The 71,510-nt window shown below is 44.8% G+C and overlaps 2 protein-coding genes across 5 annotated transcripts; both read right to left on the bottom strand.

Annotated features, from left to right (window-relative positions):
* Positions 1 to 22,801: 22,801 nt before the first annotated feature.
* Positions 22,802 to 25,624, bottom strand: CHST14 (carbohydrate sulfotransferase 14). The gene has a single exon (XM_074289288.1). The coding sequence runs from the start codon at positions 25,199 to 25,201 to the stop codon at positions 24,065 to 24,067; it is 1,137 nt and encodes a 378-aa protein (XP_074145389.1). The 5' UTR covers positions 25,202 to 25,624; the 3' UTR covers positions 22,802 to 24,064.
* A 2,735-nt stretch (positions 25,625 to 28,359) lies between these two features.
* BAHD1 (bromo adjacent homology domain containing 1) lies at positions 28,360 to 66,882 on the bottom strand. 4 transcript variants are annotated; one of them, XM_074289272.1, is made up of 7 exons: positions 66,742 to 66,882; positions 39,735 to 41,272; positions 36,841 to 37,196; positions 33,072 to 33,231; positions 32,595 to 32,671; positions 31,371 to 31,462; positions 28,360 to 30,902 (listed from the first exon to the last, which is right to left on the bottom strand). In XM_074289272.1, the coding sequence occupies exons 2-7, from the start codon at positions 41,254 to 41,256 to the stop codon at positions 30,713 to 30,715; spliced, it is 2,397 nt and encodes a 798-aa protein (XP_074145373.1). In that variant the 5' UTR covers positions 41,257 to 41,272; positions 66,742 to 66,882; the 3' UTR covers positions 28,360 to 30,712. The 4 variants fall into 4 exon arrangements, with proteins under 4 accessions (XP_074145373.1, XP_074145374.1, XP_074145372.1 ...); XM_074289273.1 differs by lacking the exon at positions 66,742 to 66,882 and adding an exon at positions 66,151 to 66,246; XM_074289271.1 differs by lacking the exon at positions 66,742 to 66,882 and adding an exon at positions 64,597 to 64,952.
* Positions 66,883 to 71,510: the final 4,628 nt, after the last annotated feature.

Raw genomic sequence — 71,510 nt, 5'->3', positions numbered from 1 at the left:
CAAACACTTAACCTCTCTGGGTCTCAGTTTTCTTCTCTGTTAAGTGAAGAGATTGGATTAAATGGCCTCTGAGGTCCCTCCCAGATCTGAATCTATGATCCTAATTCCAAGTGCAGTTTTATCCCAATATGGGATAGCTATTTTGGGATAGCTAAATTTGGGATAGCAATAGCTATCCCAATATGTCACTATGTAATTGTAGGCTAGGACATTAAGGGATAGTAGCTTCAGATAGCTCACAGCAGGTAGCCAGTAGTCCTTTGAGTTATAGAGGCTATTACATTCTATCCAAGCAGGAATAATTATTGAGATTTCTTCTTATTGTTATTCTGATTATTATCAATAACAATAATGTACATTTATATAATGCTTCAAGGTGCACAAAACTCTCTGCAAATATCATCTCTTCTATAATCACAACAATTCTGTTATGTTAGATGGTATTATTGTCCCCGTTTCACAGATGAGGAAAGTGAGGCTCAGATGGCAAAATGTTTTGTCCATCTATATGATGTTTAGAAAGTAGACCATATGAAATTTATATGCGCTCCCTTTGGTTTCTCATGCTAAATCCATATTTTCCTACTCTAACATCTTTGTTCTCAAAAGCATGTGAATCCTAGGTATTTTGATCACTGAGGGGGTTAAAAGTTAATTACCACTTTGGGCTTTTTGAGAGCCATTCTAAAAGTTGAGCCCTCTGTTACTCTTTCTCTTCAAATTCTCTTTATGACACTTACAGGTACTACTATGGATTAATAAATGAAAGGACTTATGGCTGTAACATGGCTGGCAAAGTTCTTTCTTTCCCATTTCCATAGGAAACTTATTGAAAGCTCTGACCTTTGGATTTCCCATGACCGACCAATTCAAGATATGACACACCAACATTTGGTGAAATTGAAGGTGTGACTTTGAGTTGTCCCCAGTCAATCAAGCAAATCACACATATCATGATTCATCCTTAGCATGGATGGATTCTCACAGAAGAGAAGAGTTGGGTTGGTCAAGTTCAAGGATGCTTATTGTAGCAAGCATTCAGTTAAAAACACTCCTCTCTAAGAGTCCTCACTGTTCTTCCACTGGAATTATTTTGTGGTTATAATTTAATTAAAGTTACTATTGAGCTCTGTCTCTGTGAGGCTTTTGAAATGAAACCACTGTAAAGAGTGTCATCCTACCTCAGACATGCTACAAAAGAAGAAAAACTGCAGAAGATGATACCAATATGCTATCCAAAGACCATTATTAGCACAGGCTACATACAATCTTAACATAAAGAAAAGAAAGAATAAAGGCCACACACATTCAACACAGGGTTTGTTGTGGTTGTTTATGGTATTTTCCATAGTCAATTCAAGAGGATACAATACAAGGACTAGTTGCCATTTTGAAACCGAATGTTAATCCTTTCAGAAAAATCGCAGCCAGCAGATTTCCACCTCTTCCCCACCCCAACAAATTGTGTTTGCTAAAATTCATGTCACTTTGAAAAATCTGAAAATGACTTTTTATTTGGGGGTTAAACATTAATATAGAGATTCAATGTGATAAAGGAAAATTAATTATAGAATCCTAAGATTGCAAAACGGGAGACTTTACAAGCCAAGTTTTCTCAATATGATTAAGGAAAATTAATTGTAGAATTCAAAGATTGCAAAATGGAAGAGGCCTTAAGGATCCAGTTCCCTCATTTTTACAGGTGAAGAAGCAAAGACTCCAAAGAAGTAAAAAGATCTATTCATAGTTACTCTGGCTAATTAGCTGCCAATGTAACTAAGTATGGCATTCTGGGCTTTGCCTCAGGATTCTGAATAGGTCCTGTAGAACTTCAGCATCACAGAAAAGATAAAAAATAAAAGCTCACAACCAAAAGAATGAGAATAATCATCACGAGTCCTTTCCCAACCATACATCATCCTCAACTGAAAGTATATCACTTCTGTTCCTGATAGTTGCCTCCAGTGGCAGTTGGAGTGTAGTTTCTCCCAGTGCAAAGATTCCAAGTTATGACTCTGATACCCTAGTTCAGATAGTAGAACCCAGGGCTTTTAACTTGCTAGCAGAGCTGTTCTGGAGCCATTGCTAATTTTTCTGTGTAAATACTCATACCTCTGAAATCAGCAAAGGCTACAAAATCAGTACTTGGTGTTCATTAATGTTTTCTCTATCTCTTCTAGAATTAAGAAAGAGATAAAGAAAACGTTAAGGACGCAGATTCAACCTAAAAAGTGTGCTGTCCTGTATACAATCCTTTCCCTCCAGCCTCCCTCACCCCAGGGAACCTATTGTTAAACATTTAAACATTTTTGCTTGCAAGTCAGTGGTAGTTCTACGTGGTGCCTCAGTCATACTTGAATAATATCTCCGGCCTCCACCCTGTACCCACAGTGTGCACTGCACGCAGCAGGCATTCCATAAATGTTTGCTAAACTAAATAGAACTGAAGAAACTCCCCTTTAATTCTCTATTCTTTTACCTGGATTTTCTCCTTTGAACTCTCTTGGACACTATTGCTCCATTGCTCCCTTTGTTTTCCAATTACTCCTTCCTACTCGATCCACTTTGCCTGGAGGCACGGGATTCCAAAATCTTCCTCTTGATCATACACACTAATTTCCTGCCTAGTCTCCACTTGCTTCCCCTGCCCTTTTTTTTTTCACCTGCTTTTGAGGCACCAGCAAGTGGCCATAACTAAAGGCCCATGCCTCCTCCAACTTTCCCCTAATCTCTGAGTACTGGACCTGTCTAATCAAAGACCCATAATGTGACTCCCTTGCACATGATGAAAAAGGCCTGGAGGATCCTAACACGCAAGGGATCCAACAAGACACTGGGACTCCTTACCAGGAGGGTCCAGAATGTGTTATTCATTTGAAGAGAAATGGAATCCAGAATTAGTTGATGGAAACAAGAGGCTTATTATATCTGGTTTTGGCATGGTCTTCCAGAGACAAATTAACTTGGGAGGTGAGAATAGGGCTTACAGGTATTTAATTAAAAGACTTGCTTAAAGGTGCATATTATAGCCGCCTCTGCAAGACCTGTTCTCAGCTAGTTGTGAAGTCGGAATGGGGCTGGTGAACTAATTCACACTGTGGTGTAAATGCCCAATACCAAATTATTGTGTAAATGACTAACAACTTAAGGGCCAGTTCCCTTCTAAAGAGAATTTGAATCTTAATGGTATAAAACCTGAACCCACATAGATGAAATTCTAATGACTGTTTTTCAAGCATTAATGATAGGTCACTGGTGAAGATCTGGAGTTGAAAAGCCCTCTCGGAGCCCTTCAAATCAAAGCCTATGAGCAGTTGCCTACGAGACCCGCTCATTAGCCACCTTGCCCTGCCCTCTCCCCTGCACCGGGGCAGTGCGGCCATGGCGGAAGGAGCGCCGGGCTGGGATGCAGGGCGGAGGGGAGGCTCTCCTGCTTCCCACTGAAGTAGCTTTATGACTTTGGACCAGTCAGTCTCTTTAAGCCTGCTCTTTTAGATGAGGATAATAATACCTAACCTGCTCACTTCCAACCTGTCAGAGTCCGGGGGTAGATCAAATGAGAACGCTGCATGGGAAAGTGCTTTTCAAAACATCAAAGGAAAGTCACCACAACCTATGTAGGACTTAGTAGATCACAGACAGGACCTCGGGGGCCATCTCGTTCTCATTTCACAGAGCTGCCCAAAGCGCGCTCGGGGCTGAGAGTCGGAGGCAGGGTCACGGACTCTGCTCCTCTGACTCCAGTCAGAGATCTGTTCTCTGAGAAGCAATGGGATCTGCCCGGGCGTTTCCAAGGTGGGCAGCTGCCAGAAGCAAGATCCGAACCCCAAACTCTCTGGTGCCAAGTGAAGCCCGGTATCCATTATACCACGGAGCTCCCAGCCACAAAGGGCTATCCATATGTAGGTATCATTTATTACGGGAACACGGAGTGTTACTAATGGAAGAACAGGCTGTAACAGCTATTTCCTGTTGGCACTCTGATCACCGTCAGGATTGTTCCACTTTAATTGCCTGCTGGGGTACACTACCTAACAGATGGAAATGGTGCCTTCCCTCACAGCTCCGCATCATCCTTCCTCCTCCTCCTCCTCCTCCTCCTCTTCTTTTTCTTCTTCTTCCTCTTCTTCTTTTTTCCTCCTCCTCCACCCCTTCTTCCTCCTCCTCCTCCTCATATTCCTCCTCCTCCTTTTTTTCTTCTTCCTCTTCTTCCTCTTTTTCCTTCTCCCCCCCCCCCCTCCCCTTCGTTATTCAGACTGATCTCCTTTGGGTATATGTAGGAGAGGTGGGGGTGGGGAGAGAGTGGGAAGGAGAAGGCATCCTTCTCTTGTGAGCTGGGGTGAGCAGAATTCCTTTGCCTGAGATCAGCTGAAAAATCAGTAAGCAATTTGGGCTGGAGAAAATCAAGTGCAGTGGCTTTTTTAGTTCTGTTGGATTTTGAGCCAGTACCCAAATTGATATGTCCTCTGATAAAGAGATCAGCATTCCTTCTCCTCCTAATGACATTCCTTAAGGAATGGAATAAATTATAGAGAGATTGCCAATAATAATACTTTTTTTTTACATTAGCTAGCTTTACAATTTTTTTTACAACATTTTTACATACCTCACCTCATCACTCTCCTTCTTAATAAACTCCAGTGACTCCCTGTTACATTTAAGATAAACAATGATCTTCTCTTAGTAGAATTTAAAACTCTTTACAACCTGGCCCAAAACTACTTTATTATTTCATTATATTATTACTCAATCTTATTATATATTACTCCCCTTTAATTTCCCATATAATTCAAACTGGCCTTCTCAAAAAAAAAAATCTTCATCTAAGGCATTATTTCCTCATCTCTGAATCTATTCTCTATAGGTCTTTTTGTTGTTGTTATTAATGTTGAGGCAATGGGGGCTAAATAACTTGCCCAGGATCATACAATTAGTAAGTGTCTGAGGCTGGATCTGAACTGAGGTCTTTATGTCTCCAAGGTTAGTATTTTCTTCACTGGGCTACATAGCTGTCTTGCAAATTTCTTTTCAAGATTCTTTTTCAAACAATATATTTTACATTAGTTATTTTCTGATCCTAAGAACTGCTAATGCCTTGCTCCCTCCAATCATCTCATATCTATTTTAATCCATTTTTATATACCCACATACATACCTGTTCTCTTTCCCAACAAAATGTAAACTCCTTGATGACAGAGATTGTCTTACTAGTGTCTTTTTTTAAACTAACCTCTGTATTTTTAAAATATATGCAAAGATAGTTTTCAACATTCAGGCTTGAAAAACCTTGTAGTCTAAATTTTTCCTTTTCCTTCCCCTCCCCCCTCAGAAAGCAAGTAATCCAGCATATATTAAACATATACAGTGCTTCTATACATATTTCCACATTTATCATGCTGCCCAAGAAAAATTAGACCCCAAAGATAAAAAATGAGAAAGAAAACAAAAAAGCAAGCAAACAACAAAAAAGATGAAAATACTATGTTGTGATCCACATTCAGTCCCACACTCCTCTCTGGGTATAGATGGCTTTCTTCATCACAGGATCATTGGAACTGGCCTGAATCACCTCAATGTTGAAGAAAGCCACGTCCATCAGAATTAATCATTGTATAGTTTTGTTGTATAGTCTGTGTACAGCGATCTCCTGGTTCTGCTCATTTCACTTAGCATCAGTTCATGTAGATCTCCCCAGGCCTCTCTGAAATCATCCCGCTGGTCATTTCTTACAGAACAATAATATTCCCTCGCATTCATATATCACAATTTATTCAGCCATCCTCCAACTATGGGCATCTGCTCTTACTGGTGTCTTTTTAACCCTATCATCTAACATAGTTCCAACTCGTAATGAGCACTTAATGAATTCTTGTCAGTTGATTGAATTGTGGAATCTCCAAGGCTCTGCCCCAGACCCTTTTCTCTTTTCTCTTGATTTTCTCTCACTTGGTAATCTCCTCAACTCCTATGAGTTTAATTATTGTCTCCATGTAGGTGATTACCATATTTCTCTATCTAACCCTATTTTCTCTTTTGGATTCTGAGGGTCTTGAATCATTCATTGCTTACTGGACATTTTGAATGAGATGTCCCATAGACATAATAAACTCAACATGTGAATATGTCTCAACTTCCCTATCAATTTTCAAGGACACCTCTATCCTCCCTGCCAGGCAGGTTCACCAGCTTGATATTATCACAACCTCTGGTCCATATATCCAATCTGTTGCCAAATCCTGTGCTTCTATAGTCATATTTCTCATATAGGTCCTCTTTCTACACTCATAAACCTAGAACATGCCCTCATCATCTCTCACCTAGATTATTGCAATAGACTTCTGGTTGGTATCCTTGTTTCTTTTCAATCCCTCCTATTCTCTAGTTAGCTGCCAAAGTGAGTTTACTAAAATGTGAGTGTGACCTTCCTCTCCTCAATAAACTCCAATGGCTTCCTATTACTCCTATTACTTCCAGTATAAAGTATAAAATTCTGTTCGACATTTTAGGTCTTTTATAATCTTGAATCTATTTTTTTCAGTCACCTTATTTTCCTGCTTTGAAATTTAGTCCCAGAGGCAAGTTTGCTGTTCCTATCATACAACACTCATCTTACTACTTTTTTTGCAGACTATTTCCTTAGTTGGGGATGCTCTTCCTTGTGATCCTCACTCTTAGAACAACTGTTTTCCTTTAAGATTCACCTCAAGTTATCATCTCTTCTAGGAGCTCTTTCTTGGAACCTTTTTCTCCCCTTCAGCTGCTATTCCTAGCCTTTCTAAGCTGTTTCCATCCATTTAGTACTTATTTTGTTTGTTCTAATTTTTATATATTGTTTCCTGCAATGGAATATAAACTCCCTGTGGCAGACACCAACTTTAATTTTTCTTTGTATTTCCAGAGCTTAGCATGATACCTGATCTGCAGTAAGCACTTATTAACCATTTGTTAACTGTTCTTTACAATGTTGGAGGTAGGTAGGGCTCAAAATATCCCTCTGCTTGTGTCATTGGTGGTCTTGGAGAACTAAAGACAGAACAACTATATTGGTAGGTAAGGCAGGTGCTACTATTTCCCTTTGGAATATGAGGAAATTGACTCTCAGAAAAATAGCAATAGCTAGCGTTCACATAACGCTTTAAGATTTGTGAAACCCTTTGCAAATATTATCTTATTTTATCTTTACAGAGAAGGAAACTGGGGCAGATAGTGGCTACATGATTTGCCCACATTCAGCTAAGGGTCTAGATTTCCTGACTGCAGATCTACCGTCCTGGACCATGACAAGAACACAGAAGTCGTCTCATTCCACCCCCCCCTTCCTCCTTCCCCTCCCCATGTTAGGCAGTCTCCCTAGATATAATCAGAAATAGAGATGAAAACAGCTGGCTCTGAGAATGATGGACTCAGGTTCTAGAATAGAAAGGGATGTTTGTGATCATCAAAACCATTTCACAGATGAGAAAACTGAGTCCAGAGAGGTTGACCACAGATCTTATGGTTCAAGATCATCAGTAGTAATGCGTCTGATGGCAGAAGACCTAGGTTCTTATACCATCTTGCTATTTTATCCAGTCGGGCAGATCATCTAATTGTTCTCAGCCTCAGTTTCCTCACCCACACAAAGCAGGGGGTAATAAGTTCTGTCTAGACCTCCACCCCATAATCCTATGAAATCCGGGGCTCTGGCTGCCTCCACTAAAGCCATCCCTGGATGGATTCCCTTTCAGATAAACACAGACCCCTTTCATTCCTTCTCATGGGAAGCTACTCGATAGTAGGGAGCAGTCTCCACTTGGGAATTCCCTCCATTCATCCCTCTGGCTCTGTTCCTCCCCTCCTGTGCCACCTTCCACTATAATACCCTTCCTAGAGCTTGTTCTCAAGACACAGGACTTCCCTGCTGGCTTCCAGACGTTCCCTCCCAATGTCTCTGGATGCCTCCATTCAGCCACATCTTTCCCTGGCCCTGCCCCCACCCCGGCCTCCCCGAAGCAGAGCCGGTGGTCTCCTGGGCTGGCCGCTCCCTCTGCTCTCCTCTTTGGCGGTCTCCCTCGCTGCTATTTCCTCCATTACACAGAATACCTTTCCTTCTCTCCAGTGCCTCTGCCACAAACCAACCCCACCCCCTCCCCTGGCCCCATTCAGCTTCTTCCTGCGGCTTTTCTTCTCCTCTCAAGTTCAGCATGCGCTCCTGAGCCCTCTCCCCATCACTCAGTGCTGATTTGTTCCTCTTTCCCCAACCCTCCCCTTGGCCTTCTGCCCACAGCCTCCGCCTCGAGGCCTCATGTTCCTGCTCTCCCTCCAGGCTCCCTCCCGTCACGCCACAGCCAGGGCCAAGGCAGGGGCAGCCTCCCCGACTCAGGGCGGCCGGCCCTCGTTTTCTCTTTGCCCCGCCACCTTCCCGGGGTGACCGGAGTTGGGATGCGGGCGGTGGGAGTGCGGGAAGCACGGCTGTGGCTGTTGGCCTTGGTGGGCAGAAACCCACGGGGGCTCTGTTTGCCACAAAAGCGACTGAGACCAAATGATTCAAACAGATGCCATTTGTTCCCTCCTCACTTTCCCTCCCTTGTTTGGAGCACTCCCCCTCTTTCTTTCCATCTGCTTGGATAATTCCCTTTTTATTACTGTGCAATCGGACCCATGGCAGGCCCCTGCCCCTTTAAGAGGGCCTGTCTAGTGAATGTCAGTCAACCCAGCTGCAGAGCTCCTGGGCCGAGTTCTTTACTTGCTAAAAGTGTCTGTGCTGGGGTTAGGGTCCCTTCTATCCAAGTCAGCCAGGAAGAAGGGAAGGGCGGATATGGCTATCTCTGGCCCCAAGACCAAACCTGCTGATTAAATTCAGCAAACATTTATAAATGAGCGAGAGAGTGACTGGAAAGCACCTATGTATTAGATCCATTTTATCAGCTATCTATGTATCTATCTATCCATTTCTCTCTCTTCTCTTTCTCCCTATCTATATAGCTCTCCACCTATTTCTAGCTATCTGTCCATCTGTCTGTCCATCCATCTCTCTCTCCCTCTCCCTATCTATCCATCTATTTCTATCTGTTTATCTATTCATCTATATTTATCCATCCATCTTTCTCTCTCCCCTATGTATCAATCCATTTCTCTCTCTCTATCATTTCTCTATCTCTATCATCTATCCATTATATCATCTCTCTCTATCAATCCATCCATCTATGTCTCTTTTTTTCTGTCCTCTCTCCCTCCCTATCTAGCTATCTATTTCTATCGATCTTTCTACCATCCATTTCTATCTCTATTCATCTATCTATGTCTAGTTAGCTAGCTCTATCTATTCATCCATCCACCCATCTATTCTTCTCTACCTAGCTCTATCCATCCATCCTTCTCCCTCTCTGTCTCTCTCTCTCTCTTTCTGTCCGTATGTCTCCAGTTTCTCATCTACAACTTCCCAATGGACATCTTGAACTGGATGTCCCACAGACATCCTAAACTTGACATGTTCAAAATTGAACTCAACATCTTTCCCCCCAAACTTTCCCCTCTTCCTAATTTCCCTATTACTGTTGAAAGCATCAACACTTTGTCACTCAGGCTTGCAACCTGGGAATCATTCTGCATTCCTTGTTCCTTGCACCTCACTCCTCCCCGTGTAGCCAATCTCTCACCATGTCTTGCCCAATTTACCTTGGCAACAATTGAGGCAAAGAATGACGTTTTTCACCTCGTCCAAAAAAAGAAAAAAATAAAATAAATCCAGGAGGGAAAGACCCTCAGGGTTTCTGACCAAGACGGATGATGGGCATGGCCTCCGTCGAGACCTGTTAAAGATCTTAGCTTAAAAAGGTCAAGGTCTCCCTCTGTATCCAGGACTACCTCTAGTCATCCTGATCTCTATCTGGCCACTGGACCCAGATGGTTCTGGAGGGGAAAGTGAGACAGATGACCTTGCAGCCCCTCCCTCCCTTACATCTAGTTAACTTGCATGTCATGGTACTACTTCCCTGATGTCATACTACTCTTGGAGATTGAAGGAGACAATCAATAACAACACCTTGAACATCTTTCATAGTCTCCCTTTTTCTGATGCTGCCATCAGCCTGACTTAGACTTTCACCACCAGACTTCTAGGAGACTGCAACAAACTGTTATTTGATCTGCCTGCCTCAAGTCTCTTCTGCTTTAGTCCATCTTCCAGTCAATTATCAGTGATCTTCCTAAAGGACAAGTCTTACTGTGATTATGCTGCTCCTTCTATTCCATAAATTCCAGGCTCCTCTTTCCCTCCAGGGTGAAGCATAGAACTCCCTTTGGATTTTAACCTGGTTCCTTCCTACCTTTCCAGAATTCTTATGGCTTAACTCTCCTCCATATACTCTAGAATCTAGAATTGATGTCCACCCTAGTTGTTCTTCACATACAATGCTCCATTTCCTGACTCAGGGTATTTTCACTGGTCCCCAAAGCCTGGAATTTTTTTCCTTCTTATCTGGAACTCCTGATTTCCCTAACTTCCTTTATTTATATTATTTACATATTATTTATATAGACATTATATATTATATACATTTACCTACATTATATATATACATATATACGTAACTTATTTGTACATAGTTACATGTACTCTTAAATCTTTTCCTCCTTCTAACCACAACCTTTAATCACTCTATCCTCCTCAATGGTTTTCCAGACTACTCTATTTGCTGACTTTACCTTTTCCTCCTTCAAAATTTCAGTCCTTTGATTAATCAATTCAACTTGGACATAAGATTATAGACTTAGAACTGGAAAGGACCTTGGAGGTCACTGAGTCCGACTCCATAATTTTAAATATGAAGAAACTGAACTCAATACTCTCCTTGGTCACACAGCTAGTATCTGAGGAAGCAATTGAACCCAGGTCTTCCTAGCTCCTACATACAAAAACCCAACTGCTATGCCATCCTAGAATTTTGAAGCCCATTACCCCACTACCATACATCTTTTCCAAACCCCAATTTATCTTGGTATATTGGAGTATCACCACTCTTCCAGTCCTGTGGGTTCAAAACACAGGAGTCATTCTTAACTCTTCATTCTCACTCATCCCCCCATATCCAATTAGCTGCCAATCTTGTAGATTCCACTTTCACAACCTGTATCACATTTGTCCCTTTCTCTCCACTAATACTGCAACCACCTTAATCTAGGAATTAGTTGCCTCTGTCTTGGAGTATTTCAATAGCCTCCTAATTGGTCACTAGATATCTAAGCCAACCTCTAAGCCATAGCTTTCAAATAGATAGCAGATCTGGCCATGTCCTTCCTCTGCTCAAAAACTACCAGTGGCTCTCCTATTTATTTATTGACCATTTAGGATAATAATTTTGTTTGGTATTTTAAAGTTCTTCATAATCTGGGTCCAGCTTGTCCTAGAAATGACCTATTTCTCTCCTGCAAACATTTTTTACTCAGTGTAACTTCCCATTTCTTATACACATCATCCCATCCATTACCTCTATATTTTTGTACAGGATGTATCTTCTACTTAGAACAACTTAGAATCCTCTTTAATACTGCCTCTTGGAATACTGTTGTACCTTCAAAATTCTGCTCTGGATGCCATCTCTTTTAAAAGGCTTTTTTTCTAATCCCTCCAGCTGTTAGTTTCTTCCCACCCAAATTATTGTGTATTTACATTATATATATATCCTGAATTTACTTCTCTATGAATACATAAGCATCTCCTTGGTTGAATGTATGCTCTTTGAGGTCAGAGACTCTCTCACTTTCATCTTTGTTATCTAATGCTTGGTACAGTTCCTGGCATATTGAAGGTACTTAATAAATGCCTGTTGATCAATGAACCAATTAGATATAACTTATTTATCTTTCACCTGGGCTATTAAAGAATCACTTGGATAGTGGATTGTTTCGAGCTGTGTTTAAAAAACCATACATCAACAAGGCCAATTAGTTACCAGAAGTTCAGAAAACAAATATATTGCTTCTTTTCAATGGATTCACAATCTGAAGCAGAAGGCTCTACTTGGTGAGTTCAAATTCAATGGACAAAACTGAGAGATTTAAGGACTGCCTGAAACACTGCAAACTGTTTCCTATTAATGCATTAATTTTTGGTGGGTCAGGAAAAAGGTGGAGACATTTGGGTCTGAAGATCAGAAGTAAAGAATATGGTGAGAAGGATGTCAAATAACTGTTCAGTCTTGGAGTCAACATCAGGAAAAAAAGGGAGAGAGTGATTGGACTTACCGAACTGCAAGGCTGCAATTTGTGAGAAAATCTATAGATAAGGTCTCAAAGGTGAGGGAGAGGGTGACCTCCCCAGCTTAGTCTGCCAACTCTAGCTGCAATTCAGTCCCTTATCAGCAGCCTTAATTCTCTGCAGTTCAGTACAAGGAGGAGGAAGCTTACTACAGGTGAAGATAAGGCCACAGCAAGTATGCCTTTATTGGGAAAGCAGTGAAGACTTCATTGGATGGAAGCATTATAAAGTTTCCATACTGAGGCAGTTAGTAGTACAGTGGATAAAGCCCTGGGGCTGGGAAGACTAGAATTCAAATATGACCTTAGATACCGAGTAGCTGCCTGACTCTGGGCAAATTACTTATCTCAGTTTCCTCAATTGTAAAACGAAGTTAATAATAGCAGCTAACTCCCAGAGTTAGGAGGATTACATGAGATGATATTTATTTAAAAAAAAAAAAAATTAGAACAGAGCCTAACATATAGTAGGTACTTATATAAATACCTTCTCCTTTTGCAATCTTACACCTCTATTATACACACACACATCCATCCCCTTCCTCTCTCTTTCTCTCTATTTCCCTCTCTCCCTCCTCCTCTCTCTCATCTCTCTTGCATTGGCTTGGCTCTGTCATCCATTTCTCTGTGATGGAAGAAAAGACTACATTGGGGAAACAATTGTGAAAACAATAGTGAAATAGCCAAAAGTTATCTTTAGGGCCTTCTCTTCCTTTATTGTTGTTGTAATAGCATTAGGAAGATGTTTTAAATTTTCATCTTCCTTTAAGAAAATATGATCGAGTATAGGGGCTCTTAGGCTGGGTTAAGTTTTTTTTTTAATATATATTTTGATGATTGTATTTTACTATAATTGGTTTCCTTTGTAATTCTATGTATTTTATTTAAGCATTTTAAAACATAGGGATCCACAGCCTGAAGTGGACTGGTAAAAGGATTCATGACATAGGAAAGGGCCAAGATAGCTCTAAATGAAGATTTAATGATGAAGTCCTAAGCAATGAATGGGCTAAAGGACAAATCAGAACAATTAATTATGGGAAAGAAAATGATAATGATGATACAGTAAAATGTCTGGGATGCAGCTATAGAAGTCCTCAGGGAAAAAGTTTATTCCTATAAACATACATAAACAAAATAGAAAAAGATAGGATTAGTGATCTGAATGTTGACTTAAAAATTAGAAATCCAGTGAATAAACTGACTTAAAATAAGTACAAAAGAAGAGATATTAAAAATTAAAGAATAGATCGATTTGAAGCAAAGAAAATGTAGAGATGGTAAATAAAACTAAAAACTGGTTGTTTGAAAAAACTAAAAAATGGCAAACCTTTAGCCAATTGAATTAAAAAGAAGAGGGGAAAAAAAAAAAAACAAATCAACAAAACAGAAAATGAACAAAGTGAAAACACAAAACCAGAAAAAATAAAAAGAATGATCATAGCCTAACATGAGTTATATGTGAACAAAATTGAGAGCACAAAAGTAGAGGAATACTTTCAAAACCATAAAATACTCAAATTAATGGAAAATCAAATAGAGATCTTAAATAATTCATTCTAAGAAAAGGAAATAGAATAGCTGTAAAGGAACTACAAAAATGGGAAAGGTAAATTCCTGGTCCTGGTGGATTTACAGAATTCTGTCAAACATTTCAAGAACAATTAGTATCAATATTATTCAAATTATTCTAAAAAAATTGAGAAAAAAAGCTCCTATCAGTTGTCTTTTATGAGACAAATAGTTCTAACATTCAAGCCTCAGAAGCATAAAACACAGAAGGAAAACTGTAGACCAATGTCATTAATTAATACCAATTCAAAAATTTTAAATAAAATCCTGTTTGAGGGGCTACAACTAGTTGTCTCAGATAAACTAGATACCTTTCACAACAAATACAAGACTAAAATTAAGGATGTCCACTTTCCCCTCTATAATCTTATATAATTCTGAAAATACTAGCAATACCAATGAGACAAGAAAAAGAAATCAAGATTGTAAAGACAGGTTAAAAAAAAAAAAAGAGAGAGATAAAACTATCTCTCCTTGCTTTTGAAATAATGGTTTATTTAGAAAATCCTTGGGAATCAGCATGAATGCTGCTTTAGCAAAATTGCAGATTACAAAATAAACCCTTGAAAATCAACAGCATTTCTATATAATAATAGCAAAATTCAAGAGAAAATAATAGAAAAGAAAATCTCATTTCAAATAACTACAGAATGGATAAAATATCTAAGAATCAAAGATATCTAACTACACAAAATGCTAGTATAGTTTCAATTGAAAAGTCCTCCTTATAGAAATAATAATAATTTAAAAAATAATTTAAATAGCTGAAGGAATACTCAGTGCCCATGGTTGGGTTGTACCAATACTATAAAAGTGCCAAGACTACAAAAGTTAGTTTACAGTCTTAATGCTATACCATCAAATTATCAAAAGGATGCTTTACAGAACTCAGTAAAATGATATTGAAATTTAATTGGAAGAATAAAATATCCTTAATATCAAGGAAAATTAAGAAAAGAAGTAGGGATAAAGGGGAAATAGCACTTCCAGACCTCAAAACTGTATTTTAAAGCAACAGTCATCCAAACCATCTGGTGTTGGTTAGAAAACAGAAAGGTGGATCAGTGGAACAGGCTAGACAGGGGAGAATAAGAAACAATGGAACTCAATAACTCAAGGTTTGATAAACCAGAGAACATAAATTATTTAGGAAAGAACTTATTTGATTTTTAAAAAATCTATTGGGAAAACGGAAAAGCAGTCTGGAAGAAATTAGACTTGGGTCAACTCTTTGCACTATATTCCACAATGCATCCTAAATGAATACCTGACCTTAATATTAAAAACCCTATTATTAAAAATGAAAAGATAAGTAGATTATATAGTTCTCACAGCTATGGGTAGGAGATATATTCTTAAGCAAAGGACAGAGATAGTTACAGAAGATAAAATGAATTACTTTGATTACAGGAAACTGAAAAATGTTTGCACAAATAAAATTCATGCATCTAGGATGAGAAAAGAAGTGGTCAACTGGGGGAAAATGGATTTCTTGATCTTAAGTATCCTGCCCTCACACAAATTTCCTTCACCAGTCTTCCTAGAAGCCTCTCTCTTTCATCTGTATGTGAATTCTATCATCCTGAAGAGATAACTAGCTATTAGAAGAAAACAAAGGAAAAAAAATTTCTATTTGAGGGATTAATCATCAGGTAGGTTTGGAGCTAGAATTTCCATGCAATGAAGAGTAACAGGCTTTAATAGACTGACTGTGCTCAGAGACTAGACTTAGATGGTAAGGTAATCTTGATGTCATACCCATCAAAAGAGTTTATAAATCACTAGAAGCCTAGTCTCTGCAGCTTTGCACATTGCTTGGGGCTGTCTCACTAACAGTTTTTGTATCTGTATCCCCAGTGCTTTGCAGATAGAAAATAATGTTTTTTTCATTCATTTACCACTAAGGCTGAGGGTCAAAAAGCCTGAATTTCCTCCCAATCCTAGTGACCATTTGGTTGAACTTGCATCTTTTCCCCTTGGGCTGCCTCTCATGTATTTATTTGAAACAATGCTCCAAATTTAGAAAGGACAAACCAATCAATGTATTGATATATAATATGTAGTTTTTAATATGATATTAATGATGAATAATATTAGATGCCAGATACTGTATTAGGAGTGGGTATACAATAATAAAAATGCAAAAAGTCTTTATGGGGGAAGATACTAGAATCTCTAAATTAAAAAAAGGCTCCTGAAAAAACTCAAAAATAAGAAGGAGCAGGAATCAGTCAGTCAGTCAATCAACTAGCACTTATTAAATTCCTGCTCTATACCATGCTAAGAGCTGGGGATATAAAGGGGAAAAAATCCCTGTCCTCAAGGGACTCTCAGTTTCTTGCGGAGAAACAACATCCAAACAATTAGATACAAACAAGATATAGATAGGATAAATTGGAAATAATCACAGAGGTAAGGCATGAAAATTAAGGGGAACTGAAAAAGGCTTTTTGTAGAAGGTGGGACTTTAACTGAGGCTTAAGGGAAGTCAGGGAAACCAGGAGATGGAGATGAAGGGGAAGAATTCTCCAGTATGGGGGACAGTCAGTGAAATATTTAAAGAGACAGAATGCTGTCTTTGTGTTGTATTATTCATCCTCCATTTTCAAAAAGAGCCAATGACATCATAAGGGCGATGTCTTGACTGGTGAGTGAAGTGGATTTAAAAAAGGCAGAGCTTTGCAAAGTCATCAGCAAGAGAATCATGAAAGGATTTGAAGAACAGTTTAGGAAGTCAGTGTCATTGGATTGAAGGGGAAGGGTGAGGGGTTGAGTAAGAAGAAGGGGAAGTCGACTAAAAATGTAGATAAAGGGCTTTACAAGTCAAACAGAGGATCTTATATTTGATCCTGGTGGTAATAAGGAGACACTACAGTTTGATGCAAAGGGGAAGTGATACCATCAGATCTGAGTGATAGCTGGATGGAGGATGCCCTGAAGTGGGAAGACATTTGGGGCAAGGAAGGCAACCAACAGTTATGGCAATAGTCTAGCTCTGAGGTGATAAGGAGCCTGCACACCTGAGATAACAATGTCGGAGGATAGGAGGAAGCGGTGTGCTTGTATATGAGGAATTCCCCACCTCAGTTACAAACCTGTTCTTCCCTATCCTGAGGTTAGCCACTGCTAATTTTCTCTCTACTGCCAGAAGACCCTTGATGTTGTCCTGCAAACAATGTCTCCTCTTCCTTTGGTCTAACTCCGGTGCCCCATTTTCCAGGATGCCTTTCCTTATCCATCAAGATGATCTTTCTCTCCTCACACTTTTCTCCAATATTCTGGCGCTAGACTTTCCTCCTTATACAATCCTGGGTTGTATCATACTCATCTGTAAGCCACCCACTTAAATTAAATTTATAAACTCCTTGTGAGCAGTACAAAATAAGCAAATGCTTATTTGGTTGAATTAGTGTTCTTCAGAAATGCTTTTAGGGTCATGACCCACTGGTCTGCACTGACTGCCCGAGTTCTTTCCCTTGTAGAAGATGGGTTCTTTTAGAATATGGTCTACAATCAGGGGTTCTGAAACTACGGTACGCAGGCCAGATGAGGCCCACTGAGGACATTTATGTGGCCCACCTGGTTATGGCAAATGGGCTGAGGGGCGGAGACAGAGTGTGAGGTTTTGTTTTTACTATAGTCCGGCCCTCCAATAGTCTGAGGGACAGTGAACTGGCCCCCTATTTAAAAAGTTTGAGGACCACTGGTATACATCATATCTGCTGTTGGATTTTCAATGATAGGGAGGCAAGAAGGTGCCCACTCTGGTGCTCTTGCATGGGCCCTTTTTGAAACAGGGTGCTATAATTAAAAGAAAGCCAACTCAGACTCAGGGGATTTATATTCATATCTTGCCTCAGACTTTACTATGATGATGTTAGGCCTCAGTTTCCTAACCTGTAAAATTAAGAGACTAGCTGGTCTCTGTTTTTGATCTGTTTCTTTTCTTATCTGTTATACTGTGATGCTGTCTAGAAATGGAGCATGCTTCCCCTTATCTTGGAAGGTCCTCCTTTTCCTTCTTTCCATGCAAAGGAATTCCCCTGTAGGAAAAGCCTTCCTTTTCTTATCCATTTAGCTTCCACCTGATACAACTATGTATCTAAAAACCTACCTCCACCTGGATGACTTCTTGGGAAAGGTTTCGGTTACTTAAAACTACTATCCGACTTACCCAAACAACTAGAATCATATGTATGTGAGCTGGAAGGGACCTCAAAAATAATCTACTCTAGCCCATATCTCAGTCAGTCAGTAATATTTGTTAAGTATCTGCTGTCAGATACTAAGGCTTTTTGTAGAAGGTGGGATACTAAAAACAAAGGCAAGAAGCAGTCTGTATTCTCAAAGACTTCAGTCTGAGGGGATACACACCCAATATATAGGATAAATGGGAGATAATCACCAGAGGCAAGCAATTAGGGGATGGAGTAGAAAGTGGGATTTTAGCTGGGACTTGAAGGAAGCCAGCAGCAGAGATAAGGAAGGGGGGCATGCTGGGCTTGGAGACAGCCTGGAACCAAAAGATGGGGTATCTTATAGGCCAGTGTCGCTGGAACATTATGTGTGCATAGTGAGGAAAGGGGACACAAAGTGTAAGAAAACTGGGAACGTTGGTGGGGGAAAGGCTATGGACATCCAGCAGAAGATTTTCTGTTGAATCTGAGGTGTTAAGAAGCTAAAAAATCCAGAAGGAAGAGGTGAAAAGGGAGAAAATCTCACTCTTGGGGAATAGTCAAACCTGGACAAGAATCTTTTCTTCAGTATATTTGATAAGCGGTCACCCTTGCCTGAAGGCTATTTGTGAAGGGGAACTCACTACCTCCCTAGGTGACTTGTTCCACTTTAGGAAATATCTAAGCTTTTAGCAAGATTTGACAACATCAGACTTAAATCTGCTTCTAGACTCCTTCCACTCACCACCTTCATATTCTCTGAGCAAAGCAGAACTAGACCAACCCTTCCCTTTCCTACACAACAGCCTTTCAAACACTTGAGGACATCTATCATGTTACCTCTGAGTCTTCTCTTTCCCAGGCTAAATATTCCTGCTTACTCTAAGTGGCTATCTTTGTCTATTTTGTATTCTTCAAGCTTGTTAACGTCCATCCTAAAATATGGCAAATAGAACTGGACAAAGTAGTTTGATCAAGTCATTATATAGTAAGATAATCTCCTCTTTGAACTCATCTTGAAAAATTAAATATTATTATATGTAGTTTATATATAGGCTAAGATCATATGGCTTTTTTTTTTGGTGGTCAAATAACACCATTATCGAGTCACATCTCCCATCTCACACTTGTGAAATTGATTTTTTGGACATAAATATGGGACTTTATATTTCTTCCTATTAAATTTTATATTCCCGAATGCATGATAGGGGTGAACAGTCTACAAAATTGTAGAAAAGAGGAATTATACAGTATAAGCAATGCAAAGGCACAGTTAAAGAAATGTGTGATCAAAAAAAAAGGTGACCTGGTTACAGGGATAACATTGAGGTTGTTGTGGCATTGAGAATTTGAGGAAACTCACCCCACAATGTTGGGTGGACCCCTTTGTGGAACTTCTGGGAAGATGGGAATAAGAACTGTGTATATGGGCAGATATAAATAGATTTCCATTTCCATTATTTTAAAAAATTTTTATTTTTTTCTGTTTCCGTTATTGAAGGGCATTCTCACAAGGAGATATCAGTTCCATTTGAATACTGGAGATTTAGCTTAAGGTTCTGTCATGATCTTTTTGGATACTGACTTTGTCATCCAACTTGTAAGCTATTCCTCAGTTTTGTATTGTCTATAAATTTAATGTGTTTTTATCCAAGTCAGGAATAACAACATTAAGCAATCCAGGGTTAAGCACAGATCCTCTAGTGACATTCTCCCAAAATGACATTGACCCTGAACCATTAAAACTACATTAACTACTTTTTGGGTCTGCCCCTTGAACCAGATCTGAATCTACCTATGTTATATTCATAAGCAATAACATGTATTTACCAAAGGGAATCATATTAGATATACTGCAATTGGGATAATGCTTTTAAAGTGCTGAATGAATCTTTTTATTGTTATCATTGATCATCTTCTTAGGCTTGCAACCTAAATGTCATCCTTACTCCTACCCCTTATACTTCATGTCCAATCAATTGTTAGGTCTTGTCATTTCTATCTTCCTAATATTTCTTATGTATTCCTCTTGTCTCCCTCTAGTCTCCCTCTATTAGACTGTAAGCTTCTTGTAGATAGGGACTATTACTTTCCCCTTTCTTTGTATCTCCAGGATTTAGCTCAGTGCATGACACAGAGTAGGAACTTAATAAATGCTTGCTCACTTATTGTTATTATTATTTAAATTGAGGGAATAAGAGGAGACAAAAAGACACAGTAGATAAAAAACTGCCCCTGGAGACAAGTAAACTTGGATGAAGCTTCAATTCTAACCCAAACTCTGTAATCCCAGGTAAATCACTTCCTTTCTCAGTATTTGGGCATCTTTCTGTGAATGTCAATTTCCATAGTATTTTATTTTTCCAATTACATATACAGATTTTCAACATTCATTTTATAAGATTATGAGTTCCAAATTTTCCCCTCTTCCTCCTTTCCCCTCTACTTCCCCAAGACAGCAAAGCAATCTAATGTAAGTTATACATGTACATCATTTTAAACATATTTCCATAAGAATGTCAGTTTCAGAAGAACCACCAGTCTAACCAGGAAAGGAGTGACTTTAAAAGTCAATCCTGCTCTGTTCTTGTTTTCTGAATTAGGATTTTTTTTTATCCTATTTCTATTTAAGGATAGAACTTTGTCTTTTGCTTAATATATTTCAAGACAATCCCTTCCCACAGTCTCTTTCCCTTGAACCCAATAAACTCTAACCCTCCTATGTGTCACCCCTTTCCCTATTTTTGGAGTTTTTCTCAATTTATTAATGCCTCTCTTTTTTCCTGCTTATTTAAATTCTCCTCCCCTTCCCCTCCCTCTCAGCTAAAGTCCTCTTTTTCTCTCCTCCTTTTTACCCTCGTTTGATTCTTTTTTCATTTTATGGGCCCTTTTCTAAGAAGGAATTCTTTCCCTTGTTCTTTTCATTAATTCCCTTCACTTTCTGTATAAACTTCTACTCTTTGATTCAAAATCCATAAATTTATTTCTTCCTTCTTCAATCTCTCTGTTCATTGTGGAATTACAGCTATTAAGATCTCTATTTTGAGCTCCCTCTTCAAAACAATTTTCTATATCATTGCCTTGTTGATATTGCCCCTTATCCCCTCTTTTTTCTGTTGTGCTTCACTCTTAGAAGTATTAATTCCTTAGGTGATACTGATGATAGAAATACTGCCTCCAATAGAAATTTTCCTGTGTGCCTGATTGTTCAGTTCTCATGATCATGGTCTTTTCCATTTGCCATAAAATCTCCTCTTTGGGCCTATGATCTCCCACCCTCCAGGATGCCTGCTGTTCTCAGAAGCTCTGATTCCCTTTATCTTGAGTCAGAATTCCCATTTCTCATCATCAGATCAGATTTCCCATATCTGTCACCTGCACTTGAGTATTCTTCATGGGGACTGTCTCCCTCCACCAAATCAAGTCTTCCTCCTTTGCTGCTGTTTTAAATCTCCCCCCCCCCTTTTTTGCCACTTTACCCATTCTCCAGTGGCTCCTTTATTTTCCCCTGAGACTATAGATCATCATTTACCATAGACTTGATTATTGTTTATCACCCACTCATATCCCAATATCTTCCTCCTCCTTTTATTTGTCCTCCTCTTCTGCCTTACTCAATCTTTGCCACTTGTGGAGAAGACTAAGGAAACCTCCAAAGACGAGAAGGAACAGGACCATAGGTTCAATAACCTATACTTCTACTATACTTTTGCTAACAGCTCTTTGCACTGAATGAGAGGAATGTTTAGGGAGAAAGCCTGGTAAAATGGGAGGGATTGAAGCATTGGAGTTAGGGTGCCTGAGTTCAAATCCTAAATATGTCATTTACCAACCATTTTCTAGATGTTGGTTTCCTCATCTGCAAAGAGGAGGGTTGGATTGGATAAACTTTAGGGTCTTTTACATTTCACAATCCTGCAATTCCATGAGTGCTTTGCCCCTAATTCAAACACTTTAAAAGTTGTCAGTAGGTATTGCCTCCCCTGCTATACCTTAGTAGAATAAATCTTATATTTTTGTGTGCAATAATGTATCATAAATAATAATATAACTTAAAATGTCCACCCTACATTACACACACATCACCTTGCCCGCTCCTCCCCTCTCCCTGAACTAAATCTGAGGCACTCCATTCCCCTTTTCCACCCCCTACCCCACCATTCTGGTGATGCATTACTCTAAACTTAGCTAAGCCATCCTTTGATGACAGATGCACCGGCTGGTACTCAGACACACACAGTCAGTCCTGGAGGCTCTGCCAGCCTGTAGGGCCAGCCAGAACTCACATTCCACTGACATAGACTCCAGGACCTCAGCCCCACAATGAGGCACCGGGGCCTTGCAGAGAGTAGGAAGGCCCGGCACGAATAGCTGTTAAACTGTAAAAAGTCTACTCTGGAGCAGTTGGTGACTAACTCCTTTTTAAGTCACCATATACCTGTACGGTCTGCTGAAATCTCATGTAACTCTCTAGGGCTGGGCGGAGATGATCCATTGGTTGGCCTGGAACCGAAGAGTCCAGAGCTATCAAAAGTCAGATAGATTATTCTGCTCAATGCAGATTAATAAAATAAGGCCAGAGGGATAATAGAGCTCACCCAAAGTCACACAGAGAGTAGAAATAGGCTCAGGAACCTCAGTCGCCAGCTTCCAAATCCATCCCGCTTTGCCCTGCCCAAGTCCGCTTCCCTTGTCCTGCTCAGAGTCTTGCTTTCTCTGGCTTTGATCCCCATATTCCCTCCTCCCCTACAGAGGCCTTGGGAGATACAACCACAGGGAATCTACAAAAGCACAGATGAGAGACACATCGGAACTCGGCCATATGCAGACAGAACAACTTTATTAAAAATGCAGCTGTTAGAAAAACCCTCAGAGAGGATGTCTGACGCAGACAGTGGTTGGCACTGAGAAGTACAAATCTTAAATAAACTCATCAGAATAGGGACATGCAAATACATTTTTCTTAAAAAAAAAAAAAAAAAAAAAAAAGTTCTTCTCTCCCTAAATTAAAGAATACAATAACCTCCCCCCTACCAATTTCCCACTTTGCCTGCAACTTTGAAGAATTATGTGGCTCTCAGCCCTTTTGAGGCCTTTTCTTTGGCTAAAGATAAAGATGGGAGTTAGAATTTAATTGGGATTACCTGGTTCTCTTCCTGGTCAGAACTAGACTGTCCAGTTGAGTTCTCACAGCTCAGTTTCTTCCTCTGGAAGATGGGAAGAACCCAGCTGATACAAAAAATATATTGAATCTGATATCTGAGAGGGCATAGAAGGCACTTAGAAAGCACAGTGGTGGAGGAAGGCAGTCAATACCCTGGCCTGCCGTTGCGCATGGTTTCCTGGCTGGCCCTAAATAAAGGGATTAATGGCACCTCCAGTTCTAGTCATGGGAAAGAGTGAAGCAGGTGTGGGCAGCTGTCAGCTACTGGGAAGAGGGGGCATTCATTCACAGGCTCATAGATTTGGAGCTGGAAGGGACCCGAGAGGTCAGGGAGGCGAAGAGAGCGAGCAAAATTAGCAAACAACTCAGGCAAATTTGAATCCGGTCCCATGGTGTTTACCATTTTCTCCCTAGTGGGATGAGGGCCCAAATCTTTTTCCCTATGTGGTCCATTTTATTTCGGACAAAGGGGGTGGGACTGAGGGAAACGTCCTTTTAGCTAATACTGGGTGGTAATACTATGTCCCCAGCCCTGCTCTCTTGCCCCCCAGCCTCCCACAAAAGCACAGCGCCTCTGGGAATGCTCCTGGGGCAGAACACTCCCAGCTTGTCCGCCTCCGAGGCCTGGGTGGCCCCCAGACCAGCATTTTGACCTGCTGGGATCCAGGGCAATGGGATGTCATCCCCGCCGCTGGCTGGGCAGCTGGGGAGAATCTAACAGCTTCAGAAAGAGCCCTTGAAGGATGGGCCGGGGCTCAGCTCGGGTGCCCGGCTGCAGCTGACAGGAAGTGTAACCCCGGTGGCCCCAGAGCTGGGATCCCTTTGTCCCGCTGCAGGCCCTCTGGGTCCAAGCAGCAGTTGGCTTTGGGAGTTACAGAAGGGCTCCTCCGGGCAGCTATGGGGGCTGGAGGAGTGTTCACTGTCGACAAGCCTCCCTGGTGACATTGGGCAAAGGGTAGGCAAAGAGGGAGAAGTCCAGGATGTACTTGGGCAGCAGCTCCTGCAGCAAGGCCCTGGGGGCATTGCAGAGGTGGTAGTGGAGGCTCTCAGGACTGGCTGGTCGGTACCAGGCCTGCCGGGAGGGAAATCGGACCGCCCGAGGAGCCCTCACCCACTCCAGCACTCGGTTGGCATCGGCCTCCAGCCGCTCGTAGAACCCCACGAAGTCATAGTGCACGGCACAGGGCTGGCACAGCTGGTACACCGGCATCCAGTGCTCGTTCATCCGCTCCGGCTCTTCGTCCACCAGGTACCGGAGGAACTCGGGGAAGGTGACGTCATCGCCAGCGGGGCTGGGGCCCGCGCCCACGCGGTAGCGGCGGACAATCTCGGCGCCGTAGCGCTGCTGGTACTCCCGGATCTCCCCGAATTTGTTTCTGTAGGCAGAGAGAAGGCGTTCCATCGGGTCGCGAACGAACACGAACTTGAAGTAGTGCTGTAAGCGGTACCGGATCTCCTCCGGGCGCAGATCGGCCAGGAACACCAGGTCACTTCGGTGGTCCATCTTGAGCCTCACGTCCACGCTGTCCAGAGCGCCGGCCAGGACCTTGAGGACTCGCTTCCAGTTGGAGCAGGCCACTTTGGGAACATAGCAGTAGAGGAAGTGGTACTGGTCACTCACCAAAATATGGCGGAACAGAGTGCGACGCTGCCCGGCCGGGAGGTCCCAGGGGTCCCGGGGCATGCCCGGCTGCCCACACACGGCCTGCAGAGTACGATTCCGCACGTCTTGTCGCACCTGGTGGTCCGGGTCCCCGGGGTCCAGCAGCGTCCCTGGCCCCCCGGCTGCAGGCCCACGCCAAACAGGGTCCACCCTGCCGTGGGGGTGCAAGGGCGGAGGCTTCATCTCAGCCAGAATGCCTCTCTCAATCATGAGCAGCAGCCCACTGGAGGCTACTATCACTCCAAACATCAACATGGAGGGGAGAAGCAGGGGTGGCCCCCCCAAGCCGGCCCGACCCCTCCCCGAAGCCAGGGGAGTCCTCCTTGATGCCCGCCCCAGGGTCTCGGTGCCCTTCGGGGCTGTCAGTGGGGTGAGAGGCCGGGGGAACATGGGGTTTGCTCCCCACTCCAGGGAAAAGGACCCAGGTAAACGGTAGTTTTAACGGGATGGGGCAGTCACTTGGCCACAGCTCAGAGATTCAGGCGGCTAGGGAGAGGATGGAGGGACTGAAAGCAAGTCCAGCTTTAGGCCTAGAGCCCCGTGGAAGGGTACGGGCCGCTGTACTCTGGGACTAGGCAAGATAAAGCTCTGGAGGTCTGGGAGGCGGCCGCGAGGGGAGCGGGGCGCTCGACTCGGGCCAAGCGGAGCAGCCCAGAGGGAGCAGCTGGACTTTACCGAGTACGGAGCTTCAGACGCCGCGGGTCGGGCCGGCCGGGCAGGAGGAGGGAAGCAGCGGAGGCCGGATGTCCCGCCTGGCCCAGCTCCCCCTTCTCGGGCTCGGCCCGGCCCCAGTTGTGACATCGAGCAGAGGGCGGGAGGAAGGGCTCCGCCCCTACCCAGCCGGGGCTCAGGTTGGGGGCTTTTACCAGCTCTTCCCGCTCGGGATCCATCCCGCGCCTCCGGTCCCAGCCTCCCACAGAAGGGGACCGGGGGGGAGGGGGGAAGGCATTCGAGCACCGCGAGTCCAAGCTTGAGGGGGTAACTCCCCTCTCTCCCCATGGGTCAAAGATTGAGAAGCACCCAAAGCTAAGAGAGCTCAGCCCTCGATACTCCTTGGCAAGGGTCCTTAGAGAGAGGAACCCAGACGCCTTGCGCCTCCCCACCAGCTGCGTGGACAAAAGAAGCCCTGGAGTTCTCTGAAATGAAATGGGGGGGGGGGGGGTGAGGGGCGCAGCCAACATTACTCAAGAAGCTCCAGGCATTGGCCGTCATTTAGTATCCTTTCACCCCAGTCCTTCATCGACACCCTGAGGTGCCATGAGACGGAGGGGGCCCACCATGGGAAGTTTGGAGGACGGGCACTTCCTCTACTAGGATTTTTTCCCTCCCGAGGCTTCTCCTGCCCGGTTCTATGCTGTTGTTAAACTTCATTCAATCTGAATGGGACTGGGTCCCGGAAAGACGCGGGGCTGCTGGTCCAACGTTACAGCCAGGCTGGGATTCAGATGAACGTTTTGGCTTTCCAATTTGAAGTTTCGCCCTCGAGAGGCCTCTCCACACTCGGCCTCCGAGTCCCTGCAGCTGTAAGCTATTGGACATACTTTTTATTCAGAGTATGGGGAATTGCGCCATCAGACACATATGCAGTTTGGTATAGTTGATGGAAAGGGCATTGGCTTTGGAGTCTGCAGGTCGGGGCTTCTGATCCTTCCTCTTTCTCTTTCTGCCTCTATGACCTTCACCAAATCACTGACCCACCCCAAAGCTGCTTCCTCCTAAAAAGGAGAGCTTTCCGCCTCTAGAACTCTTAATCCTCTGACACTGACCAACAGCATGGCCCCGCTCACCTACCTGAGGGATTCCTGAGAGTCTTGTACAAGCATGCCTTATCCACCGCTGTAGTCACATACTTGATTTGAGGTGAGGAGACACCCAGCAACAACACTAGGGTAACAAAAGCTCCTGGCTGGTACCTCTCACACATGGATCCCTGGATTAACTGATTGACTACAAAGGGTGGGGGAGGAGAGGGGGACCACATGAAGGAGTCAAAGATGACTCCAAGATTTAAATGGCCCTAGAGTGACTGGCAATACAGAATGCCATCAAAACAAAAGAAATGAGGGAAGAGTTAACCTGGGGAGGAAGAAGTGTTTTGAAAGCAATGGAGTCCATTCTAACAAGAGTCCCAATGAGTTGATAGAAAGGTGGGTAAAATTGCCTGGGGGTTAGGGGTAGAGGGAAGGTTCATATTCTTACAAATGATTCTCAGATCATTGAACAGCTACCAAGTTTGAAAGTTTAGTATATTATTTTTGCACCATTGTTACTTTTCCAGCAGCAGAGATAATTAGTTGATCAGTAGCAGTTGCATGTACCTACTTATATCATACATCAGTGCCTCTTGATGCCCTCCCCATGCTGGTTGCTGGTAAACTTTCTAACAGCAACTACAATGTCTTTTGTCGGTATACCTTTGCTCAGGATCTTTGTTCAGTTCACAAGCTTATTTATTGCTAGATTACCTTTCCCACCAATGCCCCCTGGGCAAACCTTATGCCTGTTATTTTTCTTAGGCTGGCACCAAATATGGCTCTTGTTCCTTCTAGGCATAGGAGACAATGCTATTGGGGCTGTTGTCTCTGCCTCCGCAGGGAACATGACTCCTTCCTCTTTGAGTAAAGAAATTCATAGGGTTGGGGCAGAGGGGGAAGAGAGTATGGACTACCTTTTACCTGTTCTATGCTCATGATATTTAGATGCTTACAATGCTCATCTGTAAAGTAAGCAGTCACAGTACCAATCTTACAGGTTGCTGTGAGAATTGATTAATGTAGGTAAAATATTCTGCAAACCTTAAAAGCCCTGTGTGAACTGGTGATGGTGGTGGTTTTTATTATATTGCTACCTCCCTAGAGCAGACCTTGCTCATTGGTCAAATGAGGAGAGTTGAAGGTCACACCAAACTGAATCAAACCCCTTGTGAATCACCCTCTATCAGTGATGCATTTTCTGAAGCATTCCCGTTTTCAGTTGAAGGGAGAGTAGTCTTTAGGCCTGGGTTGGGACCATCTAAGAGGCATTTCTTCCCCCCCCCCCCCCCCACCTCCACCTGGTTTAAGGTAAGTTCTTCAAAAAGGAGGGAAGGCAGAACATATTCATCTTAGTGATGACCCATGAATCATCTGATCTTACCATAGCACAAGTATGCAGAATCTTCCCCTTTCCTCCCCCTTCTCCTTTAGACTGAATAATATATGAATCAATACACACTGCTGCCCCTGAGCTGGGCACATCAACCAACCATCAAATGCCCAATGGCCACCATCAACCTTCTTTTTGAAGGGATTCCTTGAGGTCTGGAATTGCACCCACAGTGCTTGGGAACATAACAAGCATTGCTATTATTCAGTCATTCATCTTAAGGGATCTTCCCATCCCTATAAAAGAGTTTGATCCTTACCCCCAAGCCCTTTATAATTTATGCCACAACTTAGACTAGGGGTGAGGAAAAAGGAAAGTTCCCTGTATTAAAAAGAGATAGTCAGATTTAACACACCGACACACAAAACAGACTCACAGGCAAAAGATGACACGACACCAAAGTGAACCTTTTCTAAATCAATACAATTTCTCAAATTTATTTTTTTTCTTAAAGAATTACTTCTAATTTCTCTGTCAGAAGGGGGTGAGAGGGAAGGTTTCTCCCCCCTTGTAAACACTGAAATACAGATCTGGGAAACGAGGGGAGACACAAAAAAAGTGCATTTTACAAAATTATCAACTAAAATATATTTTACATGGATTACACTTCCATTGAAATTCTACCAGCTGCATTTTCAGTTTCAAAAAATATTTCCATATCTAAGAGATTAAAAAAGCATGAAAGAGTCCTGGGTGGCAGCGGGGTGCCCTGCCTTGAGGAGAAGGAACCCGAGGAGCAAAGTCTTTTCCCCCTCCCTGGTGGGAGGATGGGTCTCCTTCTGGAGGGCTAGGGTAGGCTTAGCTTTTTCTCACAAGCAGGATCGCTTAAGATCCTTTGGGAAGGAGTGGGCATCTCTGGATACCCCAACTGCTGGGCAGCATGAAGAGCTCCAATCCCAAGCCTCCCTTATCCATTATTCCCCTACTGCCTGCTGTGGGCAAGATGCCCTAAGCATCCCAGGATCCCCATCCCTCCCAGACTGATTTTTCCCCCTAATCAGCTTATTTGTTTGAGGGGCCCTCAGATTCCTCTCCTCCTTAATTGGGACTGGGCTCCCCTCTTATAACTTCTCCTCTGTTACCCTAGGGACTTCACCCACTCTTTAGTGGATATGAATTGCCCCTTCTCCCTTCCCCCCAAGAAGCCTCAATACAAAGGGACATAGAGAGGACAAGGACAAAGCAGGGGTGCCACAAAGGCCTTGAGAAGGTCTGGCCTTGCATAGGCTATCCCCGGATCAAGAGGCTCTCTGCCTCTCACACAGCCTGATCCCTTCAACTCCCCATGAAACCATGGCTTCCCCGGGAGTGAGGGCGAGGAGGGCAAACACATTGGTGTGGGGGGGCAGCTGGCAGTCCAGCTAACTAGAGGCAAGACCTGTAGTCTCAGCCTTCCCCTCCCCCATCACGGTCCCTCTTTGGTATGAAAAGGAAATAAACAGGGCCTGCACATTGCTGCCACCTCCCCCCCCACCCAATCCCCCACCCTCCCAACCCCTGCCAGGCCCAATTGAGAAGGGAGTAAGGTACGGGGTGGGGTAGGGGGCTCCTAACCTGCTCTTTTCTTGGGGTCATCCCTAGGAAGAAAGGTGAGGTCAGAGCCTGGCCCTCAGCTCAGGCTAGAAAGGAACAAAATGGAAAACCCAGGTCCTTCCCTAGCTCCAGGAGTGAGTGGCAGCAGCTCTCAGCAGGTCTGTGATACAGTGTTGATTCTCATTCTGGTTTAAATTAGTGCAATCTACAAAGGGCTTCCAGGGGGACGGATGGATGGGTGGGCAGATGGGGGAGGGTGGGAGAAGTGTTGGGCCACCCCGCTCTCCTTTGGTTTGTTTTAGGACTGGGCTCCAAGAGTTGGGTGCTGAAGGTCTGCAAAAGGCTCTATAGAACCTCAACGTGTAAGGCAAGAGGGAAAAAAGTCTCCAGCAAATCAGGTAGTATTTTTTTTCTCTCTCCCTGACCCCACCCCCTCCCAAATACCCACCCTCTCCGAAACAACATACACCCTGTGTTGGGCAGTTTCCTTCTGGGAGCCCCATGGCACCTTTCTCTGCATCAGGAGGACGGGAAGCTGGATATCAGCTAGATAGAGCCCACACCAGGCTCACTTCCGTCCAGGCAGAGGGGACTGCCCTCACCCCATGGTGATAGTATACTGTGGGGAGACTGGGATGAAAAGTGGAGAGGGGGGATGCTCCAGGGGCCTTGAGTGGGGGTGGGGCAGGGGCAGGCCTTCCTAGCTAGGGAGAGGGAGTCAAGTGCTCAAGAAGACAGGCTCTGGCTTTCTGAGGCTGAGCTCAGTGATCTGCTCAGAGCCTGGGAGGTGGAGTGGGGAGGGGAGGGAAGGGAACCCCTAGGAGTGGGCAACAGCTGGTCACAGTGTGGTGAGGTAAAGCTGGTCTCCCACTCTTCCTTTCCCACTGAGGGCAGCCTATGGGGCCGGGGATGTGCCCTGCCCTGTCTTACCCTGCTCCTTTCTGGGCCAAGGCTCCACCCTGTAAAGACTGCTCTAGCCAGGGATTTCCCCCCATGGGACATGGGACCTTGGAACCTGGCCTCTGCTAGGACCCGCTCAGGCTCCACCCACCCCCAACCAAACCAGAGGACGCCTCCCCCAGGTCCCTTTTGCTCTTTCTAACCAAGTGCTGTGCTTTGAGCTGCTGCCATTCTCACTCTGGGGAAGCCACCCTGGCACACAGGGAACACCCCCACCCCGGGTGCCCCTTGCCAGTTCTTCCCCCTGAGCTGGGGATTGGGCAGCTACTGTGGGTTCTTGAGGATGCGGCCATGTCGGAAGTCATAGACGTGGCGGCAAAGAAACACCAGGTCAGGGTCTGTGTCTTCTGGCACTGTGCGGTGGGGTGGGGTAGAGTACTCTACCGAGGGGGGCACCAGCGCTGCTCTCTGGCCAGGAAGACCTTCACCCCGACGTTTTGCCAAGGCACAGAATCTGTAGGGAACAGTATGGACATGATCTGGGGGTTCATCTTCTGGGCCCAATATCTAGGATTTAGACCTTGTCCATGAGTCCCTCCCCTTGTGGGAACCGGCCCACCTCTGAATCTGAGTATAACAAGCACCTTCCAGGTCCTCCTCCGCCCTCTTGTAAATCAACTGAACAAGAAGAGGATCACAGTGGAGGTCTCTTCCCACTAGGGAAGGGCTGAGGACAAGACGATCCTCCAGTTCCCCCAGGAATTCTCCCCCATCTTCCCCCATCCCACCAGATCCAATCTGCAGTGAGAGAGGAGTGTTTCTCCAAGAGAGCCAGAAGTGACAGAAAGAGTTGGCTCTCAGAAGTATCCCTAAGGCCTCTGTGGGAGCAGAAGGAGCAAGGGACTGACAGATCCCCCCAGACCCTATCAGGGTTTTATTAGAGGAGGGAGGTGGGCCTGGGTGGGCAAAAAGAACTACCCACCTGCAGTACTCTGCAAAAGTCAGGACATAGCACTTCTCCTCGATGCAGGCCACACTGTTCTCATCCTGGTGGCGGGATGCAAAGATCTCATTCTGCCGTGGAGGATAGAGAAGAGGGCAGTACAAGGTTAGAGGCTGCAAAGTGCTCTCAGTAGTCTGAGCTCAAGCCAAGCAGAGTGAAGAAGAGCCATTACCCTCTCTCCTGGAGAAGGCTCAATCATCCACAAGGCCAGGGGGCCATCTTCTCCTAACCAACCCAACAGACCAAACCCTAGACCCCTCCATCCCTACTCTCCCAAGCCCTATTCCATTTTCCATTCAACAAAGGAATTACAACCAAGGACGCCACCAGCAGCTTCCTTTCCAGGGGCTCTGTACATAATATATAGAGTGTTTTTGCCATTTTATTCTCATAGTCCCGGTCCCAGCACTGGGTGGTTGTTTTTTATACAAATCACAGTCCTTTTTTCAACCTAGTCAGCTGAGGAAGCTAGAGGAAAGGACAGCTTCCAGGATCTTCTCAAGTCCTCAACCTATCTGAAATAGGCTAGTGCTAGCCTCATCATAGTCAAAAAGCAAGCAAAGAGAGGTCCAAAGAGAATGGGAACAGTGTCAAGAATAGAATCCAGGTATCTTATTGCCTAGTTAAGGGCCTTCCCCATTTTGCTCCATCTTCTTCCTGGAGAACTTAAGCTCACTGAGGGGAAGCTGGGGGCACTCAGGCAGTCTGAGTTAAAAAATGTATCCACATATTGCTTCCACACTGCCTTTCACATCAACTCAATCTTCAGGAAAGAGGGACTACTTATCCTGCCCCAACTCTACTGCTATGTGGCTAGGCAGATACCTCTCTTTGAGCAATTTTAGCCAGAAAATCCACTCTAATTGTTAGACTGGAAGTTGTCAACAGGAGAAACTAAGATTCTAGCAGTTTCCAGACCTTAGTCTCATGCAGAGTCCTGCACTATCTTCAGTGACCCTCTTCTTCCTCCATTTCCTTTAAGAACCAGAAAGGCCCTTAGGAGAGGATTGATGGAGAATGGCAAGAATAAATCCCAGTCTTGTAGAAGTCTTGGAACAAGTCTGGCTAAGAAGAGAAAGCTAGGCCCTGACCTTTATCCCCAATATCTTTCCACCCTCCTTACAGCCATATCTTTTTTCCAGCACCCCCGAGATGCAGAGGACAGTCCCAATGATAATATCTCTTTATTTTTCAGGTGCTCACCTGATGCATGCTGGGATTTCGGCCTCCCTGAGTATGCTCTGGTCTATAGTACCACAGCAGGCTCATCATCAGCTCTCCTGTGGAAAGATAACAGAAGTGCTCAGGGATGGAGCTGGCAATCTGAGAAAGACTGGCCTCAAGTTCCCAAGCTGTTGTCAACTCTGGCTAGAGTTCTTTGCCCAGATTAGATTTTGCTAATGACTGCTCATGATTCCAAAGCTGTACAGAGCACCTGGCCCCTCTCCCTGATGCTAGCCTAGAATTCAGTATTCAGAGATGAGCTTATGACATTGGAACACCTTCAAGGGAGACAGGATAGATACTCATGCCTGAAAGTGTATGGACAGAAGTGGAAAGAAAATTTAATGAGGCATTCAGTCCCTGAGGTGTTATCTTCCATAACTTGAGATTTGAACTATGAGAATCTCAACCTGGTGCCATTCCGGTGCCATGTGCTTCCTCTCCCTGGGTTAATACCTGTTTTAGGGTCCTCCCAAAGGGCAGAGATCTTGGCCACATAGGGCATAGATTTCTTTCGTGGTCCTGACTTCAAAAGGACTGTATCCCGGACCCGGATCATCTCTCCATCACGCTCCACCGCCTGGTAGCTCTTTCGGATGGCTGGTCCTGGTTCATTCTAAGCCATGATATAAATGGGTTTCAGATTTTGCAGTCTTATAATAGGAGAAAAAAGGAATTATAATCCTTTTGACATATATGCACTTCATCCTCACCCAAGGAGAGGGAGGTCAAGGGAGTACATTTATCCTGCATATATCTTTTTTGAGGATTAGGGTAGGGGAAAACTCACAGAGAGAAATTAAGAAATGAAGTAAGAAACTTTATGGAACCATCCCTGTGGGCTCTGGGCATTAATTGTCCTACTTCACTTCCATTTGGTCCCTCAATTTCATATAACTCTCATTCATATATATATATTCAATTAGGGATTTCTTTTAGGAAGTGACTTTAGTTTCATTTTAGCTTCTGGTTCTAAGTTTTCTTGTGATTTTTGAGTGAGGGTATCCAGGACTTTTGCTTGGTCATGCTTTTCAGGAAGTCTAATGATTCTTAAATTTTCTTTTTCTTTTTATTAAAGCTTTTTAATTTTCAAAACATATGCACGGATAATTTTTCAACATTAACTCTTGCAAAACTTTGTGTTCCAATTTTTACCTCCCTTCCTCTAAGTCCCACCCCTAGATGGAAAGTAATCCAATATTTGTTAAACATGGTAAAAATATATGTTAAATCCAATATATGCATACATATTTTTATACAGTTATTTTGCTGAACAAGAAAAATCAAATTAAAAAGGAAAAAAAATGAGAAAAAATAAAATGCAAGCTAACAACAACAAAAAGAGTAAAAATGCTATGTTGTAATCCATACTCTGTTCTCACAATCCTCACTCTGAGAGTGGCTCTCTTTATCACAAGATCATTGGAACTGGCCTGAATCATCTCATTGTTGAAAAGAGCCACGTCCATCAGAATTCATCATTATCGTATGATCTTGTTGTTGCTGTGTATAATGATCTCCTGGTTCTGCTCATTTCACTTCACATCAATTCACTTAAGTCTCTCCAGGTCTCTTTAAAATCATTATCCTAATCATTTCTTATAGAATAATATCCACAATATTCATATACCATAACTTATTCAGCCATTCCCCACATTTCTTATAGAATAATATCCACAATATTCATATACCATAACTTATTCAGCCATTCCCCACATTTCTTATAGAATAATATCCACAATATTCATATACCATAACTTATTCAGCCATTCCCCAAATGATGGGCATCCACTCAGTTTCCAGTTTCTTAGCACTACAAACAGGGCTGCCACAAACATTTTTGCACATGTGGGTCCCTTTCCCTCCTTTAAGATCTCTGGGATATAAGCCCAGTAGAAAGACTGTTAAAGTCAAAGGGCATGCACAGTTTGACAGCCCATTGAAGATAGTTCCAGATTGCTCTCCAGAATGGTTGGATCATTTCACAACTCCATCAACAATGTATCAGTGTCCCAGTTTTCCCACATCCCTTCCAACATTTGTCATTATCTTTCCCTGTCATCTTAGCCAAACTGAAAGGTATGGAGTGGTACCTCAGAGTTGTCTTAATTTGCATTTCTCTGATCAATATGACTAGAAATGATTTTAATTTCTTCATTTGAAAATTGTCTGTTTATATCCATGATCATTTGTTAATTGGAGAATGGCTTGAATTTTTATAAATTTGAGTCAATTTTAGAAATGAGGCCTTTATCAGAACCTTTGAATGCAAAAATGTTTTCCCAGTTTATTGCTTTCCTTCTAATCTTGTCCACCTTAGTTTTGTTTGTACAAAAACTTTTAAATTTAATATAATCAAAATTATCTATTTTGTATTCAATAATAAATTCCAGTTCTTTTTTGGCCACAAATTCCTTCCTTCTCTACAGATCTGAGAGTTAAACTATCTTTTGTTCTTCTAATTTGCTTATATCACTATGTCTAAATCACGAAGGTCATTTTGACCTTATCTTGGTATACGGTGTTAGCTGTGGATCAATACCTACTTTCTGTCATACTGGTTTCCAACTTTCCCTGCAGTCTCTCTCAAATAGTGAGGTTTTTATCCCAAAAGCTGGGGTCTTTGGGTTTGTCAAACACTAGATTACTATAGTCATTGACGATTTTGTCCCGAACCTAACCTATTCCACTGATCGACTACTCTATTTCTTAGCTAATACCAAATGATTTTGACGACCACTGCTTTGTAATATTGTCTTATAAATTATCTTTTCTCGACTTATTTTCCATGTCATTTATTTTTGATGGTAGATAACACATGGATTCCAATTTTTGAGTCTTTTGAATTTGTTCTAATGTTTCATGTTCTCCTTCAATCTCTGAGTTCTGTTTGCTCCATTCTGTTTTTTAGGTTGTCTGCTTCTTGACTCATATTTTCCACCTTCTAAGTTGTTTATTCACCTATTTTTTTCCCCTCTAATTGCATTTTTTGTTTCTTGCTTTATTTCTTTCATCCATTCCTAGAGTCCTTGTTGCCATGCCATTTCCCCTCTTATATTTATTGTAAAGTTATACCACTCTCCTTCTGGATTTACTTCTTAGGTTTCTTCTAACCCATGTATTCTTCAGGGTATTCAAAGTTTTCTTGTTTTTGTTCATGTCTCTAGCCTCATTTCTTAGACTGAGACCTTGTGACAAGGCTACTCTTTGATGAGGTGAGTAGGTGCTGATTCTGTTTCTGTTAATATACTTCCAATGTTATGGATTCTGGGTTCTGTTCCCTCTCCATGCCATTTTTCATAATCCAGCTCTGGGACAAGATGTTAGGGCTCAATCCTTGGCTTCGAGTTCTAACTCCTTACAGCCTACTAGACTTGTAGCTACCAGACTTGGTTTCAATTCCATTTTCTTGGTCCTCTAGTGTGGAGACACAACTCTGTCTGCTAAAGTACTTTTACCTTGTCTCTTATTTCCTTGGGAAGTCACCTACAAGGAGCTGGCTTTGACTCTTAGTGTAGCTCCTGAGACTTCACTGATTTCAGTCATGTTTACCAGAGATCACACTACTTCTAGGTTTCCCTACAATCACCCTGATCAGAGTGCCCATAGGCTTCTGGACCTCTCCTTATGAAGTTGTGGACTGATGGAGGACTTTACTAGTGTTTCCGTTTGAGATTACTGAATATGTCCTTCAATAATGTATGTATGTATGTATGTATGTATGTATGTATGTGTATGTATGTATGTAAATAAAGATATAAACATCTTTGCTATATTGTTTCTCATGGGAACTACTAATTTGTTTACAACTAGTCTAATATTCACTTTCTTAGAGGAGTACCAAAAACCTTCTTGGAATTTTATGAATTAAAAAATTGGAAAAGCCAGGACAGCCAGAGAATAAGAGATAGGGAGACAGAATCTAATACCTACAATTATTCATGCTTTGCTCAGAGAAAGTGATTTTCCTAAGGTCACTCAATGGCAGAATTTTGATTAGAATCTAATTTCAAACTCAGCTACCTCAGGTGCCTGCATAGTCCCATTTTGGAACTTGTCAACTGCCATGAGTTCATAGCCAGAACCAGAGAATAGGAGGTGAGAAGGATTTGGTCTCTCCTCCATCTTTCATAAGCTTAATGCCCCATAGAGTCCTCTGAGGTTCCAAAAAGCTTTGACTTCTGTCCCTTGCCTCCCCTCCCCTCAGCAGATGCTAGATACTTACCACAACGTACACAGCCTTTTCACAGGCAGTTCCAACAGGCACCCAGCCATTAGTGGCCCGACGACGCTGGATGCGCTGCTGCTTTGGGTGGCTGCTCACTGCCTTGGTTTCAGAGGGATGCAGGCAGCTGGGTGCTGTACGCAGGCCAGACTTGGACCCACTAGGAGGCTTTGCACTTTGTGGGCATGCACGGGCCATCGTCTGGGGCTCCGAATTGGGTGTCTGCAGATGGGGGACAGGCTCAGCTGCAGGCGGCACATTGGGCACAGGGCATCCTGAGAGGGGGTGGGCAGGTGAAGCTGGATGGCCAGCTACAGGGATCGTGAGGTCCAGCTGGTCCAGAGACCTGCAACTCTCTAATGGGAAAGGAAGGGAAAATGTCAATGAGAACTCTGTGGTCCCTTTTACCCACTTTTCCGAAAGCTTAATCCCTAATCTAAAATAGAAATTTTGTGATCACAACTGGAGAACCACCAGAGCTTTGCCAAGAGTAAAAGGGTTTTAGGCATTTAGTTAAGGAAGTACAGGATGAAGGTAACTGTGTATACAAAAAGATAGGCAAAACAAGAGAAGCCATCTATGTCCTGGCCTGGTGTGGGGTGGGGAGAAGAGAGAAGAACCTTGCCCTCATTTTCCAGGGCTCTAGCCCAACGGGGAACCTGGAACAACCAGTCTGGTCAGAGCCTATTGGTCTATAAAGTTGTTTTATAGCCTCCTATAGAGAGGGTGGAGAGGGAGTCACTGAAAAGGCCCAACTCAGTGCCTCCTTGACAACTCGGGCTCCCAGAAGGAGGACAGAGCCATTTAGAATGATGACTGAATTACTGTCCCGGCTGATTTGCTCACCTTCCCTAGAAAGGAAAGATGAGGAACTAAAAGTGGTCAGTGTCTGAGCTGAGAAGAGACCCCAAAAGTCATAGCTACCCACTTCCTGTCTAGACTTTCTCTGGCAAACACAATCACAGAACTTCAGAGGTAGAATGGACCTCGACAGTCATCTAATCCAACCAATACCCAGAAGAGAATCTGTGATAATACAAATAACACAGGCTCATCCAGCCTTTCCTTGAAGACCTTTACAAGAGGCAGTCCGCTGTGCCTTGGAGCAGCCCATTCCACTTCTAGATAGCTCCTACAAGACATTTTTCCTAAAGTCAAGTCTAAATTTGTCTCTCTGTAATTTCTACTAACTGTTCCTCATTTTATCCCCTGGACCAAAGTAGAATATACTGGAGATCGCAAGTAAGAATGTCATGCATGGGCTGTTGAGCTTCTTGGAATAGAGTGAGGCTGCCCATGTGGAATGCTGGGAGGAGTCTATCCACAAGGCTACTATACAAGACAAGGAAGCTTTCCTAACCCAACGAAGACACCAATTCTACCCCCAAGTGAAGACTGGTGACTTTCGTCTTCTTGGAAAAAAAGAGCAATTGCCAGTGTGTAAATCCTAAGACTTACAAGGCCTCCCTATTCTTTCTTATTTTAGAATTTTACTCTCATTTTTGAAGGAATTCTCTCCCCCCCACCCCCCCCCCCACCAAAGGTATTACTTCTACTGTCTTAGTATTTTAATTAGCCAGGGAGGAAAAAAGACAGAGATAGATTCATCAGGCCTGGAACACATTTTCCTGAGGTGTTTATTTGTGTTTTATTGAGACAATAAGAGCCAAGGCTGTGGGCTCAGATACTACTTTGCTTAAGCTGTGGGAATCCTGACTTCCCAAAGGGAAGGCCACACACTAAGGGAACATATAAAGGAGGGCATTGCTTTCTGGCATTAAGGCCAGTATTCTTGTGGTAATAGCTACTTTCATTTTAAGGCCTCTATCTATATTCCCAATCCCATGTCCCAACTCCCCTTCCCGCCCAGGACTCGGCTCTCCATATGAATCCTTTAGTAACACACTGGTCAACACATGCTTAGGGCTTTCTGCAGCAGACACACAATCATAGGATGACAAAGACACAACTTGGCAAGCCTAACATGCTCAGAAGGCAAAGCTACATCTGAAAAGCACTAGCATAGCCCACTCCACACCCTTAAGTGCTTCTGAAAAAACATTAGCAAAAGCAGCTTTAGGAGGGCAGTCGGCTAGGCTGCCAGAGAGGCCCTGCCCCTCATCAGTCAATGTTATAGCAGAGTTCTGAATCGTTATGGTAACATTTGGTTACACAGTCAGGTTATCAAAAACACATGTTACAAAAGTACACGCATCTTCTTCTGGATCTATTACATGGAATTAAGTCTGTTCTAGGTCTTAGTCATACTACATTGAATTTTGGGGTACCCAAAACTTTGACTAAAGTACAAGTCCTTTTTATAGGGGGCCCACTCCTGATCCCTGCAGCTGCAAGTGCCTTCCCTTCTTGGACTATCTTCCATCAAGTGTGTAGGTTGTGTATAGGCAGGCGCGCACACACACCCATACCCCTCTTTTGTGAACTTAGTTGTTTACAAGTTGTCTCTTCCATTAGAATGTAAACTCTTTGAAGACAGACAGTTTTAGACCTATATGACCCCAGTATACAGCATAGTGGCAGACACACACAATAAGCTATTTCAAATGCTTGCTGACTGTTCACAAGAATACTCGGCTATTATGTTGTGCTATTCTCCATAAAGTCCTGACAGATAAGCTGGGCACAGCTTTGCCTGTCTGACATGCCTAAGCAGCTTGACAGCCACTAAGGCAGAAAGAATAAAACTGAGGAGCTTCCCTGAAAATGTCAGAACCAAAATTGTGCCCACTTCTCAGGGCCAGGGTCCCCTAGCGAATTTTTGCTACAACCTTAGAGTGAACTCTCAGGACACTATGCCAAAGGCAAAGACTAGAAAGGCACAGATCAGCACAGCCTTTGTCCCAAGGCAAACACCTTTTCTAGAGACATCTTACCTGCTGCAAAAGGCATTTTGTAGGGACAGCTGCCATGAGTGGCATGGAGGCTGCTGACACGACTAAGGGACATGGGGAGAACCCCGCAGAAACTGTAGCTGTTTACTCCTTCTCCTTCTCCACAGCAGTAACGTGATGAACACCAAGGAGGGTGCTGGAAAGGGGTCCCTGTGGGCAGGGAGCTGGGGGCCACCAGAAGCCCATCACAGGGGGCAGAAGGGGACAGCTCGCCCCCCTCTGGGAACACAGAACAGGGTGAGTAGCCCCCACACTGCAGTCCGCTTTGACCGTAGTACAAGTAGACCCCGCTCAGTGTGGTGAGCTCAGGACCACCATAGAAACAGCCGTAGTCAGAGTGGTTGCCGGGCACAGGCAGCGGGGGCAGCTGGGGGAGAGGGAACGAGGGCTGGTGTAGGTCTTGTTTGGGAGTGGGAGATTTCTCTCCTGGGCGCCCATACTCTGGCTTCATGGCAGCCTGCCCACCCATCAGCAGGGGCAGCCGGTGGTACAGGTCCCCAGGGCTCTCATAAGAGTGGCTCAAGGATTCATAAGGTAGGGGTTCTCCTTTGCCACATAACCGAGGGGAGCCAGAAGAGGCAGCTGGTGGCCAGGTTCCCTCAGGGGGTATTTGCCAGCTGGGCAGTCCCTCAGTCCCTGCGAGGTTAGCTTCCTGCCTAGCCTTCACGCAGTTTTTCCGATTGGCTTTGGCCCATTTAAGCCTCAGTGTCTTAGGGCCTATAGAGTCAGGCCGGACATCTCCATCAGTGTGATTTCGAGGGGCCCGATGGGGCAGTTCCCGCTCTTGGCTCAGCTTGAGGAAGGCTGCTGCATTCAGGCTGGCCAATCTTTTGGGAGCAGTATCACCTTCCCGGCGGGAGCCATCTTCAAATACTTCCTCAGGCAGAATGTCCTGGCTACTACCCTTGAGTCTTCCTGCCCGAGTTCGGCTGCGGCCCTTAAAGCTTTTGGGGACTGGCTTCTCTGGTGAAGCCCAACTCCCACTTACTTTATCTCGGGCTCTCCTTGTTTCCCCTCGGCACCGCCGAGTAGCGGCAAGCCCGGCCCCATCATCCCGCTCTAGGAGCAGGTTATTGAGGGCCTCCGCATTGAGCGAAGCCAGACGCCGTTTGCGTGGCTCTTCAGGAAGGGAGTTATCAGGCCCAGCATCCTGCTCCCCACCTGTCTCACCCTTGCCTGGAATAGAAGTCTCTGGCAAGCCAGGTGTAAGTGGCTGCAGCTCTTCCACCCACGTGGAGGCCTCCTTGCCTCTGGGGCCGGCCACATGCTCCAGGCGGGTCAGCAGCACTTTGCAGGTCTTCGGCTTGCCTGCGCCCAGGAGCCGCTTGCGAAGAGGGTAGTTTTTTCTAAGCTCTTGTAGACTGGGGAGGCTTGGGACTTCTGGGGCAGCTCCAGGCTCAGTGCCCTCCTGCCGCTCCATCCTCTTGCCTTCCACCTGAAGTGGTTCCCGGCCAGTAGGGAGAGAGTTCAGCAGGGACAGAGATTTCCTCCGAGCATGCGTCATAGAGCAGCTTCTGGACCTGGAGGAGAGAAAGCAACAGTAATAACTGATCATTAGAGATGGCGTTTCACATCTGCTATTTCATTTGATACTTATAGACTTGTGAAGTAGATATTATACAGATCTATGGAAGAAACGGATGCTCTGAGAGGTTAACCAACTTGCCCATGATCACACAGCTGCTAAGTGACAGAGGAGATTTCCCTGATCTCCAGATGAACCTTCTTACCACTATACCTCTCTCTGACAGCTCCCCCATTCAAAGCCCACTTCCATCTTCCAACTTCTCCTCACAATCACTTTCTAATTTTAATTATCTCTGCTAGCTCCATTTTGTTCATTTCCAGGACACCAATGTACCACCTGGTTTTCTGTTTTTCCAAGCCTAGATTTGTTTTTCACCAACTCTCCTCTTTCCAAAGCATTGATCAACAGGGATGGTCCAGAAGGTCTATAGGCCTATGTTCAATCTCAACTGAAAAAAGGGATGCTCTCTCCATGGGCACATTTCTCCCATTATCCTCCAAGCCCAAGACAGTCCCATCTTGTCCACGTCCATGCGAGGAAGGGGAAAGGAACTGTCTATTTAGTAATGGAAGATAACCAGGCCCATGGACCAAGGTAAAGTAAAAAGGAAATCTGGGAAGCGAACCCAGCCTGGTATTCTATCCTGTTCTCTTCACATGATTTGGGGACTATATACTAAGGACTAAGCAAAAGCTATGTGGCTCTGGGTGACAAGCACCCCGTGTTCCCATGGGAACAGCAAGGTTCTTATGAAGGTTATATAGCAATAATTCAATTTAGGTGTAAAAGAGTAAAGGGACAGAGATGATACTTCTGGTCTTTGGTTTCTTCATCATAAAGGGGTTGAACTAGATGACCTTGAAGGATCCTTCAAGTTAAAAAATTCTGCTTCCAATTACCTTGCAAAACAAACAAATAAATAAGTAAATGAATAAAAATTTTATAAGAGAGCTACTAGTATCTTCCCATCAATGGGGAGAGAGGTCTTCTTAGGAAGAATAAGAAGCTGGTCTAATCAGAATTTCTGGGTAAAGGACAACCTGGGTCCTTTCTGCTCACTTATTCCACCTACCCACTTCAACCCCAAAGGTTCTATAGTCAAAGTCAGCACCCAGATTCAATGGAGAAAAGCACTTGAGAGAATCAGAAGTTTGGTCCCTACCTAGTACACAGGCCAAAACCACCCCTCAAGCTGGCTCTTTAAGGGCTCCCAGGGGCAAGGAAGTTGTCACCTTACCCAGTGGCCCATCACCAAATAGAGACCCAGGGGCTCTACTTTCCTTGGGAAGGGCAGTTAATAGTCTCTTTTCAGGAAAGGAAAGGCTGGGAAGCTGGTAGTCTGGAACCCTTCAGTCCCAATGTGGGTACATGTTATGTATGAAAGCAGGTCCAAGTCACAGACCCAGAAACAGATGCCTTAAATCCTTGTTTAAACATAAAGGGATTCAGGAAGAGGAAGAGGCAAAGAGCAAATCAAATAAAAGTTAAGGGGCTGGAGCTTTTTTCCTCTACTGGCGAGTCCAGTGTTTTATTCCACCTTAATAACTACTTATTCATATGGTACTTTAGCTTGTGAGGTGGCTAGTGTTAGTATTACTATAACTACTTAATACATGAGGATAATAAGGCTAAGTGACGTTCCCAGAATTGGAAAGTGTAAAAGCAAAGACTGGAATATGGGGGTCTCCAGGTTCCCATATTCATGGCTTGCCACAAAACCATGCTGCTTCTTAAATTAGAAGACATCTGGGATCACAGACCCTTCTATAGAAGAACCAACCAGATGTAGGAAATTCTTCTTTAATGGTGTACTCAGGCCAAAGCAGATATACATGTGACAGGTAACCCAGAATCCTGCTTTTTGCACTTCAGAAACCTGGCATCGAAGAGGGGGCACTGGACAGAAAGTTTTCCCCCAGCAAAAAAGGCTCCCAAGTCCTGAAGAGTGGATGGATAAGGTGAGCTTAACTGGTCTGAGGGAGTCATGGAATGTCTGTTCCCTCTCAGATCGTATCTGCCCTTCAAGAAACTCAAAGAGTAGCTGCAGCCAAGACAAAAGTTGAGTTTCTAGCTTAAGTCCCAACTCTGGCAGACCCCAGGTCTCGTTGGGTAGCCCACAGGGGCCCAGCTTCTCAAACAAACTAGGACACACAAACCCAATCCTGGCTCCTAGGCTCCACAACTCTTTTCTGCCTACCCTCAATGCCAGCCCATCCCCACTTCCCACCCTTTCCTTCTTAATTTCCCCCACTGCTATTGTTATTCACATACACTCCACTCTAAAGAACACAGAGTTAGAGTCCCTGCTGGGCTAGGATTTAACCCTGAAATTCCCAAACGAGAGTTGTGCTCAGGCTTCCTGAAGCCTCCCTTCTCCGGTGAGCATGCCAAATGCCCACTCAGAGGACCAGGATAAGAGTCCAAGGTAAGCAGTGGCCAGTAAGCCGGGCAGCACATCTCTGAGTCACTCATTTTCAGCCCTTGATATTTCCCCTGGGAAGAACTGGGGGGGGGGGGGGGAAGGTAAAGGCTTTGGGAATTGTCAGAAGGACTCCCCTCCCTGCCATAAACCAGTCTGATCAGCGTGGGCGACCCCCATCCCAGAGCCCTGACTCGGCAAACTGGAAAGGGGAGGCAATGTGCCAGGGAGAAAGCTGTGGCTTCATGTGCTGACCTGCCCTGGCCCCGGGACAGGGCCAAGAGCGAGGCACTAGGGCAGAAGGGTGGGGTGGGGGAGAGGAGAAGGGCAGGTCAAAACCAAGACCCTTTTCTCAGAAAGCTCAGGGGGCCTCCAAAGGTGGAGAAAGATTGGGAAATTAAGTGGCTCCCCTTCCCCTCCTCCCTCCCTCATCTAGGCAGAGAGCCTACCAGGACAGAGGAGCAGAGGATGGCCTAAGGCCATTTAGCCAAGCTCACCCAGACTCCTGGCCTTCATGGGATATGTATGCATACTGAGAGTCAAAGTCAAGCTGGGAACATAGCTAAGCTGGTAGACAGCCCTCATGCAGAGATCCAACTGCCCAGAATGGGGGGTGGGAGGGACCTTTGCTCTGCAGCACACCAAAGAAACAATACAGGACACAGAGGCAGGTAGTCAAGGAAAAGTAGTTAATTAACTGAATGGGTAGGTGACTTCAGGGCTCTGTTTGCCCTTTCAGGATTCTAACTGGAGCCCTCTTTACCATGTAAACATGAAATCACTAGTGAGTTAGGACACAGGGAGTAAGGGTCTCAGGGCTATGCTTCTTTCCCTCCCCCTAGCTCTCCTCCTCTGAGATTGAACGTATGAATTCTTTTTCATATGAACAGCCAGCTCAACATTCAAGTCTCCCAAAGACATATACCTACACTGTCTGGTCAGGTGGAGATGCTGCTCAGTTGCTTGACCCTGCATTCCCCATTAACATATCCTCCAGTGAAGTTATCAAATTCCCAAGTAGCTCATTGAGAAAACTCTAAGCCATCAAAAACACCACTTGCAGAATCCTCCCAGATTTTATGCAGGATCTAAATCGTGAACTGTCCCCTCCCTCACCCCAGAATCATCCATGTAGAGGCTGGGTGATTTGGCTTCAGCTTCCCTTGAGCATGCTGAGCTGTGGGCTTTCGAGGCACGCTGAAGAAAGAGTGGAATGAGTCACACTTTGAAGCTTGACATGGGAACTACCGCAGCAGCTTTTCCCTGGGGTGGAGCTGGGCAAGAGAGAAGCAGCTCACAGCTCTATGGACCTACCTCCCATCCTCCTCTTCCTCCCCCCAAAGGGTCTAACCTAATCTGAGAAAGAGAATCCTAAGAAATCAGGGTGAGGTATGAATTTCAGCAGTCTTTCCCTCTCATTTATACAATGGATCAACCACTAAGTACAATGACTATTTAAGAAATTGGGAGTGGGGTGCTTACTAGGAACTTGATTCTTATCACACCAAGAGCTAAGGAAGGTAGCTGCGCTGAGCCCCCACCCCTACCCCACTGCTAACTCTGGGTTCCCTCTCCTTCTAAGGATATGGTCATTGGCTGGCCCCTAATTGGCACTTCCAATAAGAACTTCCTAGGAAAGTGATGTTGGGGAACTTGATTCTACAAAGATATTTCTTGTGCCCTAAGGCACTACTATCTAGCCAGTGAACACCAGAGAAAACCAGCCCAGCAGTTTTTTCCTCAGTATTTCCCCCTTTTCATCAAACATCCAGGCAGTATGAAACCCTGAGGAAGAGCAACCAGGAGGCCAAGACCTTCAGGAGAAATAATAAATAACACGTACAGTTTATGCTTGTTAGGCAACTAGTACAAAAGCCACTATTTTCATTTTCTGTTTTAGGAAACAATCTCAGAGAAATGACTTGTCCAAAGATTTATAGCTAATAAATGGCAAAACCAAAAATCAAACTACATTTCCCTACTTTAAATTCTAAATTTTGCTCTTGTCACCATATGACCATATCTTCACCCGATGAACAAGGATTTAAATGGCTAAGATGTGCTGAGAATAGGAGAAATCTATCAGTCAGAAAGACCTGAGTTCAAGCCCTGTCTCTGACATACATCTCCTTGCCAATCATTTCAAGCTCTCAATACAATAGGCAAACGAGTTGTGGAGCAGGAGCACATCTACACTGGGAGAAGGAGTTTCCAAAAAAGGAATTCTCAACATCAATGAAAACACAGGTCTTGGGGGGGGGGGGGGCGGGGAGAGTGGAGAAGAAAAAGAAAGAACCAGATTCTAGGAAAAGACAAAAAGTAAACAATCCCTTCCTTCAAGTTGTATTCAATGTATGGTCACCCCAGAGACAGAGCAAACCAATAGTCTCCAGTGATCAGAGACAGTGGACAGTGATCAGGGGCAATGGGATTGAAGGCAAGATGGTAAAGATCAAGAATTAGCTCTATCAAAAAATGATCTTTATCATAGAAGGATCTGGGTCTCAATTTTGTCTTGTTCCACAAGACTGAAAAAAAAGACAGAGTCATAGACCTGGAGTTCCAAGGAGACTTTGATTCTCTCTATACCTTAAAGCTGCAGGCTGGTCTGGAAGTGGTGCACTGGCAGTGCACAATACCCCAGCCTTTCCCTTCAGATATCTGAGGATAACTCTAACTAAAAGGGAGCTGACATGTGACCTTTCCTTCCTCTCTGCAATCAGTACCATAAACCAAAAGGGTGAGTGAGGACTAAAGAGGTGGCAGGGAAGAGTAGGCTGAGGGAAGGTTTATTATTGCATCCTTTTTGGATTTCTAGTCACACACGTGTGTGTGTGTGTGTGTGTGTGGCTGGGGGTAGGGAATGGAAGGAGAAAGGCAGGTCGGGGAATGCTTCTGGGCACCTGAACTCCAGTCTGGCTTTCCATCTTCAGCTCAAGGTTTCCATTGCTGATGATAAAAGGCTGGCCCTAAGAGGAGGCAGAATATGGAACTACCTAAGTGAACCCCAGGAAGGTTCCTATCCCAAAAAATTCTTCCTCACCGCTGAAACACCATTAGTAGTTAAACATTGCCCAGTTCTATCAGCTTCTTTTAAAATGTAAATACTCCCACAAAGCGTAGCATATACATTCTTAACTGTGAATTTCAGGCAGTGTGGGATAGTGGAAAAAATACTAGATTTAGTATCAGAGAACCTACATTTCCAAGTCCTTTTAGGTATAAAGTTATCTAAGGTACATAACTCTGGACCTCAGTTTGCTCAATCGAAAAATGAGAGAGCACTAACATTTAGATTTAGAGATGAGAAAGACCATTAGAAGTCATTAGTCTGACCCTGTTGTTTTAGAGACGTGGTACATGAGGCAGAAAGAAGTTAGTTGCTCTGCCCAAGGTCACATAGCTAGTAACTCAGGATGGAACTTCCAGACTCCAAATCTGACACTCTATTCACTACACCAAACTAGACTAAAGGACTCCTTTCTAGAGCTAAATCATACCAGCTCCTCAAGCTTTTCCCATCCAACATTTTGAAAGGATAAGGAACATGAGAAGACTAGAAACCTAGGGGTGGGGGTGGGGGACAGTTGCTGAGTTATGGCAAAAGGGCACAGAAAGGGGAGGTACCCTTAGTAGGCTGATCCTCAATCTGGTCTAGAGTGAGAGTCACAGGACGTGGGATTGGGGGAGGGGAAAGGTATAGAACAAACTGGCAGGGAATTCCTTGTTTTTTTCCTACATCCTCCCAGCTGTTCTTATTGTACTAAAAGTGAGACTACTTAACCAACTATACCAAGGGCGGGGATCAAGAGAATCATCAATTCTCAGCTATCACTCTGTAATTCATAGAAGACAATCCAAAAGCCATCTTGGAGGGCTGCTTGTGCCTCCCCCTCCTGTCCCTCCTACCATCTGGGCTTGGGAGGGCAGAGAGTTCCCTCACAGCTTGGGAGCTCTTCCACAGTGAGTGAGGAGCTAGCTAGATGAGTGCCAGCAGCTGGTTAACTTCAGAAGCACCCTGGGTCTGTTCCTTATAGCCCTTCTCTATATTAAGGGTCTGTACCTCCAAATGAGGCCAGCTCCCTTTATTCTCATTTAGAAAATGAAGAAATTCTGCCTGCACACTGAACTTTTGCCACGCTGTTATAATTCTACATGTTAAAAGTCCAAGTATTATATCATGGGAAAATTGGGATCTTCACTCCTTTCTAGTTGTGCTAAGTATGGTGTGAATTGGGGTCAGGGATCTCTCACTCCAATACTGACTGAAAAACCCACTCTCTACCTTTACATAGAACTTCGAAATTACCACGGTAAAACCAGCCAAGAGAAATACTTTTTAGCTTCTTCAAGGAGATGGGAGGTGGGGTGGGATGATAAGGGAATGTGGATTTTACTCCCAAATTCACTGTGAGCTCATGTCCAGGAACCACAGAGCAATATCGATCCTGAAGAGATGATAATCTTCCTCAGCTCTGTTAGGTGTCGATTAAAAAGCTACTTCTGCCATTCAATCCATTAGGACAGAAATCCCTAGACAGGAGCAGATTTATACAAGTGACAGAAAATGAAAGCTGGGGTACAATGTTACCTAGAAGCAGGCTTTTCTATCTACACTGGAATAGGTTTGATGAGCTTGGAATTCTATGGTCAGTGTCTTAAGAGTGCTGAAGCCACATGTTCTTAAGAACTAAGCCTTCCTGGAATTTATGACCAGAGGAGAACTAGAGATCATTATTGATCACAAAATAGAAGATTTTGATTACATCAAACTAAAAAATTTCTGTACAAACAATACTAAAGCAAACAAGATTAGAAGGGAAGTAACAAATTGGGAAAATATTTTTATAGTTAAAGGTTCTGATAAAGGTCTCATTTCCAAAATATATAGAGAACTGACCCTAATTTATAAGAAATCAAACCATTCTCCAATTGATAAATGATGAAATTGAAACTATATCTACTCATATGAAAGAGTGTTCCAAATCACTACTGATCAGAGAAATGCAAATTAAGACAACTCTGAGATACCACTACACACCTGTCAGATTGGCTAAGATGACAGGAACAAATACTGATGAATGTTGGAGGGGATGTGGGAAAACTGGGACACTAATACATTGTTGGTGGAGTTGTGAAAGAATCCAGCCATTCTGGAGAGCAATTTGGAACTATGCCCAAAAAGTTATCAAACTGTGCATACCCTTTGACCCAGCATTGCTGTTATTGGGATTATATCCCAAAGAAATACTAAAGAGCAGAAAGGGACCTGTTTGTGCCAAAATGTTTGTGGCAGCTCTTTTTGTTGTAGCTAGAAACTTGAAGTTGAATGGAAGTCCATCAATTGGAGAATGGTTGGGTAAATTATGGTATATGAAGATTATAGAATATTATTGCTCTGTAAGAAATGACCAGCAGGAGGAATACAGAGAGGCTTGGAGAGACTTACATCAACTGATGCTGGGTGAAATGAGCAGGACCAGAAGATCGCTGTACACTTCAGTGCTATATGAAGAGGTATTCTGATGGAAGTGGATATCTTCAACATAAAGAAGATCCAACTCACTTCCAGTTGATCAATGATGGACAGAAATAACTACACTCAGAGAAGGAACACTGGGAAGTGAATGTAAATTGTTACCACTACTGTCTATCTACCCAGGTTACTTATACCTTCGGAATCTAATACTTAATGTGCAACAAGAAAATGGTATTTACACACATGTATTGTATCTAGGTTATATTGTAACACATGTAAAATGTATGGGATTGCCTGTCATCGGGGGGAGGGAGTGGAGGGAGGTGGAGGATAATTTGGAAAAATGAACATAAGGGATAATATTATAAAAAAAATTACTCATGCATATATACTGTGGAAAAAAATTCTAAAAAAAAAAAAAAAAAAAAAAAAAAAAAAAGAACTAAGCCTTCCCTTCATGAACTGATGCGGAGTGAAATGAGCAGAACCAGGAGATCATTATACACTTCAACAACGATACTATATGAGGATGTATTCTGATGGACATGGGTATCTTCAACATAGAGAAGAGCTAATCCAATTCCAATTGATCAATGATGGACAGAATCAGCTACATCCAGAGAAGGAACACTGGGAAATGGGTGTAAACTGTTTGCATTTTTGTTTTTCTTCCCAGGTTATTTTTACCTTCTGAATCCAATTCTTCCTGTGCAACAAGAGAATTGTTTGATTCTGCACACATATATTGTATCTAGGATATATTATAACACAATTAACATGTATAAGACTGCCTGCCATCTAGGGGAGGGGATGGGGGAGGGAAGGGAAAAATCAGAACATAAGTGAGTGCAAGGGATAATGTTGTAAAAAATTACCCATGCATATATACTGTCAATAAAAAGTTATAAAAAAAAAGAACTAAATCTTCCTGGTTGGAAAGGCCTGGGATGTGTCTTCCCATATCAAGTTTACTAGACAAACCCTTCTACCATCTCAACTTCCTCTGAGAGGATGCTGCTACACTGATGTCAACACGGGCGAGCTAGGGCACTGATGGATACTCACCAAGAAAGCTATGCCCCTAGGAAAGGGTGGCAGAGATAACCAGGGCAATGATACCTCCTAAGGAGGACATATTGAGACTATCTTTTAATTTCCCTTTAGCACACAGCATAGTGCCTGGTACATAGTAGGCACTCCAAATAGAGTTGCTGAATGAATGAAACCTAGACACCATGCTGGCGTGGGCACACATCCAGGGTGCTCTGGGGAACCACTCCAACCACTGCCACCTGACCCTGTTGGAAGGTCTGCCTCACTACCGCTCTGGCTTGCCGCAAATAGACTGGCCTCACCTTTCACTCCTCTCAACACTTCTACAAGAGATGTTCCTAAGCTTCTGGGCCTCAGGGTACCTTTGAAGCCTTTCTGATGCCCAGCCTCTGGTCCCACTACATTAACCAGTGGCTCCAGTTTGCCCTGGTATACTTTGTATACTGACCCAGTCAATCTAGGATCTACTTCTATCTTGGGGTTGGGAAATGGGCTTTAATTTGCACTAAGTGAAACTGTAGAAGCCTTTCTTTCCCTCTTCTCTCCTAAATGAGAATACACACACAAAAAGTCGTGACATGATGGAGTGTTATCCATGCAGGTCATGAAATTTTCACTGAAGGTTAAAGTGTCAACAGCTCTTCTGGAATGGTTCTGCCCACAAAGAAAGAGATGTGGCTAAGTTAAGGAGAGGAGCCTGAGGAGTCTAAGTCTATAGCCCCTGGGCCCTAGATGGTGAAGGTTACCAGGAGAAACAGATATGCTTCTTACAGCACAAAGCAGCTAGCTTAGTTTATAACTTGTGCCCCACTGTAAGAAGCTACAAAGTGAGAGAAGAGACAAATTAGGAAGTGATTATTTGCATCACAAAGGGATTCTTCAAAGGGTTCTTTTAAATGGCAAACTCCCCAACTTAAAATGCTTCCATTTACAAAACTTAACTTGACACACTGCTTTTTTCCAGGTGTGTCATTATTACATGAAAGAAGGCACACCTGCATAAGAGATGGTGACCAGTGAAGCAAAAGCCTTGGGCTGTGACCCAGCAGGGCCAAGTCTGTCACTTTGCCTTCCTCTGGGATCCTAGGCAAGTAATTCAACCTTCTTATCCCTTTCTACATTTGTACAAGGAGGGAGATGGGCTAAATTAAGCATGGGCTCTTCCCCTTTTTTTTTTTTTTATGTCAAGGATCCTTCAGGCAATCAGAGGCAGCTACTGGCTCCTCCTTGAAATAATGCTGTTAAATACATAAAATATGTAGGTTTACCAAAAAAGCAATTATAATGAAATAGTTATCAAAATATTAAGGAAAACAAGCACATGGATCTCAGGTTAGGAACCCTTGGACTAAATTATTTTTAAAGTCCCTTCCAGTTCTAACATTTTATGAATCAATATAAAAAACAGCAACAAAATTTTTTAAGTACCTAGATAACAATGGGACACGAGGTGTAAGGAAATTGCTAATTTTTTTTTAAATTCAGGATGACACACACATACTTATATGTATGGCATGATATATATATATATATATATATATATATATATATATATATATATATATATATATATATATATATTTATGGATAATGTAGCACATTAAGGGAAACTACTATGGAGGATTTTCGAGCACTATATGGCAAGAAGAATACAGGGTGAGAAGAGGTCTAGGATTTCAACCTATACCTGCTGGAAGGAGGAGCTCCATAGCTGAAATATCTTAAGTATCTAGGCAGAAATAAGCCCAATTATATCTCATTCCTTTCTGGAGTCAATTTGTTTGAATTTGTTGAAACTTCTATTTGTAGTAAAATATATATATATATATATATATATATATATATATATATATATATATATATATATATATATATATGTGTGTGTGTGTGTAGTTGTTTTTTTTTTTGCAGTTTGTCAAAAGGGCAAACGTCATAGGTCAGGCAAGTGATGTGGTGGAAAAAGCTTTGTGCTTGGAATCAGAAGACATAAGTTCAAATTCCAGTTGATCATAGCTATTCAACCTGAGGCAAAGCCTAAGTTTTCTTTTCTGTAAAACAGAGGTAAAAATACTTCTACAACTGGTCTCAGATTGTTGTCTTGTGGAGAACAATCTGTAAACCTTAAAGAATTGTACAAACCCAAAAGTTCATATTATCCTATTTTACAAAGGGATGCCTAGCAAAAGTAGTTTTTTAGGAGTGACAAGAGAAGGACAACCTATCCCCTCTACATAGCTGTACGTATGTCACTGGACAGACCCAAAGCCTTGGGAGGGTTTTAAGACTGAAATGGGCACTCGGAGGAAGCTCTGAATCACATCCACTGTGTTGCCAGGTTGGGCCAGGAAGCTAGTTATGCCATAGCATTCAACAATTTGAAAGACATAAGGAAGGCAGGGTAAGAGAAACACATGCTCAGCAAACTCCCTTTATTGAACTGAAAAATGCATTTCACAGCAAAATGAAGAGGAATATCTTCTCTCCTCATATTTTTCAATCACAAACCTTTAAAATGAGGAAGACTTATGCGAAATATATTAGTGATTTGCTGCACATCACATTCAGAGGTGACATTACTGTTATATGTTCTCTTGTTTCAGGAATGGACATGGCTATCTATTCATAAAACTAAACTCTTTTGCCTAGACTCTAGCAACCAAGGACACAACATTTTAAAATGGCTTGCCAGTTATGGCTAGTCTCTTGGCTATGGAAAAGATCAGGCTAAGTGGTGCACATAGGGACTGAATGTATGACTGGTCTTAATAGCATAATGTTCTAATTGAGACAAAAATAGATGTAGAAAATACAGGGGAAAAAAAAACAAAACAACTTTCCCAATAACCCTACATCTAGGAAGCAGTATGAAACACCTGAGGTATTCATATTATATAAATAAAAAGGATAGGCAAGACCCAGACTGTCCTAGCTGGTGGTGAGCAAAGGAACACTATCTGATCTGAACCCTAAGGCTTTTTTAAAATTCTTGTTCAATTGTTTTCATCTGTGTCTCAATTCTTTGTGACCCTACCTGGGGTTTTCTTGCAAAGAATACTGGGACAACCATTTCCTTTGCCAGCTCATTTTACTGATGAAAAAACTGAGGTAAACAGGATTAAGTGACTTGGCCAGGGTCACCTTTTTTTTTTTTTTTTTTTTTTTTTTTTTTTTTAAGTGTCTGAGGCCAAATTTGGACTAATTGCCCTAAAACCTTTCCCTTCTCTTCCCTCTCGGGGATCATGCATTTTTCTAGGCTCCACCTGAGCTCCCTTCTTTTCTCTCACGGCTGACAGCACAGTTAACTATATACTCTTCCATGGGGCTTGTACATCCTCCTCTTTACCTCTATCTCCTTTACCAACCTCCTTTCAACTCTTGGCAATTGCTTCAGGAAAACACTTCTCCCTCTTTTATTTCATTTGTAAACTAAAATTGACCCTAATCATGTCTGACAAGTTTAAGAGTGGTAGTGTTACTGATTTATCTTTAGCAAAGAATCAATTAATCAACAGATAGTTATTAAGCTCTAGCTACCTTTCTGGCATGGTAGAAAGCCAAAACTGAAGTCCCTGATAAAAAGGAGCTTAGAACCGATAAGAAAGAAAGGAAAGAAAAAAAGAAAGGAAAGGAAAGGAAAGGAAAGGAAAGGAAAGGAAAGGAAAGGAAAGGAAAGGAAAGGAAAGGAAAGGAAAGGAAAGGAAAGGAAAGGAAAGGAAAGGAAAGGAAAGGAAAGGAAGGAAAGCTGAAAACCTGTAAGTGAAATTTAACAAAGAACTTGTGCCTATCAGCCTTTTGATTCTTTGAAACTAAGTTGTCTTCGTAATCCCTATAAGTTTTTATCTGTTTCTCATTTTTCTCTAAATATGCTTTCCCTCAAAACACCAGTATTTAAGATAAAATAAAAACTAATTATCGTTTCAATTTTATCATATGTTATAACAGAATTGTTTTCTACTATTTTTGTTTTAAATATACAGTATTCAGTTATATTATAGATTAAACAGATTTTGGGTGCTGGCCTGAAACGAAATCATCATTTCTAAAATTTTTTTCTTCTGAAGAAAACCCCAACAAAAAAACATGCTCAGAGCTAAAAAAAATAAATAAATAAACAAATTTACCCGAACCTTTGTAATATAATCAGTTTGTAAAATCAGGGATCAATTGTATTATTCCGTGAGGGAAAAGGTTTTCTGGGAAGGGAAGAAGAGATATAAAGAATGTTTCTCCTATTTTAAAATATCTCCTGGAAAGGAGATTCTACAACTTCTTTTATAACCTCGGAATTTTTGGGTACTATTCTAAAATTCTCTTGCTGTAATTAAATCTTATTTCCTTTTAAAAACTTTATTGATGCTTTTTGGTTTTACATTTCACTCCTTTTCCTTTAGTATATCATCCTTCCTTTCCTATCCCTCCAACACAAGAAAAAAAAAAAAAAAAAAAAAAAAACAGGTAAAAATCAACCAACATGGTGATTTATACTACAGTGTATACAATCTATAGTTCTTCCTATCTATGTACACCAGGAGTAGAAGACTGTCTCATTATCTGTTCTCCAGGGTCAAAAGTGGTCAGTTAATCAGAAAACATTTATTCTACATCTGCCTCAAGTAGAAGTAGAGAATAGCTAACCGCTTTTTCATAAAACCTCGTGAAAATGTATAGGATTTTATATATTTAAGCTGGAAGGGTCCTTAGAAGCAATTTAGATCAGTGCCCTGATTTTAAAGATGAGAAAACTGAGGCCCAGGGTGCCATTGTTTCTACATAGGAATGTCAGAATGGAGATTTCAAACACAGATCCTCTGATTTTAGACCCACTAAATACTCTTATATAAAATTATAATTAGGTGATCCTTTAAGTCTTCTTTCTTTATATTCAGCAGTTCCGAATCCTGTTCTTTTTCCTTGGTGACTTTATCTTCCAATTTTTCCCCCATTATTTTTCTAGCTCTTTTCTGGATCCCAGCTAAGTTTTCCACACCTGTCAAGTCCTTTAGTTAATAGCGTTCTAATAAGAGCTTGACCAATTTGAATATAGTTGGACGATGATCTCATGGCTCTTAAATGTCAACTTTGTGCCAGCCCATCCTAGTATCACACTAGTACCCCAATAACAATTTTTCCATAAGCAAGACCCATCGTTTTTGACCTTTTGATCATGTGATACCATCTTTCTCTCACACTCTCTTTTTCTCTCTCTCCCTCCTCTTCCCCATATTCTTAATAAGCTGGTTTCTATGACACTGCTCTCTAAAGGTCTCCCCCACCCCCAACAATTCCTTTTTGATCTCCTTTAATGATTCTTTTTTCCTCCTTCTCCCAACCCCTAAATGTGCACTTCGGAGTCCCGAGGTCCTTTCTTCATGTATTGTTTTATCAATTCTCCATTCTTTTTTCCGCTAATATTGTTTACTCCTGTGGTTTCAATTATTACATATAAATCTATATTTACAGTCCCTGACGGCCATCCTTTGGTCGGCATCTCTATCCAGCCAACATTTAAACTGAACTCTCTTTCTTCCTCCCCCAAAAGAGGGGGGGGACAATTCTCCTCCTATGCTATTTCTGGAGAGACCACCATTCCACCAGTAATGTAGGTTCAAAATAGTATACTTATATAGTTCTGTCTTATTTGTCCCTCCTATTCACTCAACGACAAAGTCCTGCCTTTTGAAACACTAGCATTTAATCCTTTTCATTCCTGCTACCACCACAGCAGTGCCTCCTACTAGTTAGTTAACAGTCTTTTCTGGAATACATCCTATATATTAAGGCCATATTAAAGCAATCTCCCTAAGGTACATGTCTGATCACATTACTTGTCCGATTCGGTAAATTCCCCTTCTCTACAGGATGAGATAGAAACACTTTAAGACTTTTCATACATTGGCTTCAAACTACCTTTAAAAAATACCTTAATTTTATTTTTTTAATGCACAAAAATCTCTCTCTCATTCGCAGACCCTGGAGAAGCAAGGAAAAGAAAAACAAAAACCTCATTACAAATAGGCAGAGATAGTCAAAACAAATCCTCATACTGGTCATATCGAGAATGATATCCCATCATCTTTCTCTCAAGAGGCAGGTACTAGTGCATTTCATCACAGGTATTCTAAAATCGTGGTTGATTCTCTCCAAACTACCTTCTTGCTGTTATTTCATAATTTTCCCTTCACAATTTACATTTCAGCCAAACTGGACTATTTGTCTTTCCCCAACCTCATCCTACTCTTTGCCGCCTCCTAAGAGCCACTCCATTTGTGCACATCATTCCGACTCCCTGACTCTCAGTGGCTGCAATAGCCACCTACATCTTTCCTTGTTGAAATCCTCTCTTTCTTTTATGGTCCTATGCACTGTCCTATTTTATTAGGTATTTCCCTGATATTCTCACCTTTCCCCTTGGTGATTCCCGCTTCCTGTTTGACCTCTTATTAGTCTTAGTTTATATTATACTCAACAAGATAATAAGCCTCTCTAGGCAAAGAACTGGGTGTGTGTGAGGGGTTTGTTGTTTTCCGTCTGCAGCTTCCCACACCTAACAGTGAATGGCACCTGAAATCACAAAATTAGAGCTGCCAGGAACTTCAAGATCATCTAGTTCAACCCTCTCAATTTACAGATGAGAAAACTGAGGTCAGAGATGGGAAATGATGACCAAGGACACAGGTTTCAACAGCTGAACTGGGATCTGAGCCTAGGTCCTTGGGTACATGTGCATCTCAATGTCTTTTGAATGACAATGACCCGCTAAAACAGTACTTACCAAGTCAAATTATACTGAGCAATAGTTTTACCCATTTACCAAAACTAAATGTTCTACCGTGACTCTTCTGTCCTTTCAATATTAGCTCTGGAGTTCTTGGGAATCACAAGCAGAGGAAAAGGAGGAAGAATCAGTTGGGTTTTTTATATTTACAAGGTTTTAGAAAAAAATCTTTGGCAATAAAAACTGCTATGATCCACACTGATAGAAAAACATTACTCTAGCACCCCCCCAAATTCATAAAGAATCAAAATTGATGCCAACCACCTGACCCAACCTTCACCTAGAACATGAATCTAAACTACAATATTTAAAAGCTGTGAGTGAGATGTATGTATGAGAGATAGAAAATATATAAAAATTTAATTTTTAAAAAATAAAGAATTCATTTTCAAATATGTTCCTGCCTCTTCTCAGACAAAGATTTTAATAAGGTAGGGGGAGGGAAGTTCACCAAAACTACCAGAGTGACCATTTCCAAAAGTATATGTACTATTTCATAGCCAAAGTACTCCTCACTTTTGCAACAAGAGAAATACGTTTTCTTAACTCTATTCTGGGTCATTAGTACGTTATATTTACAACTTGGTCCCTATAATTATACAGGATTCAGCTTAGATTTTTTTCAAGTGAAAATATAATTAAATATACTTAAACGTTTACAAAACAAAACAAACAAACAAACAAACAAAAAAAAAAAAACCCAGTAATATTTGTGGAAAATTTTTAAACTGACAATCCCTACCCCACAATTAAAAGACAATAGTTTTTGGTACTGACAACTGGACAAAGGGTCAAAAAAATCTACCTCCATTTCTTTTCCTCTATGTCTTGCAAACAGCACTATCTAGCTAGGCAGGAGGACCATCAAGGCATCAGAAGGACAAAAGATTGCACATAATCAACTATATATCACAGAGTGAAAAGGAAACCCGTTTTACACTTTAGGGTGGGGTCAGGGATTAAAATCCCACTCTCTTGAAGAGCTGGAAAAATCACATCTGATTGTGATTTGATCCCAAAGGAAAGAGGAGAATCAGTAGTCAGTCCTTTCAATCAAGCAACCTGGCTTATGCTCTCCCAATAGAAGTTCCTTGAGATAAAGCCTGTCTAGGCAGGGGTTCCTTTGCTGCCCTTTCTCCTTATGGAAGGGCCTTCAAAAAGGAGCTCAAGGGCAATGTTATATTTTTGTGAAATGTTGAGAACCACTCCAGCAAGTGCTCCCCACTGGGAGAGAAGTGGGGTTTAAATGGCCACTCTCCTTGGACACCCACCTATTCCCTTCCCTAGGTCTGTTCATCTAGTCCATGGGCTCAAACCAGTTTTGTCAGGACAAGGCGCCAAAGCCTTAGTTGACTCAAGGAAAAATAGGAGGGAGGATCTGGAGATTTTTTAAAGCTATAATAATAAATTTTCATTTATTCAGGATCTGATTAGTCTTCCACCTATACTCTTTCTCCTTCCTTTTAATCATTTTACCTAACATTAGTAGCCCTACCATGAAACAGAGATGGGGGAGAGAAGGTGGGGAGGGAAGGGTTGGGGACGATGAAGGACAGGATGGGCCCAGGACATAAAGGAGCCGATATTCCAAACCAATCTATTTGACTCTAGTTAAAAGGAAGGAATTCAATTACCTGAGACCTCCCTCTCCCCCAGGGAATGGGCATCAGCTTCAGCGGTCTATAGCTGGAGAATACCAGAAACCCAGTCTGCTGGGGATTGGATTCCTAATCACGACAGGCTGGATTACACCTTTTCCCTCCAAATTAAATAAGCAGCATATCCCAACTATAAGCTGATGTATTCCAAGCAAAGGTTCCCCTTTTTATGCATAAGACTCCAAAACCTCTTTCTTTTTGGAGGAGAAGCAGCGACCAACCCTCTTCACCCCAGCTTTTGCCCTCACCCCACTGAAGGCCTCGTGTCCCCAGCACAATGGCAAGTTCACAAAGGAAGTGAGCCTCGCCAGACTGTGCTAGCAAATTCCCATAAATACTTGGGCCTGGGGTAGCGCTGCTTATGTAAAATGCTTCCCCATTGAGAGATGCTGCTTTATTTACATTCCTCACTACCCATTCATAAAAAGGAGGCCTTTTAAAGTCGGAGCTGTTCGTATAACGCTCCATAAACCCAGCAGCTTCAGCTGGCAGTCTTAGACCCAGCCTGCTTCTCAACGCCAGAGATTTTTTTTTAGATTTTTTTCCCCCCCTTAATGGCTCACCTTGCGACGAGGCATTGAGGCCAGATGCTGCCAGAGCAAGGCCAAATAGAATAAGAACAAGATAAAATGAAAGAAAAAAAAATCCACACGAAAACCCTCCCAAGCCCTGAGAGAGCAATACAGAAAGGAATGAAAATAAATTGAAAATTCCTACCGAAGTCCAACTTGAGGTGGGGGAAGGAGAAGAGAAGGGATGATAATGAAGGATGAAGGGGAGGGGGTGTCAGAGAGAAAAGGGAGGTAAATAGAAAAGGCAGGCAAAAGGAGATTATCAAATGGAGGGATATTCCTTATAGATTTTTTCAAACTTTCTTTATAAATGATAACAATTCCCAATTTCCTATTCATCCTTCCAGGTGTCAGAGGATGTGGAGAGGACTATTTTTTTTTTTTTTAAGCTGAAGGTGGAGATGATCATGGAATTTTAAAATTTCAGATAAAAAGTTTTAAAGAGGGGAAAGATTCTCTATAAGCCTTGATGAGACACCTTAGAGCTTCTAGTTCCAAGTGGGAAAAACAAAAGTACATAATCCAGACACTGCTTTAGATGAATAAAAATTATTCTGATGCCCGATAAAGGGAAGATTTGTGTCTAAGGGCCACAGAGAAAAGCAGCTTGGAGCTATGAATGAACCCTAGTTTTAAGCTGTAGTACCTCTTCTGAGCTACAGTAGATGAGGAGGAAAGGTGGTGGTTTCTTTGATGGGGGAGTGGGCTTTGTTGCCATGGTAACAAGAAGAAGTATTTTTCCCTTCTGGAAGGAAATGCTAGTCCATTTATCATCAAACTGGGGCACAAAAGGGGAGATGGGGGGCGGCAGGAGAGCTGAAGAATTTATTTTTAAGTATCTAGATTCAATCTAGTCAATAGTCTTAGCCCAATCTCTACACCAGTTAATGGTGGGCAGCCACAGAGTCCCGAATTTGATAGGATTCCTAATTACTTCTTTTCAATTAGCTTTAATTATGGATAGATCTGTTTTCAAAAGACCTCTGTCCCAGACTAGCTGAAACACACTGCCCTCTCTCTATACCAAACTGGAAACTAGGAATCCACAAAATGTAGGAATCTCTATTCTCCCCTCCAAAATATTTTTTCCCTCATTTACACCCAAGACTAAGAAGAGATAAAACACATGGATTCATTTAGCATGGACAAGGAAAATTGCATAACGACAGCTAAAGTGTGTGGGTGGGGGGAGATGGTCTGGTTGAGTAGGAAGAAAACAGGATTACAACATTTTCAGATCCATCTCTATATGGTGTCATGAGGACAATCTACTAGACGGAATCACCAAAAGTGCATTAGACAAACATACACGAGTCCACAAAATCCCAGAATGCTAAGCACAAACTAAAATACAAAAGAAAAATAGCACAGTAAGGAGATAGCAAAACCTCATTTCCTCCCCCATCAAATGACCCAGCATGTCTACCTCCAACAAGGAAAGGTCAGAGTCCCTTAAGGGCATACAAAATACTGGGTATTTTGGGTCAAGTGCTTCTCTTTTCAATTCAATAGCATTCTTCATTCATTCATGACAAAATTTTTCACTGAAAGCTTATGTGTGTTAAGCCCCACAAGGTATAATGTGAAAAGGGAGAGCATACAATTCCTATTCTCAAGAAGCCCAGAATCTAACTATGGAGACAAAACCAAAAAATACATGAACCAATCAGAAAAACAATTAAGGAAAAAAAGTGCTTTATTGGTGCAGGCACTCCAGCACTGTAGCGTTCAAAGAGATAATTGGGAGCTAGGGAAGGCTTCACTGTGGAAGGAGAACTAGAACTCATTCTTGAAAGGTGGCGAGTTGGCATTTGGTTGAAGTAGGGGCAACATTCTATTAGGGAAGAATTCTCCCCTAAAGTGGTAGAGGAAGGACTGCTCAAGAAGTATTACCTGTTTGGCTGAGTAATAATAATAATAACTAACATTTTATATAGAGTACTTTGGCATTATTTCACTTTATTCTCACAATAACTCTGGGAGATAGATACTACCATCACTCCCATTTTACAGATGAGGAAACTGAGGCAAGCATCGGTTAAGTGACTTGCTTAGGATCACAAGGCTAGTAAGTTTTTTAAGGTCAAATTTGAACTCAGGGCTTCCTGATGCCAGACCCAAGTGCTGGATATACTGCGCCACCTAGCTGCCCCAAGTAGAAGAAAGAATTAAAGAGAAAAGGTTGGAAGGACCTGAAGTAATCTAGTCCTACCCCCTTCCTTAAAGATGAAAAATTGAGGTGCAGGCAGATTAACTGATCTGATCTGCTTAACGGCACATAAATAAGCATCAGAGTTGGGATGTGAATCCAGGACCACTGACTACTGCTTTTCCTCTTTACCATTGTCTCCAATATAGAATTGGATATAAGTCTTGAATGTCAGGCTGAGGAATTTGAATTATATTTTGTAGGCAAGTGAAAGCCATTATAAGGTTTGGGAGCAGGGAAATGACTGATTAAAGTGATATTTTAGCACAATTGTTCTGTGTTTGGGCAGACTAGAATAATGAAAGCAGAGAGAATAGTAAGATGTTATTGAAAAATCCAGTCATGAGGTGATGAGAGCCTGAACAAGGATGGTACTCGGAATAAAAAGGCAGACAGACTGGGTACACCTTAAAAACAGAGAATCAACAGAACACCCATGAAAAATTTCATTGGTCAGAATCTCCTGGAGCTAAGCTCCTCTACCACATCAGCTGTATCTGATTTTAGAGGTTTCTCTGAAAGACAGCCTAACCAGGGAAGGAGCAAGGCCATCCCCACAGTTCCATTCTGAATTCCAGTTATTAGAAGAGATTATCTCTCGCACAGATACCAGAACAGATGAGTGCTTTGGAATCCCAGCCCTGGAGCCCCACGAGGGCAGGAGGACCTGGATCCTGCACCATTCTGAGATGTTTATGCAACTCAAACCCTCTCACTTTAAGCTGCATTCTCCAGTCCACCAAATCTTCCTCAATTCGGTCAGTCAGAGCTGCTCATGTTCTGGCCCAGAGGCTCCACCCTCAAGGGGAGATGGTAGTGCAGCCCACACTGCACCACTGGGAAGACTGACAGTCTGAGCATCAGCAGCTTCCCAGAAGCTGGGATTAGATCCAACCAACAGCTGGTAGTAGCTCTTACTCAACACTGCCTGAGGTGGGATTTGAACTCAAGTTTTCAACCCATACCCTAAACCATCGCCTAAGCCTCTCCCTCTTCTCTGTGTTTTCATCTTTTCTATTAAGAGAAGTGGCAACTGAAGGGGAAAAAGGACTTCTGGGAGTGTTTATATGACCAGGAAAATAGCAACCGGATTAAAACCCAACACTGATGTTGGAGGAGGTGTCTACAATTTAAAAGAACAGAGGGCAATGGCTCCCACCCCACCCCCACTGTCCAGAGTCTTCTTGTGGTAGTGATGCACTCTTCCTTGCAGGACACGATGTCCCTTTAGGGCAAGGTTTAGTCTGATAGGGACCCCTTCTCTCTTTTTATGGAAGTTTTATGATGGGGGCAAGAAAATCTCCCAGGGGAGCATCTCGAAGTAATGATATGCTGTTTTTTTTCCTTTTATCATCAAAATCTGGCCCTGGGCTTTATTAATAACCTCCAAAGTCAAAATGAGAGCATTCTTCTCCCCCCCCCCCCCAACTAGAAGAGCATTTTTTCATTAAAGGAAGACACTGGTGTGGGGCGCTGGAGCTCATTTTGTAACCCTAATAGAGATCGGGGCTATGGAAGGGGTGTGTATGTCGGAAATCTGCCCTAATCCAGTTTATTCCCCTCAAATTTAGGGCCCTAACGAGAACAAGTCAATTAGGAAGCTAGGGCTGATTTGCAAGCCTTTTTTAACCTGAACCTGAGGTCCTGTTCCCCATCCCCTCACTATACATGTTTCTCTCTTAGCACCCTTTTTCAAATGCTCCCCACAGGGCCACATCCCTCTCTGCTTCTAAAAGGCGACCTCCATCTCTGGGGCTCATGCTCACTGCAACCCCGGGGAGGGAAAGGACCTTCAAAAAAAATGGGGCAGAATACCCCCTCATGCTTTCCTTCCTCCCTCTAGCCCCTTCCGGGGCTCCGAGAGCACCAACCTCGCCGATCGGGCCGAGGGGCCTGCTTGCCTGGAGGAGCGCAGACGTCCTGCTGCTACCCCGCCCCCGCCCCCGCTCCCCTCGGCCCCCACCAGGGCCTGACCCCAGCGGCGAGAGCCCTTCCCGGGAAAAAGCCCGACAATCCAGGGAGCCGTGGCAACAGCACCGCGGCTCCTCCTGCAGTCGGATCCCCCCAAGCCCGGGGCCCGCTCCTCCGGCCCCGCAGTCCCTAGGGCCGGGTCGAGCTGTCGGGCCATCCGGAGGGTGGGGGTGGGCGCCCCGGACCCTTGCGCCCCTACCCGACGCCACCACCTGCGCCCCGCTCCCTCGCGGGCGCCGCCTTTGTCCAGCGCTTCTCGTCCGCGCTGGCCCCTCCGGCCGAGCTGACCCAGCCCCCCAGGCCGCAGCCGAGAGAAGGCGGCGGGGCGGAAAGGGCAGGGCCGGGCCGGGCCGCGAAGCTCGAGCCCGCTGTCACTTCGACGCAGCTCAGACAACTTCAATTCCACCCACCTCCCCCTAAGCCACCCCGCGCCTCGGACCCGGATCCGCAGCCCCGCTCTCCCCTCTCCTTTCTCCCCCTCTCCGCAGTCCTCGAACCTGGTTCCGTTGCGTGCCCAGCCTCCTTCTCTGGCTGCACACCGCGGTCCACGCCTCCCCTCGGCTCGGCTCGGCCCGGTCCTAGATCCCCGCCCCCCCTCCCAGCCTGACTCTAGAACCGGCTCAGCTCCCCATCGCGGGCCCTCCGGGGGCAGGCGCTTCCCGCAGCGGCGGGGCCGCCCTCGGTCTCGGCCACTCGCCCGGGGGGCTGACGAGGGGGGCGCGGCGGCCCTAGAAGGAGAGCGGGGACACTCGCCCGCGCCCGAGGAGCCAGCTCCAGACTCCCGAGGCGCAGTGGCCAATGCCCCTACCTCGGCTGCGGCTCCAGGACGCCCGCCCGCGGTCGGGATGCACTCCGCCGGCCCCTCGCCCCACCCCCCTTCACCCCCCGCCTCCCGACGCGGGCAGCGGCGGCCCCCGGGGGCTGTCACCTCGAGGCGCGTCGCGCTCCCCCGATGGCGGGGACCCACCCGGACGCCAGGACTCTCAGGAGAGAGGCGGCCCGCGCGGGCGGTCAACACCTGCTCTGCGTCTGTCCGTCTGTCCTCATCCCCGAGCGGGGGCGGCGGCGCGTTCGGTGGGGCGAGCGAGCGATCGAGAGAGCAGGCGGACGGTCCCTCTCTTCCCTCTCTTTCACCTCCCTCTCTCCCTCCCTCCCCTCGGCCCCCAGCCCTCTAGCTCACCCGACTGGTGGCGCGGACAACGGGGCCCAGGACGCCCGCAGGCCCCGGCCGGGCTGGAATCCGGCGGCTGGAACCCCCCGGGGGCGCTCAATTCCCGGGCTCCACGCTGCTGCGTCAGCGCCTCCTCCTGGGGGCCGGGGCCGGGCGGGCGGAGCGGGGGCCGCGACCGGGCGGGGCCGTCGGAGGAGCGGGCGGGCCGGGCCGGGGCGGGAGGGCTGCTGGGGCCGTGCAGGCGGGGCGGGCGTCCAGACAAGCGGGCGGCGGGGCCGGGCTCCGGGATCCGCTACGCCGCTCGCGGTTCCCCCACAAACTCCCCGAGAGCGGAGCCTCCGCCGCCCTCCTTCCTGCTTCCTCGTCCGCAGCCAATCGGATTATGGCCCTCCGCCACCTCCACCAATTAGCAATGAGCCCTGGGCTGGCCCCCGCCAGCCAATCCCGGCCCTCTGTTCCCCCTCCCCGCCCCGGACCAATCAGAGCCGCCCCCACCGGCCGGCCTGTCCCAACGCAGGGGGCAGCACGAGGCTGCCGGGGGAGGAGGTGCGGGGAGTGGCGGGGAGGGGGGGGTCGTATCCAAGGGGTGGATTTCCTCCGCCAGCCTCTTGTACCTCTCTGTTTCCCGGGGCGCCCCCCAACCTGGGCCCTCACCCCCAATGGTCTTACCCCCCCAGTCTGCCGACCCCCAAGACCCTCTCCCCAGAAGCTCGCCCCAGCTACCCCCCCCCCGGGAAAGTCTTACGTAGCGCCCCCCCCACCTCCATGCTAGCATTCCCCTTCCCGTCCCCCACCCCCCACCCCCTCCATCTCCCGCCCTCCCGCCCAGCCACCCATCCAGGGAAACTGCAGGAGGCACGGACACACCCCACCCTCGCAGGCTCCTGCTGCCCGAGGTTAAGCTAGAGGGAGCCCAGCAAGAAATGAAACAAGATTGGACGCCCCTTCTGCATTAAGGACCCCAGACCCCAGTGAGATGAGCCCCCTTTTCAGTCTGCCTCACCCTTCCATCGTCCCCTAGCACCAGTCTCCTTTCCCTTGCAGTGAGGTCAGCCCCTGGCCACGCCGCTCCCCCCCTCCCCTTCTAAGCTCATTTCCCCCCTCCGATCTTCCCTTCTTGGGCCCTCCCCTAACAGCCCCCTCCCTTCCAGATCCTAATTCTCTCTCTTCCTTTGCCTTTTTTTTTTTTTTTTTTTTTTTTGCTTAGCCTTCACCTATTTCCATCTCACGGCTAAGGCAAAAATATGCGTCCCCCAACACCACCACCCTTCCTACCTGCCCCCCACCCGCCATCAGCCCACGGGGGAGTCACGGGAGGGCTCCCCGAACGAGGGGTGGGCAGGGTGACGGTCCCAGCGGGGCTACCTCAGAGTCCCCAAGCCGAGATGCAGTTATTTTGGCAGGTGGGAGTCAGAGCTGTGTAGACACATTCCTGGCTCCCCTCCCCCTCACATACAGACACGTCCCCAGGAGCCTGAGCATGACTAGTCAACCCGGTGGGCACAGGAGGCAGAGCTCGGGCTGTGCGTGGCGAGGTCTCTAACCTCCAGCACCCGCTCTTACCCAGATCGGGCGGGGAGTCCGGACGCGAGGCGGAGGGGAGAGGGAAGAACAATCTAGATTCCCTGACAGTCCGGGGTCTGGGAGCAATATGCGCTGGGCCCCAGGCATGGGAGGGAGGAACACCCGAAGAGAACTCGGTCAGGAGAAACCAAGCCTCCCAGTAACCTAAGCAACCCTCCCGAGGCTGCGGGATCACAGGAGCATAGATTTTTGAACTGAAAGGAATCTTAAAGACCCAAGCCCCTCATTTTTCAAGTGAGGAAACTGAGACCCAGGGAAGTCACACAGGGCAGGGCTGGGAAGTAGGAGTTTTGCGCTCATCTGCAAGTGCCTTTTGGGGCTGAGAAGGACCTTTAGGGGTCATCGAGTTGAAGCCCCTCATTTTTACAGGTAAGGAAAGTGAAGTGAAGAGTGATTTCTACCAGGTCTTATATGGGCAATGGAAGTCTTGGGCTTTGGACCCAAGTGCTCCGACTACGGATTTTGTGCCCTTTCTTCTAATTCTTCCCCTCTCCTGCCTTCTCACTGCCTTTCCTTGCCCCCAAAGAGAGTTCCAGAGCGATCCAGCCCCAGCCCCCAATGCTCACCCACCTCGTCTTCCGGACCCGAGCCGGGTCTTGGCCGTCCCCAGCCCGACAGGTTTAAGGAGGGGTTGGGTTCAGTAGGGGAAGTGTATGGTTGGAGAGATAAGAATGTGGCATTAGAGATCTCTGAGAGGGTACAGAGTTATTCTTAATCCCTCAGCCTTTGCGATCCTCTCAGGAGCACTCCCGAGTGACGACTGAGCCCCTCCCCCAAACCGTGAATAGACATACTCCCACTACCCCCACCCCACCCCCACAAAGCAAACTAAGGCATTTCTCCCTTTCTTCACTATTTGCCCCTCAGGGCGAGGTCCCAAATTAAGTCCTCCTCCGAACCAGAGGCAGCTTCCTTAACACTAGCTGAGCTACAGGCTGTACCTACTCCCGGCCCCTCCCTTACTCCCATCCCAGGGGACTAGGGAGTAGGCTGATAACCCCAGTCCTGCCCCCACCCAGTTAGGGATTGTTGGTGAAGAAACCGCCGCAGTCAGCAGAGCCCGGTGCCCCTGTGCCTTTAACTGAACTAGGAGTGAAGGAGAGGGGAAGGGAAGGGAAATTTCGGAGACACACAGGCTCCCTGTCAGCAGCTGCTCCCACTTGGGAGGGTGGGGGAGGGGAAAGGATCTGAAATGAGGTATGGGCTGGAGGGGCTTGGTAACTGAGGGCTGTCTGTGCTGCTGGAAGGCCAGGTTAGGCGCAGGCACCGGTGGCGGGGCTAGGGAGGAGAGACCGTTTCCCCCTCCTGTGTCGGACAGTGGAGTCTCAATGGCCCTCTCTGTGGCGAACTGAAGGAGAAGGAATCGCTCGGCAGTGGTCTTGTTGGGAGACACAGGAGGCATGGCAATCCACTCCAGACCGTGTGCCCGCTCAACCAGAGAATGTCCTCTGGAGGAACTCGCCCCCACACTGCCCTGCTGTAGATGGCAAACCTTCAGATCTACGGGAAGCCTCATCCGATGGGGACAGTTGTGAACTTTAGTCCGAGAGCTGAGGCCCAGGGCACACCACCTACATAAGTTACTCTGACCCTCCTCCCCGCAAGCCTTCATGGCCTAAAACCCCGAAACCAGAAGAAATAATTAAAGAGTCCCCAAGAGCACCTGCTATCCCCCCAGCAGATAGTTGAAAGCAGATGCCCCCCCCCAAGCCTGTGACCCCTCTACTACTGTCCTTATTAACGGTAGAGAATGAGACCCATCTTCCTTTTCTCCCTTACTGTCCTTTGTCCCTAAAAGATGCTTCCAGGACAGTGAGGTTTCCACTGGGCAGACGCTTGAGAGAAGGGAGAATTTAAATTCAGCAGCTCCCCTCCTTCAAGGCCTTCCTTGTCTCCCTGAATCCCTCAGTCTCAGGAGTTCTTATAGACACTATCCATCCATTCCAGAGCTTACTTTAGACCTTAAAAGATCAATCACTCCCCCAATCAATAAACATGCAGCTTGTGCTGAGATCTCAGGAGGAAAAGGGAAAACCAAAGCAGTTCCTGCTCTCAAGAAGCTTACATTCTGTGGGGAGATAGATGTGTATACACAAAAACATTCTGAATAAATATGGGATTTTGGGGGGTGGGATTCACTAGTTGTGGCGGCAGAGTGGGAATCAGGAAAGACCTCATGTAGGAGGTAGAATTTCAACTGGGTTTTGAAGGAAACTAGGGATTTTGAGAAGAAGAAAAGAGGAAGAAAGGCATTCCATGCATGGGGGACGGCATGTACAAAAGCACCAGTGACTAAGGATGAAATTGGCTGGACCATAGGGTGCATGACGGGGAGTGATTCTTGGCTCTAATTCCCCCTCCCAGTCCAAAGCCCCCAAGACCAAAACAGAGAAGGACTTCAGGGGCTGTCAGAAAGGAAAATTGGTACTAACTAGATTTCCCTGGGGGTTAACTCCAGCCCCACCTCTCTTAGGTTGGATTCACTGTGGGCTCCAGGGTGGGATAAAGAGTACTCCCAGCATTCCTCTCCCTGCCAACGAGAAGGGCTAGGAGAGCTGAGAAGAGAAGATGCAGAAAGGAAAAAACATGGAGTGCTGGGGGAACATAGTGAACACCCCTCCCCCGCCCCTCCCAACTGAACTGGCAGCCAGAAGAGACAGACTGCTCTGCATGCAGCCTATGGTAGATGCAGGTCCGGCAGGCCCCTCCCCCCAGCTGCTCCCTGGCAGTGAGTCGTTTGTGGGTGCCCACGGAGCTCTGTCGGGTGTTCAGACCCTGCAACACACACGTCCACCATGGATCTCCCCTCCTCTCCCCCCCAACCTTTGGAAGTCTACTCAGTGGGGCTGCTGTTCATTCCCCAAATTCCCTCGGAGACTCGGGACAAGAAGGGATGGTCCAAGAGCCCCCAAGGTCACCTAGCTTCAGTGGCAAACCCTGGAACCCCAGCAGATCCCAGGGGTTACTGAGGAGAACAACCGTACTTGGGGGGAGAAAGGGTGGCAGTGGAAGGCAGTTCCGTGTTTCCCCCTTTAAGGATTGTTAAACAAGGGGCTCTAAACACCTTAGTCCTCTCCCCTAACTCCCTTCAAAGAAAAGCCCTAAGGGCGGTTAGAGTAGGAAAGCTGGATTTTTTTTTTTTATAGCCCTTATGGCTCTGACCCCTCCCTCTTAAAGGGGTTGGACCCCCCCACCCCTTAAAGGGATCTCCGGAAATTATTTGCCCCCGTGTAGGTAAACGTATTAAATGCTGAAAGCTGAGAGCCAGCTGCTCAGCCGAGTGGGCACCTGCCCCAGGGAAGGGAGCCAGAGGTGCTCAGGGCACTTATGGACGCTGTAACCATAGAAGGCAGTACCCCTCTAAAGATAACTTGAGTCCAGTGCCCTCATGATAGAAAGCAGTGGCTCCTTTAGGAGAAGGATTTCCCCCTCACGAGGCTTTTTATGGGGGCTTTTTTAGAGGTGGCAGTGAGGAAGGTGAAGGACCAGGTGTGGGGTTGGGATAGGACCGAACCTGGCTGGGTCACTCCTGAGGATAGAAGGAATTGCTGTGGGCCAAGGAAGGGCTACACCCAGCTCCCGTTTTGGGGGAACACATGTCCGTTTGCCACCGTGTCCAAAACCCCCATCTGTCCAGCGCCAGCCTCCAGATTGCTGGCCGGGAGAAGAGTCTTTGCAGACTGTGTCTCCCTGCAGAAGCTGCTCCCTCTCGCTCTCTCTTCCCCTCCCCCCACCGCCTGGTGCCCTAGGCCCTCATTTTGGGGGGAATCTCTTTCCCACCCTTCATGCCTGCCTTCACTGTGCCGGTTCGTGGCTTCAGACTCTACCCTCCCCTCCCTTTCCATCCTCGGGTATCCCTTGAGCTTCCCATCCCCCACAGATCTACGTCCCCCCTCCCCCCCAGGACTGCCAGAGACATTGGCAAGAAATTGCTGGGAGGGGGTTGGGGGATGGGCACACTGCAGCTCCCAGAAGCCGGGAGCAGCATCCCCTCTCTCCTGCCTGTTCTCTACTTCATCTTTACCTTGTCTATATGGCTGGGGTCGGAGATTGGTTCAGGATACCATAGGGGAGGGGCAGGGAAGGGGCTCTGAAGGCCATCCCATCCCTGAGACGGGGAGAGGTCCACAGAGAAAGACTCACTTGCAACTACCTTGTTCTCTCCCAGGGCTGGGGCATTCCTTTGGGGGTGTGCTTCCCTAGCCTTTAGAAGCTGCTTAAGGCTCTCCTGGCCCTTCGTAGCGCGGGTCATCCCTCAGAGAGAGAGAAAGAGCTCTCCTGGGAACTGCTGCAATCCTTCCCCCCTCCCTCCTTCCACTGGGAACCCGGGCTCCCGAGTTCTCGGCTGCGGGCTGATTCCTGGACTCCAGCTCAGCCCTTCCCCCCTTGGGGCACCATTTTTCTCCAGAGATTCACAGGCGATGTGAGGGGGTAGTGTTAAGAATGCACTCCGGAGACCCATAGAACCAAGGGGTGAATGGCTGAAGAGGAGAGCGGGCTGGTGTTTGGCCCATCACACCTTCCCCAATCCCCAATGCCTTGAGGAAGGAGCCTTCCTTGGCTGACAGGTTTGATAGACGCTCCTATTCTATCCCCCCATTCTCTAGAGCAGAACCAAAGTTCTGTGGGCAGATTTCAGAGTCCTTGAACTCGAGGGGGGGGGGGTAACTTCTAGCTGAAACAGCATTTCCTTTGAATCTGAATATAGGCAGCAAACATTCTGAGATGGGTTCATAGACTTCTTTAAATTGTCAGAGCATCTATGACACAAAAAAGGTTACCCACCCCTGCTCTACGGGACTAATTTAACTCAAAAGTGCCTGGAAACATGCCCTTCTTCTCTTTCTTCCCTCTCCCTGTCGGAGAGATGGGGCCAGAATGGTCACTTCTTTGTGGAAGCAGCCCGGACCCTCTCACAATTCTTTCCCAGACTCCCACCCCTCTACTTTCTAGTCCTCTACTGAGAATCTGGATTGTCTTTCGCCTCTCTATTCTCTTTAAACAACCGCCTGCCCTTCCACTGGTCCCTGACCATCCCCACTGCTGCTATTATTTCGAGAAGGGACCTCCAAAAAGAAAATAAAGCCTGAACGAGGAGGGAGAAGTTGACAAAAAAAGTCAGAGAAAGTGGTCTCTGGTTCTATTCCATTCCTCTTCCTTCTTTACCCATTCTCCTTTAGGAGTTGTGACTGGGAGCCACTGCTTAAAATGTGGGAATAATGGATTTCTGGCCACTGATAGAGTACACCTAGCAAGGCCTGGTAATATATGTATGTACATATATACCAGGAGGCTTGCATATCTATACAAAAAGTATTAAATTAGAAAGGAAGTCAGAG

This window comes from Sminthopsis crassicaudata, chromosome 2, assembly GCF_048593235.1.
Source record: "Sminthopsis crassicaudata isolate SCR6 chromosome 2, ASM4859323v1, whole genome shotgun sequence".
Classification (NCBI taxonomy): Eukaryota; Metazoa; Chordata; class Mammalia; order Dasyuromorphia; family Dasyuridae; genus Sminthopsis; species Sminthopsis crassicaudata.
The sequence above is the reverse complement of the archived record's forward strand: the minus strand, read 5'-3'. Positions and strand labels throughout refer to the sequence as shown.

Coding starts and splice junctions, on each gene's coding strand:
- CHST14 (XM_074289288.1), bottom strand. CDS start 25,201: ATGTTCCCCCGGCCTCTCACCCCACTGACAGCCCCGAAGGGCACCGAG.
- BAHD1 (XM_074289272.1), bottom strand. CDS start 41,256: ATGACGCATGCTCGGAGGAAATCTCTGTCCCTGCTGAACTCTCTCCCT. Junction 33,232..36,840: donor AAAAGGCTGTGTACGTTGTG/GTAAGTATCTAG, acceptor ATCATGGCTTAG/AATGAACCAGGACCAGCCAT. Junction 31,463..32,594: donor GAAATCCCAGCATGCATCAG/GTGAGCACCTGA, acceptor CCTCCACGGCAG/AATGAGATCTTTGCATCCCG.